Source organism: Phoxinus phoxinus (assembly GCF_949152265.1).
Source record: "Phoxinus phoxinus genome assembly, chromosome: 20".
NCBI lineage: Eukaryota > Metazoa > Chordata > Actinopteri > Cypriniformes > Leuciscidae > Phoxinus > Phoxinus phoxinus.
Window position 1 is genome coordinate 22,489,912 of NC_136895.1, and position 72,089 is coordinate 22,562,000.

Below are 72,089 nucleotides of genomic sequence, written 5' to 3' on the forward strand. Positions count from 1 at the left end.
ATTAAAAAAAAAATGTCACTTTGTGGGATTTGTTTACTATATTGATCACTTGTTTATTTATTAAAAATATTGCCTGTTTTCATGTAATAAACACTTTAAAATGTGATTTTAAGCTTGTTTTTATTATAATTACTGTTACTATTAATAATAATAATAATTTTGCATGCAAAACTGTGCAGCCCTTTCCTATATCTCTATCCATGATATTGATCCATAATAGAAGGATGATTGGATGAGGGATGTATGTATGGATATCTATCTATACAGATGTACAAACAATATCAAACTATACAGATAAAATAGTACTGAATTATGTGTGTTACAAACAAGTGTTACAACTAACCCCTCTGTCTGATACAACTAACCCCGCATATGGGGTAAGTTGTAACATTTGCACTTCTGTCACTTTCAGTGCAACTGTACGAAAATGGAAGGTCCTAGAAAAAAACGTTAAGTGTTCATTTGTAGCAGAGATGTGTATGTTTCTTGTGTAAAAAAAAATATTAATCTAACCTAATTATTTTTTAAATGATTGAGCCAAAACCAAAATGCGTTAGGTTGTGCCCCGCTCTCCCCTACTTGCAAAGCGACAATCTTGCTCAATGCTCGCTCACCAAGAAGAATGATCCAGAAGTCTTTGAAGCACTTTTATTTTCTGATCGCTGAAATGCGTTTTCTTTTCTTTTTGAAGACATCTTAGAGAAAAAGGAAGGAGAGATTCTGCAATCTGCACCATCAACTATAGGCTATTCATGTTAGCAATACTTCTTTTCTCGATTAACATGGACTGGGCGTTTTGACTTCCTCCGTTCAAATTCTTTGGGTTGAAAAAAGAAAAAGTAATAAAGAGTCTTTCTGTCTGGTAGACATGAGAACGGCGCCGTCTAGAGACAAAAGCATATCAGTTTATTACAGTATGTCCACTGTTCAGTTTAGATTTTGACAAAGACTGACAAAACACTGCTATTTACAGTTAAGTAATAGTGGTTTAAAAAAATAGTTGTTCAGGTAAGTAAATAAAAATATTTACAATTGTACATTGTAGATAAAAGTTATTTCTGTAGCAATGAATATTTCACAAAATGCATGTGATACAATTTTAACATTTTGTGTAAAACAGTTAAATGGAAACGTAGTCAGGATACAATAAGATTTAACGACTTCTCAATTTATTTGCTTTCTGTGCTCTCTTTTCCCCAATAAGGTAAAGATCCTATAGTATATGCTGCTTATAGAAAAAGACTATAATTTAAATAGAACATAAATTATTTCAAACAGGGACGGAGACCAAAGACTTGAAAATAAAAGCACAAACCTGAACAAAAATCATAAAAAAATTAAGCCAAAAGATCCCCAAACCATCACATCTTAACTTGTTCTAGAGAAAGTCACTATAGCCTCATCGTTAATGCCAGTGATAGATAAATTAACACTTAATATTCTAAAATGTATATTTCTAACAGTTTGTTTAATACTTACATTTTAATAAACAATGAACATCTCTCTTATTTACCGTTTATTCAGTTTATTGTCAAATATTTCCCATTTCATAAATCTTTGTTTAAAAAAAAATAAAAAGTAAAAATTGCCACTCGGCTTCAGAATTTTTCATTTCTTTTAGTATAACAAGCAACTTTACATTTAAAACTGAGAGACTTACAGTGGTAACTCAGTCTTGAAGACTGTTGAGCTCAGTTTGACCACCAACTGTCCTGAGGAGAAACATTTGAGGCAGAATATTTGCCTCATAACCTTCATAAACATGTGTTTAATGAAGACTGAGAGATTATAGTTAAGCAATGAACAGTTATAACTTAACCCAGGGCTCCAGCTGGGGAATTTCACCTTAACTATTGCAATAACTTAACTTACAAACAATCAAGGAGAATTGTAGAATAAACAAATATGTAAACTGGAGGGAGTTTGTCAGCTGACCAATCTTAAAGGATTTATGAGACAGTGGATAACTGTGTCTGACAGCATTATCAACACAAGGGAGACACACAGGTGCAATACAAATAATTTTATTAACAAAAAGACTGACAAAAACCATGAGTGGATAAAGAAATAAAGTACATTAGATTCATAGAATGTAAGTGATTAAGTTGTTGCTATGACAGAGTTATCTGATGAAAAGAAAAACTTGTGAAGATGAAGAACAGTATTCTACTTTAAACAAATAAACAAGATTATTTGTTATTAACTGAATCAGCTATACATCAAAAAGTAAGTTTTTTTAAATAATCACATACTAATAATATAGGCTACACTAAAGTTAATGCCAAGGTCTCTAGAAAGAGGTTTGGTTAAAGTGCAGCATTTTTTATAGATTTTAAATCTAAACAATTGTGATGTATGAATCAGAATAATTGGGCATTTACTGAATAAGTTTTGTATGTATGCTTCTCAGAGTTTTCTGTACAGGGGGTTATTTTCATTAAAAGCTGCATGTAACTGGCGAAGTTCATTTGTGTCAGCAGTGGATGATTGACAGGCAAGCGGAACTTTACTTCAGTCTGGGAAGCATTGAATGCTACTGTTAAATACACCCACTAGCTGAAAAATACAGTATATTGTATATTATGTTGTGTATATTTTTAATAAGAAAATAATGAAAAAACAGCTTTGTTTTTTAAAATAAGGAAATTAGTTTTGCTGTAATGGTCACTTGCAAAATAGTAAAATCAACATGAAAAAGAATTGATAAAATCGTGATTTTCCTGAAAAAAATCGTGATATGATATTTTTGCCATATCTCCAACACGAAATTAAAGAGCTGCAAGTAATCTTCTATGTGTCTTTTGATTCGCATTAATGGCACAATTGTCAGCAGGTTTATTAGACTGCTGCCCCTTTAAGACCAAATGCAGATATAACAACACACAACATATTTTCTCCTAACTATTTACGCTCATTTAAGACAAACTGTGTTTAAGTGAATATACAAGCCGTTCATTTTGACATATTTTTGTGTGCATTTGATGGTTTAGACGTACACAAAGCTTAATGTATAATTTACTTGTCTTTTGCTGCCTGTTTTGGAGCACACACATGAGTCACCCTGAAGTTGGCGTTTCTCGTGCGGTATTAGTTTACAGCAATCACAGACTGTGCCGATTCTGACGTGAAGTTTGGGTTTTAGGGAGGAAAGAATGCTCACCGCTGTGAAGGAAAGGAATTTGCGCTAGACGGAACGTGGCTAGTTTTTAAAAGTTTTAACCTCAAATATATTATTTTAATTTTAAAATTAGATTAATATCACAGCCCTGAAGTGTAACCAGACTAAACTTTTGTTTAGTTCTATCGGCCATTATCACTAGTGGGGACTCTCTCCCTCACTCTGATTGCGAATAGCAAAAAAACATCACAGACAATGATTTAATATTATCCCATATCGCATAGCGTGGTTAAGATGAAAGGGCAGTGATCAACAAACCCCCACCCAATTTTTTTTATTTTATTACTGATCTGCATGATTCACGTGGCTCATGATTTTAGGCCGATTATTCCGGAAGAATCTCATCCCTGAAAATGTCCACAAATGGAAAATGACAGTAAGGCATAAAGAAATCATGTAGCCCACAACAATTTAACGTTCAATATCACTTGATACATTTTGGCAATGACAGTTATGATTAGCAATATTTGAATTGCTTCAATATGGATGAGTTTAATTCCAATATCATCATGATTGTAGGCCTTATACTAACTGTCTTTATTCTTGCTTCATCTCAGCTCTGACCAAGATATTCTCAATCCATTTCACCTGTAAATAAAATAAAATGATCATTTGTAAGAGCACTAAAACAACAGTAATCATTTAATATCTCTTGTGTACATGTATATTTATAATAATGCAGTTACATTAGTAGTCATTTTAAATAGCCTAATACATAAGAGCTAGTATGATAAACTTTACATTTGTCAAAGCAGTGTGGTTTGAAGCAGTTTAAATTTGCTATTAAATACATGCATTTCTGTATAATCACTGTGAATTCAGAAGATGTAGGTTTAAATGGTCTCACCAAAATCCCTGTTCATTTTAAAGATATAAAACTGATAGTCAGTTGAGAATAGAGTTTATATATGAATATAGAATGTACATTTTAGATTAAGTTGTACAGACATCAGATCCTCACTAGGGCTGTCACTTTTTATTCGATATTCGAATATGCATTCGAACATGACGTGAAATATCCGTATTCGAACTATAAATAAACTATCCGGTTTTTAAAGTGCCATGTAGCGCGTTTATTTTATTTTATTGTTTGACATCTCATCCAGTAGAGGGCGCTCTAAACGTATTGTAGCATAGGCCCATGCCAAATCAAGCGCGAATAATAGCCAAGCCAATACATTCTATGAATTACATTAGCCACCCTGTTTTGAAAATGGAAGAGAACGCACATGAGCGGACAATTACGACCCCAACTCACCTAAAAAGTAGTGTCTGGAAACATTTTGAGTTCTACGCCGTAGATGGTAAAATAACCGTTAAAGATAAGGTAGTTTGCCGAATTTGCAAAAAACGGTTTACATACGCATCCTCGACATCCAATCTTCGCGCTCACCTGTCGAGTTACCATCCAAATGAGGCAGCGGCGTCAGAGACACAGCAGACGGCCAGAGCATCGCCAGCCGTCCAACATCGCATGACTGCATACTTTCCTGCACAACCGGTCGGCACCTTGCCAGATGCACGGGTAAAGGCCATCACCGATAAGATGGCAAGGTTTATTTGCAGGGATATGAGACCTATAAGTATAATTTCGGGAGACGGGTTTCAGGACCTCATAATGGAACTGGAGCCACGATACACAATTCCATGTCGCACCACTATGTCAACCCGCATAGTAAAGTTGTATGACACCACACGAGAAAACATTAAGACCTTACTGCAGGACAAGAAACTCGCTCTAACTACAGACGGGTGGACATCACTGGCCACACATGCTTACGTGACAATCACAGCTCACTTCATTTCAGACACATGGGACCTCGAGAATTTCGTTCTTTGTACGAAAGATCTAAGGGGAAGTCACACAGCTGCCCATGTCGCAGAGAGCATCAGCAACACCCTGGACGACTGGGATATATCCCGTGAAGCAGTAATAGCGGTCACCACAGACAATGCGCAGAATTATGTGAAAGCCATACGCGATTTAGCCCTCATACATGTACCTTGCTTGGCGCACACTCTAAACCTAGCCGTGCGCAAAGGACTAGACGTGAAGGCTATTGATACTGCCCTTTCTCGCCTTAAACAGACGGCAGCTCATTTTGGAAAGTCTCCTGGTGACTGCTGCCTGTTAGAGGCAAAGCAGGAGCTTCTCGGACTAAAAAAGGAGAGACTGATAAATGACTGCGTCACGAGATGGAACACGACATATGACATGATCTGCCGTGCCTCCGAACAGCAAGCAGCCGTGGCCGCGGTCATTTTTGAAAAGAAAATGTCTCACTTGGAACTCAGCACTTCGGAGTGGTCTGTGGTTGAACAACTAAAAGACACACTGAAACCTTTCAAAATTGCAACTCAGGCCCTCTCCACCGATGCCTACCCTACAGCATCCGCCGTCCTCCCTCTGCAACATGTTATGCTCTCTCAGCTGACCACTCCTAACGCAACACAGAGAGCAGCTATCAAAGAAATGAAAGGTAGGCTTGTCATTTTCGTTCTATTCCTTTTTAGCACAGGCTAATTCTTAACATTAACGTCCTAATTCCATTAATGTCGAAATTATAATTTCGTTAAATTCGTTTTTTTCGGGGGAATAAATAGAAAATTGACAGTTAATATAACACGAGCTAAAAATAAAACAATTAGTTTCAGATACTGTTATGTTTAAAGGTATAATTGATAAATAATAATAATAATAATTGATTCATTCATTTTATTTCCATTCTTAGCGAGGATGGTCGACAATTTCAAACCGCGCTACAGTGAAAACAGCAATGAATGGATGCTTCTCAATAAAGCGGCCCTTCTGGACCCCCGGTTCAGCCGCTTGGTTCACCTTTCGCCTGGACAGAAACACCTCGTAATTGAAAGCTTATCTCAGGAGCTGAAGGAAGCTGAGAGTGAGATCGACGGCGATTGTGCGCAAAAGAGGGAAGACGTGGCTCCGGCCTTAGGTGCCATGGGAAGCTTGTTTGGGGACATGTATAAATCGATCGACTCGCCCACACACAACACTAATGGTATCCAGGAGCTTAAAAACTACATGACTGAACCTCCTCTCCCCGCAGACAGCAACACGCTGCATTGGTGGAGAGACACAGGCTGCAACAAATACCCACTTCTCTCAACATTGACGCGCAAATACCTGTGTGTGCCAGGCACGTCTGTGCGCTCCGAACGCGTGTTCTCCACCGCGGGGAACATCGTGAATAAAAAGAGAGCCGCACTTGATCCAGATCAAGTCGATAGATTGGTGTTTCTAGCAAACAATATAAAAAAATGAATTAGGCTGCTATATGCCTTACTCCTGGCTGCTGTTTAAGTTGTAACGTTATGGTTTGTGCCGTGCTGTTCCGATTCAGTTTTTTTTCATGTAGCCTAATGTTGTGATTGGCTATGCATAGTGGCACTAAAGTTGATTACCAGCTGTTTCAAACATGAAGTAAAAAAAAAATGTTCAGACAGGCTATGACTGTTAATAAATATGTGATTGAATCTCCGTTATGTGTTTTTTTTTTTTTGTTTTTTTTTTTGGGGGGGGGGGGGGGGGGGTCGTAGATATTCGAATATATTCGAATACATTGCCTGATATTTGATATCCGTTCGAATTTGATTTCTCTCAAAAGTGACAGCCCTAATCCTCACACATTTCTTAAAGTTTGGAAAGTAAAGAAAGCTTCAAGCAATGTGACGTGATGCTTGTCACAGTAAAAACACACAAGAGAGACACATTGATCATGTGAGGCTGGACGCTGTGAGCTGAAGCTGGAATCTGCTCTGAGTTTACCAGCGTTTTACAATCTGTGTACAACTATCAGTCTAGTTTTGTTCTCTCAAATTCAAATGATGTTCTACTGATGCAATTCATAAAGCTATTGTTCAATAAAGTTGTTTGTTCCTTAGTTCTTTTTCTCTCCAGAAACCACTAAAGTACAAACCTCGCCCCCCGGCTGATTCTAAAGATGTCATAGGTCATGTCAAGCCAAGTCACCTTCATTTATATAGCGCTTTATACAATCCAGATTTTTTCAAAGCAGTTTTACAGTGATAACTGGAAATTAAAGCAACAGATTTTTTTGGGGCTGTAGAGCAGCTCTAGAAGAAAGTCATTGTCCAGTTTAAGCAAGTTCAGGGTTGATTCATTTCCATTGTAAAAAAATGTATAGGGCCATTTACACGAAAACAGAAAACTCTGAATACATTCTGGCCGTTCATTTGCATGACACCGCATTTTGGTGGCCTGAGAACGCAAACTTTGAAACATGTTTCAAAGTGCAAGTTTTTGAAAACAATATTATCATCTCAGTGTAAACTTCAAAAACGTGAAAACGGTGACGGCGTGCACATATCGTGTTTAGTCTGTGTGTGCATTTGAATGCGTATGTGCGCAGACGCGTACTCTTTCTTTACAAATTGACATCGCCAACTTCTTGTCTGGCCTGCATTATACAGCGTTTTAACCTTAGAAGCATTACGGTTTTTCACAATCAGATTCATCCATGATTTGTCTGAAGTCTGAAGTCTTCTTGTCAGGTGACTGTGATTGACCAATGACTTTGAATTAGCTGTGGGGCGGGCTTGTGCTTAACTGGTTTTCAATCAATTTAAATTTTGCCCACATTGTTTCAATAAAACTTAATTATATTTTCCTTGCACAAATATTGAAAGACTGTCAGAGATTAATGAAAGTATTTTAACATCACTGATGTTTACTCACCTCAGTGTACAGTTTGAGTCTCGTATCACGTCTCTGAGCTGCTTTGAGTCTCTGATCATATTGTCTCTCAGATCAAGCTCTTTTAAAAACTGCAGTGCATTTGAGTTTGTCAAAGACCGAGTTAAAGCAGAAACATCTGTAATGCCACAGTCCTTTAGGCTAGAAAGAGACAAACAGACAGAGATCATCTTACTTTCACCAGATCACAAATCTGTATAAAGTATAAAGTGTCTTAGTTTAAAGTGTTGAAGTGTTTGTTAAAGAGATATTCCACACAAGGTTACAGTTGGTTTATGATGGTTTATTGTTTGAAAAGTTTAAAATATTATTATTTTTCCTCACAAACACCTATCGTTTTTTCTTTTTATCAACTGGTCGTATGGATAACCGTTGTGTGTGCTTTGTGTGATTTATGAAGCGTCATCTTTGGAAGTCTAGTACATAGAGACAGATTATTTATCTAAAAATCTTGTTCATCTGAATAAACTCATATACATCTGAGATGACATTAAGGAATGTAAATGATGACACTTTCAGTTTTGGGTTGAGTATCTCTATCGCTACACTACACTTTTGTGCCTCTATTGGTGAAAAATAAAACTAAGTACTGGAGTTACTTTTCTCTGTGTAAGTGTGTATGATGCAAGTAATTCCCCATGACATCCATACAAACAGCTCTAAAATACAGTTCAATATTACAGGTTTATCAAAGTGTATTTGGGTAAAGCCACAGTTTGGAAGACTGATCTTTTTGCACTCTCAGATTAATAACATGTTATTTTTTAAATAAATTAAAAGAAAATGCATAGTGTAGCTTTAAACATTTTGATTCTTTTAGTCGTTCCTATCTCGGGTGATACGAAGCACAAACAGGCCTGGATATACGGGGGTGTTGAGCACCTATTGGTCTTTAAACCAGACAGAGCACTTCAAGCACCTCTAAACAGATGGAAAGAGTTTGAAATAGACTAAATTGCTACAGATGTATACATTTATTTATTTGGCTCTCAAAACTTCTAAATTTTACTATTGTGTTGTGTGTGTGATTATTGTCTCTGTTTTTAAGGCTGTCACACTAGTTCTGTGTGCTGGAAGATGTCGTTTATTCTCTTTCATTTTTCTCTTTTCTTTTCTCTTTATCGTAGCAGTAGATTTATTTTCCACATTTTCACAATCTGTATTCTTTTTGTATTCATTCTTCAAATTTAACACAATAGACCTAAGTGAGGTTAGATGACATTTGATTTGTGTATGAAAATAACGCGGTTCGAAACATTTTTTAATATATATGTGTACTAAGATTTATTTTTAGTTAAAAGACATTTAAAATAAAGTGCAACAGAAGGTGCAGAGCTATAAACACTATTACTTGAGTCCTGTTGTCTTAAAATAACCTGTAAACTGTAATCTCACAGTAACTGCTGTACAGTAAAATGTTACCAACTTTAGTTTTTCCAGCTTGAATTCTGGGTTCATCAGTAGATCACTGAGGTTTTCCACTCCAGAGTCTCCTAGTTTATTCCAACTCAGGTCCAGTTCTCTCAGGTGTGATGGGTTTGATTTCAGAGCTGAAGTCACAGCAGAACATCCTTCATCTGTCATTTTACAGCAGCTTAACCTACATTTGGAGAAATGAGAAAAAGAAAATCTTCATTCAGTAAAGTTATAGCATCTTCATAACAAATAATGGACAAATTCCAAACTGTCTAAGGTAACATGTAACTATACCAGTGTCCAAAGAAGATATGGCAAGTTTTTATAAATTCGAGAGCAGAGAGGGAACGCAGCAACCACCATATTGATTAGGGCTGTGCGATATTGAAGAAAAATGCAATATGCGATATCTTGCTAAATAATGCGATATTCGATATGCGATACGATATTTATTTTTCTAAAATCAATTAAAATTGTATTAAGAGAAATCATATAACCAAAATTTCAAATTATTTAGGGGAAAGAAATCACTACAACTTTTGAAAGTGAACAACAGCAGTTTTTTTTATGTTGCATTAACACAAATTACATTTTAACATTACATTTCCCGACTGTGGCGATCGGAACCATATCCTTTGCCAGATAGCGTGTAATGGCCTTGGTTATCTCACTATGACGGCGGGAACTTACAGGATATGGTGTTATGCTTTCGAAGCTTGATGATATGGATTGTTGCTTGGGTTGGTGAACGAGGGTTGATTCACCTGAGCTTGAAGATTTTTCTGCCGAGCATTGCTGATACAAATCGTTGTGCTTTGCTTTGAGGTGACTGAACAGATTTGAAGTGTTTCCCGTTTTCGTTGCTACACGAGATTTACATGTTTTACATATAACTTCAGTCTGCATGTGGTCATCTCTTTTAAATCCAAAAAACTGCCATATCTTTGAGGTGCTTCTTCGTTTTGGCACTAAATCGTCGGCAGCAGCTGCGGATGTCTCAGGCTGGCTCATTTTATCATATTAGTTTGCTATGAGCGCGTCACTCACTGCGTGCTGGCTTGTTGATGGTCAGACGTCAGAGCAGTGAGCACGCGGCGCTATGCGCACGCACGCACACAACTAACGTCCGCATGTCAGATGATCTGTGTCGTAAAACTATATAGCTTTGTATTATTTTGTTCATTTATCGCAAATCATTACGATATGCATATCGCGATATGCGAATTTGCGATATTTCGATATTTTCGATATATCGCACAGCCCTAATATTGATGTAAGAATGTTATTTGTAAGAAAAGTTAATGGGCTGCTGGACTCCATACTGTGTTGTCATGATAACATTCCAAGTGCAGATAATGAGGAAATTACATTGTCTTTGTCTTTACCAAGTGTGTTCCAAACCGCTTCATTATGACACGCAAAAGCTCTGATGCCCTTAAAGTCCCCATTTCAAGGACTATCAGAGTGAGAAGGGCATAAGGATGCTCACTTACAATTGGAATTCACCAAAACTGTGAACTCAGTGTCTTGATTTAAACTGTACATGTGATTTTAAGAATTATGATTGATGTATGTGAATGTTACTGACCCCAAAATCTCCAGTTTACAGTGTGAATCCTTCAGTACGTCACATAAGTGATTCACTCCTGTGTTTATTTCATTTATACTGAGTTTCAGCTCTCTCAGGTGTGATGGGTTTGATTTCAGAGCTGAAGTCAGGATGAGACACTGTTCCTCTGTAATACTGCAACTCCACAGACTGAAGACAGAAAGAGAACAGACAAACTGAAATGCAACATCAGGCACTAGTTTAATTTCTGATACTCTGTTTTTAAGACTGTCACACTAGTTCTGTGTGCTGGAAGATGTTGATTCTTCTCTATCATTTTTCAACAATATCTTTTGTCAGTTTTCTTTACTCTTTATCGTAGCAGATTTCTACAGAACGACATTTACACAATCAGTACATTGTATCAAATTCTTCAACTTTAACGCAACAGACCTTAGTCAGGTTAAACGACATATTGAATGTCTATTGTGAAGGGCTATAGAGGTACTTTTTAACTGCGTTTGACTACACCACCCCAATTTTACTTGGGTAGGAGATCCCAAATGACTAGAGTTTTTTAAATATTTATTCACACACACACTAATAGTTATTACTAGTTAAAAGACATTTAAAATAAAGTGCAACAGAAGGTGCAGAGCTTTAAACACTATTACTTGAGTCCTGTTGTCTTAAAATAAACTGTAAACTGTAATCTCACAGTGACTGCTGTACAGTAGGCTATAATGATACTAACTGTAGAATCTCCAGTTTGCACTGTGGGTTCATCAGTAGATCACTGAGGTTTTTCACTCCAGAGTCTCCTAGTTTATTCCTGCTCAGGTTCAGCTCTCTCAGGTGTGATGGGTTTGATCTCAGAGCTGAAGTCACAGCAGAACAACCTTCATCTGTCATTTCACAGAAGCTTAACCTACATTTGGAGAAATGAGAAAAAGAAAATCTTCATTCAGCAAAGTTATAGCATCTTCATGACAAATAATGGACAAATTCCAAACTGATTTTTTTACGCCCTTCAATGGCAGAGGAGACATGATCTGTAGGGACGTTCGAAGTGAAAGTGAACAACTGAATCTCTTCATGAAGGGCCTTTCCACAAGTCTGTTAGTGATGGACTGCAGTGTTCACATTGCATTATTTTTTAAAGTGGTCAGATCACTGTTCTTTCCACACTACACGACTATCTGGGGTAACATTCAGTTGCTGCTGTGTGCACTGCACGATGGATCGGTTTGGTTACACATTGAATGACTTTACAATAGGAAGAATCACTGACAACTCTGTCTGGTCCGTGTAATGGAAAAATTGTTTTAATTGATCTTCAACAGATATTGTAATGAGAGTCACATGTTTCTATGTTCATATTGTGGTATGTGAACGGAAAATATGTGTATTTGAACGAGAGATAATATTTGTGTTTGTATACCTGTGAACGTGCAGGAGTGAGACACTTTGGGGACAGCTGGAAAGGGACCTTTGGTCCTTGAGGTCAGAGTGCATTTACTTTTGGTGGTATTAGTGTCAGCTACTGTAAGTGTTAATAGAAACTTGTATAACAATGGGTCTCTTATCTGTGGAATGCATAGCGGAAAGAAGCCCTGATGAATACGACATTGAAAAGAGTATAAAGGCTGCCGAGCTGTTCCTGACTTTTGTCTCACTCACTCCACAGGGTAATCATTTATGGTCATGTGACCCAGGGTGACGAGTCCCCGAGATTCAATTTAAAGACAGATGGCGGGAGAGTTTGAGTAAACATATGATCAGAATAATTCAAGTTGTTTTAAACATTTCACACATTTTCATCTTGAATTTCATATGAAGTTTAAATAAGTTAATAGGTCAGAAATGTTTTTAATAGTAGACAGTAAGGTAAATGTGACTATACCAGTGTCCAAAGAAGATATGGCAAGTTTTTATAAATTCGAGAGCAGAGAGGGAACGCAGCAACCACCATATTGATGTAAGAATGTTATTTGTAAGAAAAGTTAATGGGCTGCTGGACTCCATACTGTGTTGTCATGATAACATTCCAAGTGCAAATAATGAGGAAATTACATTGTCTTTGTCTTTACCAAGTGTGTTCCAAACCGCTTCATTATGACACGCAAAAGCTCTGATGCCCTTAAAGTCCCCATTTCAAGGACTATCAGAGTGAGAAGGGCATAAGGATGCTCACTTACAATTGGAATTCACCAAAACTGTGAACTCAGTGTCTTGATTTAAACTGTACATGTGATTTAAACTGTACATGTGATTTTAAGAATTACAGTTGGTGGCCAACCAGAATGCCTATTACCCTGCGGCAAAAATAAACCAGTCGCATTTCAAAGTCATTCGCGAAATAACCGCCAGGTGACGCAAAGGGACATTTAGCAAAATACCATAATTGCTGTATTTTAAAATGTAAGTGTGGGGCTAATGCCAATGAAATACTACAACTACAGTAATTTCCCAATAAGGCTACAACAAACATGAAAAATCAAAACAAGAGCTATTGACATTTGCTGTACAACAATGAAACAAACACAGATTTGGTGGAGTTGAAACTGCATGTCATTAAGTAATTAAATAAATACAATTTGATTAATGTTTTTTAAACAAACGATCATATACAAATTAGTCTACATATAGTACACATATAGACAATTATTTGTATGAACAGTGAACTATTATATATCTCTGTTTGTAGGATATCGGTTTATTTAAAAAAAAACAGCACAAGGTCTTGTTAAAAAAAACTTTTAAAAATGAGGCTGAATGAATGTGTAAAAAGCAGAATAAAACAAAAATGTTGGGGAAAAAAACAACTTTTTTTAAATTGGCCTATTAGGCTACAACAGAATTGCCCAGCAAGCATTAGCCGTCATTTCACCGTCTCGGTTAAATATAGACCCGATTTAGTCCGGCTATGTGTAACCCACTTCACTTCTAGACAAAATAACATTGAATCTGGTTACATGTAATTTTTTTCCAAAATAACTTGCGATATGTATGATATTCCATCATGTAAGCAAAGTCAACTGTGAGTAAGGTGTTTGGTTTCATTTCTTTGACATGTTCTATGTGTAGGCTGTGCATAGACACGATCTAGCTCGTAGTCAGACCGGCTATTTGTAGCCCACTTATAGTCAAAACTGATTAATTGTAGGTTTTTTGTGCAGGCAACGCATTAGATGTTGGTTGATATCCCATGTTCGCATTGGTAATAATATATACAAGGTGCAAGTGTCATTTCATGACATGGTCGATCTGTAGTCACGATTTAGCTCTGAATTGGACGGGCTAGCGCAGTCTGCTTTTAGCCCACCCGGCGAAATCGAGGCAATCAGCGGTCTACGTTTAACGGCTATAGCCCTGATTTAGACCAGCGATTAGAAAAGCCAAAATAGTCTTAAAATTGTTTACATGTTTTTCGCCCATGCAGCTTCATGTTTGCTGTCAAACACAACATTCATACGCAATCTACGATCGATATTATTTGACCGTCTTTCATTTTAAATTAAATAAAAATGCAAATACATTTCTCAACCGCTAGATGGCAACAGCCCTACTGAGGCATGACTACTGGCAACACAAGACTTGATAGTTAGTAGCTAGAGATCACTGTTCTTGCGATCGCGGGATATAAACATTTCTACCATTTTGAACAATTTTAAACGAGCCAGAGCATTGCATTCAGCTGTCGGTCGAAGAGAACAGGTAAAAGACATTCCTACGTTTGTCTTGTAAGTATCTGTGTTTTCGTTTTGATATGCTCATAATTTGTATCTAAATTATTTGTTATCATTAGTGGTGGGCAGATCGAGGCTTCATGAAGCAATGAAACAGTTGAACCAAATGTGCCATATTGTTTCGAGGCTTCGAATCAATCCGATACCCGTCTCAACGGTGACACCTAGTGGTCACTTGCAGGTGTCGCTCTGAAACAACCTTGACGAGCCATTAAATTTTTTTTTTTTTTTTTTATAATTGTATTTTTCTAATATGTGAAGCTTGTAACCTATAGGCTCCTCACTGTGCATAATGTTATTTTGATCATGCAAAATTAATATTAATAAAAGAAATCAAGCCACAATGTGTCACTTTTTTAGAGATTTTTATTCAAAAATATTAATTTCTCTGCAGTGGAAGGACTTAGCACACTTCTTTTTTTTAAAGATAATTTCTCCAGCCTTTGAAAAAATCCTCTCACAAGGGACATTTGTTGCTGGCATGCAAATATATATTTTTTAGCTAGGACATACAAATGAGGAAAGATTAATGCTTTCTCTTTCCAGTAAGTAAGTGGATCATGAGTTCTGGGCAAATACGCATCGTTGATGTATTAATATGTCACTATATGTATACTCTGTCTGTCTTAGCCTATCAGTAAATGTGTTGTGTAAATTTAAATGTAAGCCTAAATAGCCTATAACTAATGAAATCGCACTATAAATGTCACTATATCACCAAAAATCCGCTATCTCAAAATCAAACTCCTCTTACAAAAACCCACGAGGTCAATAATATGCGTTGATTTTACTTTTATACAGATGTGCGATTGTGTGGTCTGTTCCCGACCATGTCAATCAAACGCTGATTCGGCGGATCACACCTGATGAAACACTTCGTCAGCCATCCCTAGTTATCATGTGTTGTTGGAATCGTGACATTTTAGCGGGTAGGCTACAGTGTAACATATGCACGTGCAACCTCATGTTTCCATGTTCCCTTAAACTCGAATGATCTGAATCCAAAGGGGTAGGCTAAACGTGAAACATGTGCAACCTATTGTGTGTTATGAAAGCCAAACATATTTTACTCTTTTCTTTAGATCATTATGATATGAAAATAGCATTTCCTCACTAAAGCTCTCATCTTTGCCAAAGTCCATCATTGATTTGAACTATAGCCTAATATTGAATTTTACTGAACAAATTATAGAGAGAGAGAGCATAAGCTAACAGAGTAGAATAATATTTTTCATTGTACACAATAAGATGAAGTATCATTCAAGATGCCTCCATTCATTCAAGTTTGAAACTTTCAAATTCATTTTATAATACAGCATACAAATGATTGGCAATATAAAATTAGCAATTATAAAAAGTATCCGGCAGTATATCAATAATGCCAATAGCTCAGATGTGCATAAAGCCTAAATAGAACTCAAAAAAAAAAAAAACAGTAGCCTACAGGTTAATAGTCCATAATAATGCAAATAGCTCAGATGTGCATTAAAACCATAACAGAACACACACACACAAAAACAGTACAAGTGAATGTATTAGTCTATACACACTTCAGGTTAAACTGTCAACAATGCTTTTCTTGTGCAAAAATAAAAATATATATTTTCTTATTTGGCAGATGCTGTGATGACCAACTTCCCAGCAGCAACAGAGTTTGAGCTCAGAAATGCAATTGGGGGGCATTTTAAACAAGCATCAGAGGGGTTGGCGGGGGGTTGGTGGTTAAGGAAATAAAGCCAACAGTTAATGTTTTATAAACCAACAGGTTTTTTATTTGGTCATTCTTTATATTTTTATTATCCTAAGATGTTGATGTTCCATATTTTTTTATCGTCTTTATATTGTATTTTTAATATTTTATTTGAATCATTTTTATGTTCTGATCTTTTTGTAAGTTGTCTAAGTTCTTAATGTTCTTTTTCTAAATAAAACTTTTATATTTAATTAGTTTGGATGGATTGTCATTTGAGAACCCGTTATATTTGAGTGAAAAGAATCATTTAGCCATCATTTTGTTGTCTATTACATGTATATGTAGTCGTTTAATAGCCGTCTAATTGATGACTAGTCTATTCTTGGGCTCTGGTTAGACGTCTATTAGATTTTCACTGACAGCCCAAATTCAGCCTTGTTTTAGCCTAGACCCATATGCACTATCTATTAGACGTATATATGTAGTCGTTCAATAGCCGTCTAATTGATGACTAGTCTATTATTGGGCTATGGTTAGATGTCTATTAGATTTTCACTGACAGCCCAAATTCAGCCGCCTTTTAGCCTAGACGTCTGGGCTGTGTTTTGACAACTATTAGACGTCTTTTAGACGCAAAATTGCTTGCTGGGTGGTTAAATTTAACGCAAGCAAAAAGATAAATATGTAAAAGTAAATTTGAAACCGAATAGAACAAACTTTTAGAACAGAAAAATAGAATCAAAAGTTAAAATAGAGACAACAACAATATAGCCTATATTTTCATATTGTAGATGTCGGTGGGCAACAGAAGCCTATTCCTGGGGGAGCAGCGCGATAATAAACAAAAAAATACACCACAAGAACACCATATCTTGCAGTCAGTGAAAATAAATGAGGTGCAATGATGCTGATTATTTTGACTATTCTATTGAGGAATGAGACGAATGAAAAGAGCGTCTCTGGACAACTGATCTTGGGCATTTCTCAGTAAATTTGTGGTCGAGTGGTAGAACTAAGGTTTCAATAATTTAGATGACATGGGTTCAAATCCCGAAAAAACATGGGCTATTGTAGTTTATTATTATTATCATCAATGCAGAGAGATTTCTAAAATATTTTACTCCTCACAAGAGCAGACTGAGCTGTCTTTAGTTAAAGTCTTAAATGAAGCCAAAGAGTCGTAAGGTTTTTGAATGGTGATTAATCGTGATTAATTAGAAAAATAGTGTGATTAATCTAGTTAATTTTTGCAATCGATACAAATAAATAAAGAAACATGAATAAGTCTTATGTTTATTTTTATTGAATATTAGGTCATATCTCCGCAATTAATGTGTATTGCCTGCCTCTGCAATTCGGGCACCCCCCATAATCCCATCTCAATCCCGGTCAGTCATCTCAATTTCGTGAATGATTCAAAAAACAATAATTTAGCAGATTAAAGACGAGCTTTATCGCGTGTGTTCGCCTGTGTGTGTTTTGTCATCTGTGCAGCACAACTGAGGCTCAACTGGAATGTAGCAACGTATGTATCATGTACTGTGCCATTATTAATTCAACAAAATGTCTGATTTTAACAATGTTACTATTTAAGCATCAAGAACGGTAAAACAAACGCTGTCGGCCAACATCGGTTAGTAAATGACATGTTATCGTCTAAACGCCTATTAATAAAAATGACAGACAATGAATAACAAGCTCTGAAAAGTGTTTAGAATCAAAAGAACATTAAAAAATATATATATTTTTTTATAAATATATTTAAATATATATATATTTTTTGACAAATATTAAACTAGTGCCAAAATTATGAAGATGGTTTATAGCGCTGAGATTGGAACTCAGAAAGCTTGAAGCACCGCGAGGCACATGTTGAAGTGTAGACCACACAGTTATCGTCTGAACGCTGTGTTAAGAGCATGAGCTTAACTAAGTCTTATGCTCATGCAAAGCCTCATTGAACGTTTTTATATTGCAATGTTTTATGTTGAAATTGTTTCATTATTTATTAAAGAAAACGATGCTAATAACAACTTACTGTAAGCCTATTTAATTCTTAATATAATAAAGAATGCTTAAACACAAATGCTGCCGACTGACATCGGTTAGCAAGTCCTGACAATGTTTTAATTTTACAATAATTTAGTATAATTTATTTCACAGTTATGTTTCAGTAAATAAATCTACTAACAAATTAAACACAAAGTATAAGACACATGACCTATTGACATGCGTAGCCTTTCTAAATTATAGAAAAACTGGCCACACAATGTTAACGTTTAGCCTACTTTGCTTAAATTTGATCCAATAATAGAAGCCTACATTTGGTTCAGTTAATTTGTACTGTATTTTGGGTACTGTGATTAATAATTTGTTTAACTACAATGTTTCACTTGAATTTATCGGCTACCACAGTTCTCAATGAGTCGGCAGATTATGCAACAGAGAGAATAAACTGACACTTTTCAAAGTCTGTGATTTTAGCGCCTCTTAGCGGTAAAATGCAGCAAATACACATCCCCAATTTCACCACTGTGGAAATGGCGGCGGTAAAAGTATTATTCTAGTTGTCAACCAACTGTATGATTGATGTATGTGAATGTTACTGACCTCAATATCTCCAGTTTACAGTGTGAATCCTTCAGTAAGTCACATAAGTGATTCACTCCTGTGTTTATTATTTCATTCCCGCACAGGTTCAGCTTTCTCAGGTGTGATGGGTTTGATTTCAGAGCTGAAGTCACAGCAGAACAACCTTCATCCGTCATATCACAGTAATTTAACCTACATTGGGAGAAATAAGACAAACAAAGTCTTAATTCTGTTTCAGTCAAATACCAAAACTCTTTTGCCTTTCGTTTAGATTAAATTAATCTTCCTCACCACAATGTCTCCAGTTTACAGTGTGAATCCTTCAGTACGTCACATAAGTGATTCACTCCTGTGTTTTTTATTTGATTCTTATTGAGGTTCAGATTTCTCAGGTGTGATGGGTTTGATTTCAGAGCTGAAGTCAGGATGAGACACTGTTCCTCTGTAATACTGCATTCACGCAGACTGAAGACAGAAAGAGAACAGACAAACTGAAATGCTACATCAGGCACTAGTTTAATTTCTGATCCTCTGTTTTTAAGGCTGTCACACTAGTTCTGTGTGCTGGAAGATGTTGATTCTTCTCAATCATTTTTCAACAATATCTTTTGTCAGTTTTCTTTACTCTTTATCGTAGCAGATTTCTACAGAACGACATTTACACAATCAGTACATTGTATCAAATTCTTCAACTTTAACGCAACAGACCTTAGTCAGGTTAAACGACATATTGAATTGTATGTCTATTGTGATGGGCTATAGAGGTACTGTTTAACTGCTTTTGACTACACCACCCCAATTTTACTTGGGTAGGAGATCCCAAATGACTAGAGGGTTTCCCGCTCGGCTATCCGAATAAATGAATAAACTTAAGGCAAAAATTACTAAACAATCAAATAATCACTTTTATTAAATACCAAATATTGGAGTCTGGTCTCAATTGATTTCACTCAACAGCTGGCTCAATTTACTCGTTACAGTGATAGAATGAGCAACTATGGGGGATGGGATGGGATGGGATGGGGGGGGGGGATGGGGGGGTTAGTTTCAACGGATTAGTTTCTGGGCCTACAAACAAACAAAAAATGTATGATAAATCTCAAACCCATAAACTATTTAAAAGACAAAACTAAAGGCAGGGAAAACAGTGATCAGTTGCGCAGGACCACTAGAACTCTTTTGGCTGATTTCAAAAGCCACAGGAAGTACAACAGCTGTTAGTATCTATCCATCACTCTTCCAGCTTGACATAGCCAACGTGAGGGCCTTTAAAGCAACTTCTGTGCAGTTTGCTGTAATGGTAACTCAGTGTCCACCACTCATCCAGCCAAACCTGGTCAGCATTTAGGACATTTAGACCACACGTCTACAACAAATCAACAGAGCTTGTTCTTCCAGCGACCATGCCAAACAATTCAGGCACTGCAACCATTCCATTCATAGGAAGTGGCATATTTAAAGGGAAACTGCAACCTCTATAAATACCCTCAGCAGCGCCCTCTATTGACTTGGCTACACTATGATAATGAGGTTGTGAGAAAAATTTAAATATATACTGGTACACGAAGATTTATTACTAACTAGTTAAAAAACATTTAAAATAAAGTGTAACATAAGGTGCATAGCTATACACACTATTACTTGTTGTCTTAAAATAAACTTTAATCTACACAGTAAATGCTGTACAGTATAATGTTACCAACTTTAGATATCCAAGCTTGCATTCTGGGTTCATCAGTAGATCACTGAGGTTTTTCACTCCAGAGTCTCCTAGTTTATTCTCACTGAGGTTCAGCTTTCTCAGGTGTGATGGGTTTGATTTCAGAGCTGAAGTCAGGATGACACACTGTTCCTCCGTCATACTGCATCCACACAGACTGAAGACAGAAAGAGAAAAGAAAGCGACTCAGATCTATGATGGCCCACTCCTTTTTTTGTGCAAGGGCGTAGTTTTGGTTTGAACATTGGGAGGAGTTGAAGTGTCAACCGTTTAGCGGGGTCCCGGGGCATGCTCTCTCATGAGATTTACTTATTTGTTTGTTTTTTGCAAAATAGTTTTTTTGTGGTATAATCCACACATGCATTGATAACATAACTGCAATAAAGTAATAGTTAATAATTATTTGTTTATATAGGATAATAATGCATTTTATTTTATTCAAGCTTATACTTATCCGTTTGACAGAATTTTCTAAATCAAAGTGCCATGGTAGATCAAACTAACTTTACTTAAAATGTTCTTATATTGAACATGTTAATTTCCTGTCATCTCTTGGCATATCTGAAAGCCAGGTTTTTCCTAATATTTGTCATTATTAGCAGAAAAGAAACAAATTGTTTAGTTAATAATTCAAGAAGGTACTCTTGATTCTAACTTGTACTTGGCCTAAAAGGTTGTTCTGGTAGTTTAACTATTAACATTTATTACAATAAGTACATAATCACAGGTAAGATCATTGATGTCTCCTCATTACCATAAGGCCAATGTTCACTTTTTTATATTTCTTTATATTTTTATCTATAGAATTTGCAATGAAAAACAGCAACCTACACATTCAGAAACTATACACATGCCACAGTTGTAATATAAATCTTAATTAAATTTAAGTATCTATTGTCTGTTAAGATAAATAAAATTATCTTAACAGATAATCTATTGTAAATTCTACAAGTTAGTCAAAATTTACCACAATAAATACAATAGAATTTGATAAATTCTAATAAGAGTGGTCATGAGTTGTTTAAAAAGCTTTCTAATTTATGTTGGTGCAGGATGATGTTTCTCATCTTTTCATCAGTCTTTTTGGTTTATGTGGCTGTTTTAGATCATGTTTGACTTTCTCCATTGTGTTTTAAAGCGGTAAATTCTCAATAGAACTCAAATGGGTTGCACATTTTATCACCAGCTTCGCGATAGGAACGGCTCGAGCGAATCTTATCACACTTTTGTAGCGCATTGGTGAACGCTCGTAGAGTAGCAGTGATTCGCGAGCGGCACTCATGCACACAGTCAAATAAACCGGACTTCAGTCATAATACACAGATAATTGGTCCGTTTGATTCGTACGAGAACATTGTGCTTATAAAATCTCTGAACGCGCGATGTATATAATTAATGGCCCGATTCTATGTTTACATTAACCATGGTAAGCTATAAATATTGCTTGCTTGTTTTGGTTATTGGGGGGTTTACCTCCCCCATCCCCTCCACAAACTACACCCCTGGTCATGTCTGATAGTAGTTTGTCATTTGAAAATCACTACACATATTAACTGAATAAAAAATATATCAGAATAATCTAATGTGTTTCCTTCAACAGTCAAAAACTGAAATAATTATTCAAATCAATTTACTGTGGTTTTGTGTCTGTCAATCGCCCCTGACTCAATCAAATGAGGAAATAGCACTACCAGCTGTAACATTACTATTAAAGGTAATAAAAATACAGATTTTAACCATGTGAAATACTCACTTCAGTGTGTTGAGTTGACAGTGTTTATCCTGCAGAAGAGCAGAGATCTGATTCACTCGTGTGTCTTCTAGTTCACGTTCACTTAGATTCAGCTTTCTCAGGAGTAACGGGTGTTTACCCACAATTCCTCTCACATACTGACAGGCTTCATCTGCAGAAGGACCCAAAAACCTGCAGAAGAGAAGATGAAGCAGGATTCAGTTAAATTCTCAACTAAACTTGGTGTAATGACAAAATCCATTTTTACATTATTTTAGTCTTGGAATCATGCAGTCAACTTTGATGTAACAACATAATAATGTAGCTTATTGTATTATTGAAATAATATTTCTATAAATAATTTGGCTGCATATAATGTATGTTGTGTTATTTCATCACGTCTCACCTCAGTGTCTTCAGTTGACAGTCTGGATCCTGTAGTAAATCATCGAGTTCCTTCACTCCTGATTGTCCAGGATCATTTCCTGTAAGATCCAGCTCTATCAGGTGTGAAGGGTTTGATCTCAGAGCTGAAGCCAGAGCTTTAAAACCTTCTTCTGTGATACTGCACTCTGAAAGTCTATAGAAAAGAATATAGAGATTATATAACTGAATATAAAGACAAACGAAATGCCCAGTGTTAGACACAATAGAGTTAGAGTCTAACATTATCAACTCACCTGAGTTTCTCCAGTTTACAGTTCTTCTTCAGTCCACCAGAGAGCAGCTTTGCTCCCGAATCCTTCAGATTATTATTGCTTAGGTCAAGATCCTTCAGACTGCTGGAGTCTGAACTGAGAACTGAAGCCAGAGCTGAACAGCATTCCTCTGTTAGTGCACACCGGCTGAGTCTGAAAAAATAAATAAAATTGCCGATGTATTTGATTCAAACCAGCTTCACCAGGTCTCAGTTAGTCTCATAGTTTCATGTCTCATGATTAGTTCAGATACAGTTAGCTGGATATTGCAATATTTCAAGATTCTTCTTATTAATCTCTTTTCATTTGGACCTTGCCACAATCATGTTGCTATGCTATAATTCACGTAGCTTCTACAATATTGAACAAGCAGAGCAGATAGATCTACAACTAGCAAATCAAAAATCTAATTTTGTAGGTTATTAATTCATTATGGTCATTATGGTGATGTAAATTAACCATATTTGTTTCTGAAAGAAAGTAGATAGTATAGTGGTAAACTAATTTTAAGTCGTCACAATTTATGCTAAATACCTTATGGTATTGAAATCTATTTACACAAACTTGGTAAAGTATATCTAAATCACACCTTTTGTCTGCTGTCACACAACTTACCTCAGTATCTCCAGTTTACACTTTACACTGTTCAGTCCAGAGCAGAGATGAATTATTCCTGAACTCTGTAGATTATTATTGTTCATATTCAGCTCTTCCAGATTGTTATCTGATCCGAGAGCTTTAGCCAGACTTGAACAGCTTTTGTCTGTTAAGTCACAATCATTTAACCTACAAGAAATAATTTAGAAATAAAGTAAAATTTTATACAAACAATGGATTTGCTATATACAAATATTTAAAAAATCCATTTAGTAATTTTAGACAAACAACAAATATACTCTAGGGTGGTGTGCTACACTGACAATACAGCTTTTCTCATTCTGTTACATAAAAACAAACAAACTAACATGATTGAATAAAGTAAATCTCATCTTTAATCAAAAGGAGTTTAGTTTGATTTAACTTTCTTAATGAGTCTGTAGAGGTGGAGAATCTGGGAGTTAATGATGATTTGACGTGGGCGACATAAGTATTCAAAGTTTGTCACATGACTCGCACAGAGATCTGGAGGGCAAAACATCCATAGAACTGAATCAAACGACCGTAAATTTAACACCTATTCCTACCTACAAATATTTATATACCTCAAAAGAAGAAAAACTAAGATAAAAAGAACAAACGACAAGATTTGTGAAGCCGCCGCAGCATTTTAATCACTAAAATGGCATGACAGTGTAAAGCCCTCAACGTAAAAAACAAAGCTATATTTAACTACAGTGATATTAAGAGATCAAATTCAGTATACTCCCTGATAATGATGCATACTAAATAGATGCAAGCAGAATACAAACTCGACACCCTGTATGTCAATATGATTTGCAGAATTAAATTTTAATGATGTTGTGTTTCTTTCTCAACAAAAACAATTGTTGAAAAACAGAATGTCCTGTGTGCTTAAAACTAGTTTACACATTTTTTACCATCTTAATAATCAATAATGGTTATAGTTCACCATAAAAATTGTAAATGAATATGGTTAAATAACATTAGTATTGTAGAATACAGACTCTTTATAGTTGTTGTGGAATTGCGGTTTTATTTTGCACCGGTATTCATAGGGTTCATTCATAGGGTTTGAAAGCCCGGACGAGGAATTAGAGAGTAAATTTGGCTGGTGCGTCTGTGATACATTTGCTCTGCGTTACGATTGTCTGTCGTTCTTCAGATATCACAGTATACTTATATTTGGTATATGATTAATCATTTTCTTATAGAGGTTTATGATAAATTTATTTTTTCTTTTGAATTACTTTTTTGTCTTGAAATTTGGTCTTCAACCTGGCTCCTGGACGCCCAGTGTCCACCAGAGTTTAGATCCAACCTTCATTAACACATCTGAACCAGATAATCAAGCTCTTCAGGATTACTTGAAAATCACAAGATGAAGCAGGTTGGATATAAACTTTGTAGCGCAGTGGGTCTTCAGAGCCAGGTTCAAGACCTCTGCTTTAAATTACTTACAGAGCTCTTTTGGAGATTTTCACAACTTCCAACAGTCTAAAGAGACACTCGTCTGATTTCTTGAATTTCTGAAGCTCAAACTCCTCCATCTCCTCCTCTGATGTCAACAACACAAAGGCCAAAGCAGACCACTGGGCCGGTGAAAGATCAGCAGATGAGAGACTTCCTTCTCTAAAGTGGGTCTGAATCTCTTGCACCAGAGTTTGATCATTCAGTTCATTCAGACAGTAGAACAGATTGATGGATCTCTCTGGAGACAGATTATCTTCTAATTTCTGCTTGATGTACTGCACTATATCCTTTTTGCTCTGGTCATTGTCATCTTGCTGTGTCAACAGTCCTCGTAAGAGTCGCCGATTGGTCTGGAGTGACAGACCGAGGAGGAAGCGAAGGAAAAGGTCCAGATGTCCAGTGTCACTCTCGAGCGCCTTGTCCACTGCAGTCTTGAGCAAATCAATCATGGCTTCATTTTTGTCTTCCTGTTCTGCAGACTCTTGATTAAACACACTTTTCTTGTTGATGTCTAGAAACAGATGTGCATAAAGACCTGCAATAAACTCTTGAATGCTCAAGTGAACAAAGCAGAAAGTGGTACCAAGAATGATCCCTCTTTCCTCCTTAAAGATCTGGGTACACATGCCTGAATACACTGATGCTTTATAGGCGTCAATACCACATGATTCCAGGTCTGTGTCATAGAAGATCAGGTTGTTTCTTTCCAGCTCTTGAAATGCCAGTCTCCCCAGTGAGAGGATGGCGTCTTTATCCCAGGAAACATCTGGTGTGTATTCTCCATCATACTTTCGTCTGCTCTGCTGGATCTGAAAGCGGAGAAAGTGTGTGTACATTTGTGTCAGAGTCTTGGGAGTGTCTTCAGTATTTGATTCCTGCAGTGTTTTAGAGGCTTCATCAGACTGATTGTTTTTTACATCATTACTTCTTTTCTCTTCAAATATGTTCTGGAGAACAGTGGCAGAAATCCAGCAGAAGACTGGGATGTGGCACATGATAAAGAGACTCTTTGATTGTTTAACATGATCAAATATTTCACTGGCCAGATTTTTATTCTTGAATCTTCTTTTGAAATACTCTTCCTTTTGTGCATCATTGAATCCTCGTATCTCTGTCACGCGGTCGATACATTCAGGAGGAATCTTACTGGCAGCTGCTGGTCTGGTGGTGATCCAGATGAGAGCAGAAGGAAACAGATTTCCCTTGATGAGGTTCGTCAGGAGAACATCCAGAGAGGCTGGTGATGATACATCACTCCACGTCTCATTGTCCTTAAAGTTTAGAGGAAGGCGACATTCATCCAATCCATCAAGGATGAACAGGACTTTGAATTGATTTCTTCTTGTAAGGTTCAGTCCTTTTGTCTCTGGGAAAAATTGAGTTATAAGATCCATCATACTTTGTGTTTCTTTCTCCTTTAAGTTCATCTCTCTGAATGGAAGAGGAAATATGAAGCTGATATCTTGATTTTCTTTTCCTTCAGCCCAATCCAGAACAAACTTTTGCACAGAGACGGATTTCCCAATGCCAGCAACTCCTTTTGTCAGTACAGTTCTGATCTCCTTGTCTTGTTCAGATGCTTCAAACAAATGTGTGCATTGAACTGGTATCTCTTGTGAATCAGGGCGCCTGGAAGCAACTTCAATCTGTCTGACCTCATGTTCAGTATTGACCTGTTCACTACAACCCTGAGTGATATAGAGATCTGTGTAGATGTTATTCAGAAGTGTGGAGTCACCGTGCTTTGCAATTCCTTCAAACACACATTGACACTTCTTCTTAAGGCCACATTTTAGCTGATTAATGAAGATCAGCTCATCTAAACACAGGAACAAATACAGATAGTTATAGTTTTAATTCATTAATAAGAGATAATCTGACAGATGGTAATGAGTCTCTTACCTTCTATAGTATCAGCAGCTTCATCTTGCTTCATCTCTCTCAGGAAGTGTAGTGTGAGATCAAGAGCTGCTTCTTTAATACTGCATCTGTTCTCATTAAAGTCCTTCACTAAGGATCCTATGTCATCTTTTTGTAATATTTTCTTAAACTTTCCCAGCTCATTTTTCAAATAAGTGATTATTTTGCTCTCAAGATTCTACAAACAAAGCAAAAAAATAAATAAATAAATAATAATAATCAAGTCGTATATCTACAAGAAACGAAATTTCTACTTTTGCTGGAAAATGATAAATAATCTATTTGTTTGTTATAATTATTAAATATTTATGAAAGTTTTCTTACCTGGAAGATCCACAGGAGATCGTCTGTGAAATTATTGTGTTTCTTGTGAGTCTGGAAATCTGAATCTAATGTTTCATATTGAAGCCTGTTAGCAAATAAAATAAATCAAAATACTGCATTTCCAGGAAAAATATTACCAAAATCTCCAGTAAATATTTTAGCAAAACAAAAAAATACTTGATAATGATAAGATTTATGATAATTATTCATCAATACACCTTCTAACACAGTCTGTGACCAAAAATAAGAAACATGAAATACCTTTTGGTTGGTGTTTCCTCACTGAAGTTCGGTTGGTCACCATCTTTTGACCAGTCACTCTTCACAGACACAGAGCTGGACACATGTGAGCCTGATCTTTTCCTAATGACACAAAGAACAGAGAGAGAAAAAACACTTCATTACAGGAGATACTTCAGTCTTATTTGAAAAGGACGTTTAATGTTACAATTGGTAATTATGCAGTATAGTCGTGTATTTGTCCCTCTCATGACTGGATAGATGGATTTATTCATGTTTGGTTGCATGATATATTTTGGTAAATGTATGCCCCCTAGTGGTTACTAGTTACTGGAAAGAAGCTTCAGACTGAGTTCAATAAAGACGAAATCAGACTAGCGGACATTGTACTCTGTGAATTATTGTTGTATTTAGTTAAGTTTCATCACATAGACCATCGTAGAGAAATTTTAACTCTATAATGTAAAACATAAAAATTAGGGCTGTTAAACGATTAATCGCATCCAAAATAAAAGTTTGTGTTTACATAATAAATGTGTGTGTACTGTGTATAATTATTTTGTATATATAAATACACACACGTTCACGTATTCAATACATTTTTTTTATTTATATATCAAATATTTATAATTTATATATAATATAAATTATATAGAAATCTATATGCAGTATATACATGCTAATATTTCTTGAATATATACAGTACAAGCATGTGTGTGTATTTAAATATAAAATAATTATAAACAGTACACACACATTTATTATGTAAACACAAACTTTTATTTTTGATGCGATTAATCGTTTAACAGCCCTAATAAAAATACCTTTTGATAGATGTCTTTTTCTCACTGAAGTTCGGTAGGAAACCATTCTTTGAACGGTCACTCTTCACAGACACAGAGCTGGACACATGTGAGCCTGATCTTACACTAATGACACAAAGAGAGAAGAAACACTTTAATTACAGAAGTTCATCTGTGTTTGATAACGCCACAAACTGTGTCTATTCTTTTCACAGACGGAATGCTGATGAGATATTTGCATAATCATGACTATAAACGTATCATTTTTTAGATACGTTTTAATTTAAAAAATCAATGTACGTATAACAATATTTTAGTAGGCTACTGCAATATAACACTACTGCTGAAGACTGTACATTTGATTTAGACTAAATATTGATTTTCCTTTTCAGATTTTAGATGTTTATCATCTACTGGCCACAAAATATGTTTTTTATTAGGAAGTTCTGCAAAGCATTTGCAAATATAAAACAATGCTCTGTTCTCCACAGGAAGAATCTAAAACTTCAGTAGTTTAAAATGATTGTGTTAAACAGACGCAGTCTTACCTCAGTTTCTCTGAGAGACTCATCTTAGAGAGAGAGTCCTTCCCTCGCTCCTCTGACATACTGCAGCTAAACTGCCATTGAAAAAAGATCAGCACTGGTTTGTGGAAACAATCAGTCGTTCAGTTTCACCTGGAGATGACAATATATGTTTCTGAGATAAATAACATGTTATTCAAGAAAATAATGAAGAATGTTAAGTTAGCAACAACAACAAACACTATAACAAAGTAAATCATGGCTCTAAATGTATTAGTGACAGGCTTGTGCAAAATTCAGAATTGGGCTCCATTCAATTCATGCATTGGAAGTTGAATTTGAATTGGAATGACAGGAAGTGGAATTAAATTAATGGAAATTCAAAGATATTCCACACGGTCACACAACAGAAAGAATGTGTTGAATCTCACACACATTCAATGTTAGGAAGGTTACTTTGGAAATGTAATTGTACTGTTATAAATTACCCATTATAAATGTGGTTTGGATTAATTTATCAATGCAAATTATTTTGATTAGTAACTAATTGATTACACATTTTACCTCAGTAATACAACAAAATACAATTACATAAATGTTGTCATTTAATAACAATTTCATTACACACAAGTCACTCCTCAACCCTGCATACATTTTGTTCTAAAATATAGATAATGATCAAATTCTTGAAATAAATTACCCCCTCAATGTTGTTTAATTAGTTTTACTCCAATTTTATTTTCATTTCAAAGTAATCAAATAACACAAAGTGCATAATGCAATCATATTTGACATATACTGTAAAGCTTCATTGTTAAACACCTCACTTAAATATTTGAATTTCTTTGATTTTTTATTGAATTGCAATTCTGCTACCTTCAATTCAAATTCGAATTGTAGTTCTAGATCCTGTTTTTTGACATCAATTCAATTTCAAATTCAAGAATTCAGGAGTCATTCTCAATTCAATTCTGAATTGTGCACAAGCCTGATTAGTTTATAGACATTTAGTAAAAACATTGAGTGGTAAAAAATGAACCAAGTTTTTTTTACATTCTCTATTGCAGTTTAGTATAATTTTCCAATCGTATTACATTTTGTATTAATTGTTGATTATTTTGTCATTTGATCATTATTTCAAGTTCACAATGTAATCAATTTCAAACACTCCCCTCAATACCTGAATCATTCGTTCAGTGTTTTTTTTATTTTATATTGCAAGTAGAAAAATTAGAAAATGGCTCCTTTTTCATAAAAATAAAATAAAACAAGAATTCAGCTGGCTTTTTCGTTCAACGGTAGAAAAATGCAATACCAACTAGGACCACATGAAGATGCCAACAAACCACTATACCAGCTGCCTTAACCTTACAGCATACAAATACAGATCCATTATGAATTATTAAACAGCAAAATACAAATTAAATATAAAACATTTTGAATATGGCGACCTGAAGGCAGCTCGAGATCATCAGTGAATAGTTCTTCTGTCAGAGTCAGTGTGTGTGTCTGTGGTTGGAGTGACGTTTGCTGTCCGTACATAAACACCACTGACCCTCGCAAAGTCCTAAAAAACACTCACCGGACATGCCACCAGAAATGTGCTCGTGCTCGTAGAAAAAGCTATCAGAGACCGAGAGCACACATATGTAACCGGTCCTGCTCAACCTTGTCCGAATTCGAACCGGGGTCTCCGGGATGGGAACTGATGTGCGCGCTAAAAAAGGGCACTAAAGACCACAGTGAGGTTTACACGCCTATGTTACACAAACACAACTTGTTTCACATTAATAATAACGGACTGGCACGTGCCTGTATGCCATTGTAATCATGGGGTCCAAAACAACATCACATTGGACTTTGATTTTTTGATTACTTTGATTACTTTGAGTAATCAATTTTTACTTTGATTACAATTGTCATCCATCAAAACTTTACTGGTGAGATACTTGTTTGCTTGGGTAAAGATGCAAGGTACATTTATATTCCTGAAATAAACACCTGTAAGAGTGTTACAGACCTCTAGCCTATTTCTCTGACAGTTAGCCATAGGTGAATGTATGTCTATAGAAGAAAGCCCATAGCTCTACCCCTGAGGGCACAACGTAACGCGGGGCTAGTTTTAACACACTTGTTTTAAATACTTCCACACATGCCAGGATGACGAAACCGAGTGTATTTACTAGTTGCCATATCAACACTATATAGAGAAAAAATTGCACCAAAATTCAGAAATCTTTGTAAGACATCACTGAACATTTATTTAACCATAGCAAAAGTACGTACATATTTCATCTCAATTTTTATTTTATTTTATTTTATTAGACAAATCCGATATTTTTTTAATCCAATCTGTTATTTGGCCGTTTTAAATTAGAAATATGCTATTATATTCTATATATTAATTATATTGAGAAAACACGAGAAACATGTAAATAAAGACAGAGTTGTTCAGAAATTATGCATTATTATTTTGTTTTGAACTGTTTTCCGGTGTCTTTGTTGTCAACTCAAAAATTAGTTTATTTTTAATTATTAAAACATGCCATTATTTTATATGAAAAAGTTAATAATTGTATTTTAATAAGAAAATATTTTGGTGTGTGTGTGTGTGTGTGTGTGTGTGTGTGTATGTGTGTATATATATATATATACACATACAGGTCCTTCTAAAAAAATTAGCATATTGTGATAAAGTTCATTATTGTCCATAATGTAATGATAAAAATTAAACTTTCATATATTTTAGATTAATTGCACACCAACTGAAATATTTCAGGTCTTTTATTGTTTTAATACTGATGATTTTGGCATACAGCTCATGAAAACCCAAAATTCCTATCTCAAAAAATGTGCATATCATGAAAAGGTTCTCTACACGAGCTGTTAACCTAATCATCTGAATCAACTAATTAAAGGGGTCATGACATGTTTTTTTTTTATTTTTAGGGCCCAAGCCTTGAAAAGGCGAAGGCCCTATTGTTTTCCTTCGGATTATTATTAGGGCCCAAGCCTTGAAAAGGCGAAGGCCCTATTGTTTTCCTTCGGATTATTCTTCTTTATTATTTATTATTTATTATTTATTAGGGCCCAAGCCTTGAAAAGGCGAAGGCCCTATTGTTTTCCTCCGGATTATTCTTCTTAACTATTATTAGGGCCCAAGCCTTGAAAAGGCGAAGGCCCTATTGTTTTCCAAAGGATTATTCTTTATTCTTTATAATTATTATTTTACTACCTTTTGGGCACTTTTGGGGGCCTTAACGTGCTCAAAAACTCTTGAAACTTTGCACAAATGTCAGAACCTGCGGCCATTAGAGCCGGACTGAAGCTGGTACCCGGGCGTGGCAGGGGGGCTCGACAGCGCCCCCTGGAACACGGTCCGAAAACTTGGTCCATAAATCAAACACGCTTGCATGAAATAATATGAAACTCGGTACACTTATAGATCTCATCGGTTCATATATCCTTCGTGCTCTGACTTTTTACCCCAGCCCAACAGGAAGTCGGCTATTTGGGGTAGTCTGAAAAACACATGCAATGGAATTTAAAATACTCCTCCTAGACGATTCAAACAATCACCACGAAACTCGGTGTGCATGAAGTCAAGACATGGAGGATGAAAAATTGCCAGGGGATTTTTGATATCTCGAACGGTTTGGCCGTGGCGAGGAAACGAATTTATGGCGAATATTGGAAACAGGAAGTGTGTTATAACATCCTCATACATTAATTGATCTTGATGAAACTTCAGCAGTGTGTTCGCTGTAAGAGGCCGATCACATGGATGTGACTATTGTGAGTCAACGTTATAGCGCCACCAACTGGCAGCAGGAAGTGTGTCACTTTCAAAATGCTTTGAATTCACCCTCTTATTTTTACCCGATTTGCTTCAAACTTCATCTGTATAATGTAAACACACGGCAGATGTAGACCTGTGAAAGGATTATTGATATCTTTAATACTGTCGCCATGGCAACGCTTTAAACTTTTATATTCTTTTTGGATGCATTTGAGGCTCTTAACATACTTCAAATTGCATGAAACTCAACATGCATATAACATTTATTGTGTAATAGACATGTGCGAAGTTTCAGAAACGGGCGTGGTAAGGGGCTCAGTAGCGCCACCTTTAGTCAAAAATGGGGTATTAGTTTTACCTACAGTAACCAAAATCGGTATCTATATTTATCTCCCCGAGCCGGACAACTTTCTAATTTACACTCATTAGCCCCGACCAACAGGAAGTCAGATATTTTGGTTTGAATGTGTACTTTTAGGAGCATTTTCCCTCTGCCCCTCTGCGTCTGTGTGTGTGTGAGGAGGGGGGCTAGTTTAGTTTAACCCTTTCTCTGCTGTGTGCAAAATCTCGGGCACTTTTGGGGCCCTTACCGTGCTCGAAAACTCTTGAAACTTTGCACACAGGTCAGAACCCATCAGGGCCGGGCTGAAGCTGGTACCCGGGCGTGGCAGGGGGGCTCGACAGCGCCCCCTGGAATGGGATTCGAACACTTGTCCATATATCAAACACGCTTGCATGTAATAATATGAAACTCGGTACACATTTAGATCTCATCGGGCCGAACAACTTTCGTGCTCTAAGTTTTACGCCAGTCCAACAGGAAGTCGGCTATTGTGGGTGGTATGAAAACGCATGCCCCTGGAATTTGAAACACTCTTTCTAGAAAATTCATCCAATCGCAACCAAACTCGGTCAGCATGAAGTCAAGACTTTGAGAAAACTAAATTGCGCACGGATTTTTGATATCTCGAACGGTTTGGCCGTGGCGAGGAAACGAAATTATGGCGAGAAAAGAGAAACACGATGTGTTATAACGTCTTCATACATTAATTGATCTTGATGAAACTTCAGCAGTGTGTTCGCTGTAAGAGGCCGATCACATGGATGTAACTAATGTGAGTCAAAGTTATAGCGCCACCAACTGGCAGCAGGAAGTGTGTTACTTTTGACAAAAGTGGGGGGGTTAGTTTTACCTACAGTCACAAAACTTGGTATGTATATTGTGCACATCGAGCCGGACAACTTTCTAATTTACAGTCATTAGCTCCGACCAACAAGAAGTCAGATATTTTGGTTTGAATGTGGTTTTGTCTCTCTCTGCCAGAGTTCCTCCTGCCATTGTGTGTGTGTGTGTGTGTGTGTGTGTGTGTGTGTGTGTGTGTGTGTGTGTGTGTGTGTGTGTGTGTGTGTGTGTGTGTGTGTGTGTGTGTCTCTGTGTGGGGAGGGGAGGCAGGGCACACACACAGACAGCTCCCCCTGTCTGTGTGTGTGGGGAAGGGGGCATAAAGACTCTATTAAAAATAGGTATATTGTGCCATCTAGTGTTTTATACTATGTATACATGTGTTTTTTTTTTCTTTTAAACAAGTGTTTTAAAGTACAGTAATTTCAATGAATATATATACCACACTTCTTAGGAATTTTCGGTGTTGTGTACTTACAATGGCTGCTGATTTCATGTGTCCGTTAAGTCCATGAGACTCTGTAGGGTGTCTAATTTTTCATTTTAGGTTTCAGAAGGGTGCTCACGCATACTTTGTGGTTGATATGTGCCCTCGATGCACACTTTTGCAGAACCCACACTGATGCAAGCTCTAAAGCAGACTTCTTCTCGACAGTCAAAGCGGAGTTACGTTATTGCCCGTCATGCACAGGAACCCTAAAGGCACCGGGGTGGCGGTTTATATATATATATATATATATATAAATATAGCTGCAAGCAGCGATGGAGGGCCCAAGCCGGTGGCACCGCCACTGCGGTGCCTTTAGTGCAACTAAAGGCACCGGGGTGGCGGTGCCACCGGCTTGGGCCCGTAATCGCTGCTTGCAGCTATATTTAGGGCCCAAGCCTTGAAAAGGCGAAGGCCCTATTGTTTTTCTCCGGATTATTATTATTATTATTTTTCTTACGACTATTCGGGCACTTTTGGGTCTCTTAACGTGCTCGAAAACTCTTGAAACTTTGCACACGGGTCAGAACCCGCGGCCATTAGAGCCGGACTGAAGCTGGTACCCGGGCGTGGCAGGGGGGCTCGACAGCGCCCCCTGGAACGGGGTCCGAAAACTTGGTCCATAAATCAAACACGCTTGCATGGAATAATATGAAACTCGGTACACTTATAGATCTCATCGGTTCATATATACTTCATGCTCTGACTTTTTACCCCAGCCCAACAGGAAGTCGGCTATTTGGCGTAGTTTAAAAAACACATGCAATGGAATTTAAAATACTCCTCCTAGACTATTCAACCAATCGTCACGAAACTCGGTGTGCATGAAGTCAAGATATTGAGGATGATAAATTGCCAGGGGATTTTTGATATCTCGAACCGTTTGGCCGTGGCGAGGAAACAAATTTATGGCGAATATTGGAAAAAGGAAGTGTGTTATAACATCCTCATACATTAATTGATCTTGATGAAACTTCAGCAGTGTGTTCGCTGTAGGAGGCCAATCACATGGATGTGACTATTGTGAGTCAAAGTTATAGCGCCACCAACTGGCAGCAGGAAGTGTGTCACTTTCAAAATGCTTTGAATTCACCCTCTTATTTTTACCCGATTTGCTTCAAACTTTATTTGTATAATGTAAACACACGACAGATCTAGACCTGTGAAAGGATTATTGATATCTTAAATACTGTTGCCATGGCAACGCATCAAACTTTAATATTCTTTTTTGATGCTTTTGAGACTCTTAGCATGCTTGAAATTGCATGAAACTCGACAGACACTTTACATTAATTGCCTAGTACACTTGTGCAACGTTTCAGAAACGGGCGTGGTAAGGGGCTCAGTAGCGCCACCTTTAGTCAAAAATGGGGTATTAGTTTTACCTACAGTAACAAAAATCAGTATGGATATTCTTCTCCTCGAGCCGGACAACTTTCTAATTTACACTCATTAGCTCCGACCAACAGGAAGTCAGATATTTTTGTTTGAATGTGGACTTGTGGAGGATTTTCTCCCCCCCTCCCTCTCTCTCTCTGTCTCTGTTAGTGTGTGTGGGGTGTGAGGGATTTGTTAAAATGATAGAGCCAATAAGTGGTATTATACTGCCCCCTGCTGTCTCTTCATCATACTAATCCCTAATATTGTTATATAATTCATATTTAGACTTTATAAAATCAGTATTTTAACATTTACAATGACATTTGATCAAAATTCATCTATTGTAGTATTACTATTGACAATTGTGTCACACTGAGAAATGGGAAGCCTGAAAGCGAAAATATAACGGTGGCCACGTTATACTGGCCCCCCAAGTACAAATTCACTCATAACTCGAAAACGGAAAGTCGTTGCGCGCTCAAATTTTGATGGTAAGGTCCTCTCCAGGCTCTTGATCGAAATCTATTGTCGTGGAGCTCGGGAACGCCCCCCCGGCGATCGCAAAATCACGAGACCTCCGACCTTTGACCGGCTGTAACTCCCGAACCAGACCACCCCGATCCTTGAGGAATAGCTTGTTGGAAAGGGCCCGTCCTCACCTAGCTTCGATTCGATTTTGGTGCGATTTGGCCTGGGCATTCCCGAGATATAAGCCATAAAATGTTTGCATTTGAACGGGAATAACTCCCGGCCCCAATCGCCCACCAACACTGGGATGGTCTCATTACACAGGGCACCTCGAGCACTATCTAAGCTCCGAGTTTCAGATTTTTTCGCTCTCTCGTTCCCAAAATATATGTGAGAAACCATTCATTCATTCACTTCAACTGTAAGATGGAGGCTGTAATAACACTGTCGTCCACTAGAGAGAGCAGCAGGATTATATTTGTAATCTTTTTATCAGCTTTCAGCATTGGCTAACAAACAAATGCTTAAAGCTATATATTTGTTATTATGATGGACGTGTAATGTGTGTAAGCATGCATAATGGAGTTAACATGCAAAAACTGGTTTGCTTTGGTGCAAAATACTGGTAAAAATCAAATCAAGACTTGTAAAATGAAAGTGAGCCAATAAGTGGTCTTCCACTGCCCTCTGCTGAACATTCTACTTATTAATAGTCTTTTCACATGTGCTTTTGCATTCATTTATTTAGACACTAAAAAAATCCCTTATATAACAATTACTATTATAACACAATCATATTTTGTCAGTTTATCACTTCATTTGTTCTGATGCTTCACATAATTACTAGCAACGTGGTAAAGCATGGTTATTAAAGCTAGAAACATGGAAAATCATTCTAGAATGTGGTATATCATGGTAAATCATCCTATAACATGGTAAATCAAGGTAAATCATGCTAGAATAGGACGCTAAATTGCGGACGGATTTTTGATATCTCGAACGGTTTGGCCGTGACGAGGAAACGAATTTATGAAATTATGAATTTACACTGGTACTTAAGAAAAGCTGGTACCGTTACCATTTAATTTTTTTAGTACCGAAATGGTACCGAAGTACCGGGTCTTTTGACAACACTAATATATATATATATATAATTTTTTTTCTTATATGTGCCCTCGATGCGCACTTTTGCAGAACCCACACTGATGCAAGCTCTAAAGCAGACTTCTTCTCGACAGTCAAAGCGGAGTTACGTTATTGCCCGTTGTGCACAGGAACCCTAAAGGCACCGGGGTGGCGGTTTATATATATATATATATATATATATATATATATATATATATATATATATATATATATATATATATATATAAATAAATATAGCTGCAAGCAGCGATGGAGGGCCCAAGCCGGTGCCACCGCCACCTTGGTGCCTTTAGTGCAACTAAAGGCACCAGGGTGTCGGTGCCACCGGCTTGGGCCCGTAATCGCTGCTTGCAGCTATATTTATTATTTATTATTATTATATTACTACCTTTTGGGCACTTTTGGGGGCCTTAACGTGCTCAAAAACTCTTGAAACTTTGCACAAATGTCAGAACCCGCGGCCATTAGAGCCGGACTGAAGCTGGGACCCGGGCGTGGCAGGGGGGCTCGACAGCGCCCCCTGGAACGCGGTCCGAAAACTTGGTCCATAAATCAAACACGCTTGCGTGTAATAATATGAAACTCGGTACACTTATAGATCTCATCGGTTCATATATCCTTCGTGCTCTGACTTTTTACCCCAGCCCAACAGGAAGTCGGCTATTTGGCGTAGTTTAAAAAACACATGCAATGGAATTTAAAATACTCCTCCTAGACGATTCAACCAATCACCACGAAACTCGGTGTGCATGAAGTCAAGACATGGAGGATGAAAAATTGCGAGGGGATTTTTGATATCTCGAACGGTTTGGCCGTGGCGAGGAAACGAATTTATGGCGAATATTGGAAACAGGAAGTGTGTTATAACATCCTCATACATTAATTGATCTTGATGAAACTTCAGCAGTGTGTTCGTTGTAAGAGGCCGATCACATGGATGTGACTATTGTGAGTCAAAGTTATAGCGCCACCAACTGGCAGCAGGAAGTGTGTCACTTTCAAAATGCTTTGAATTCAGCCTCTTATTTTTACCCGATTTGCTTCAAACTTTATGTGTATAATGTAAACACACGGCAGATGTAGACCTGTGAAAGAATTATTGATATCTTAAATACTGTTGCCATGGCAACGCTTTAAACTGTTATATTCTTTTTGGGTGCATTTGAGGCTCTTAACATGCTTCAAATTGCATGAAACTCAACATGCATATCAGATTTATTAGGTACTAGGTATGTGTGAAGTTTCAGAAACGGGCGCGGTGGAGGGGCTCAGTAGCGCCACCTTTAGTCAAAAATGGGGTATTAGTTTTACCTACAGTAACAAAAATCGGTATCTATATTTATCTCCCCGAGCCGGACAACTTTCTAATTTACAGTCATTAGCTCCGACCAACAGGAAGTCAGATATTTTGGTTTGAATGTGATTTGATGGGAATTTTGCCAGTCTCTCTCAGTGTCTGTGTGTGTGAGAGAGGAGGGGGGCTTTATTTTAACCCTTTCTCTGCTGTGTGGGACTTCTCGGGCACTTTTGGGGCCCTTAACGTGCTCGAAAACTCTTGAAACTTTGCACACAGGTCAGAACCTGCGGCCATCAGGGCTGGGCTGAAGCTGGTACCCGGGCGGGGCAGGGGAGCTCAACAGCGCCCCCTTGAACGTGGTCCGAAAAACTTGGTCCATATATCAAACACGTTTGCATGTAATAATATGAAACTCGGTACACATATAGATTTAATCGGGCCAAACAACTTTCGTGCTCTAAGTTTTACGCCAGTCCAACAGGAAGTCGGCTATTATGGGCTGTATGAAAATGCATGCCCCTGGAATTTGATATACTCGTCCAAGAAAAATTATCCTATCGCCACCAAACTCGGTCAGCATGAAGTCAAGACATTGAGGACGGTAAATTGCGGACGGATTTTTGATATCTCGAACGGTTTGGCCGTGGCGAGGAAACGAAGTTATGGCGAGAAAAGAAAAACACAATGTGTTATAACGTCTTCATACATTTATTGATCTTGATGAAACTTCAGCAGTGTGTTTGTTGTAAGAGGGCGATCACATGGATGTGACTATTGTGAGTCAAAGTTATAGCGCCACCAACTGGCAGCAGGAAGTGTGTTACTTTCAAGATACTTTTGACTAAAGTGGGTGGGTTATTTTTACCTACAGTCACAAAACTCGGTATGTAAATTGTGCTTATCGATCCGGACAACTTTCTCATTTACAGTCATTAGCTCCGACCAACAGAAAGTCAGATATTTTGGTTTGAATGTGGTTTTGTCTCTCTCTGACAGAGTTCCCCCTGCCATTCTCTGTGTGTGTGTGTGTGTGTGTGTGTGTATGTGGGGAGGGAGGGAGGGCACACACACAGACAGCCCCCCCCTTTTCTGTGTGTGTTTGGAGGGGAGCAGAAAGACTCACACTGATGCAAGCTCTAAAGCAGACTTCTTCTCGACAGTCAAAGCGGGGTTACGTTATTGCCCGTCGTGCACAGGAACCCGAAAGGCAACGGGGTGGCGGCTTTTTATTTATATATATATATATATATATATATATATATATATATATATATATATATATATATATATATAAATAAATATAGCTGCAAGCAGCGATGGAGGGCCCAAGCCGGTGGCAGCGCCAGCCCGGTGCCTTTAGTGTAACTAAAGGCACCAGGGTGGCGGTGCCACCGGCTTGGGCCCGTAATCGCTGCTTGCAGCTATATTTAGGGCCCAAGCCTTGAAAAGGCGAAGGCCCTATTGTTTTCCTCCGGATTATTCTTCTCTATTATTAGGGCCCAAGCCTTGAAAAGGCGAAGGCCCTATTGTTTTCCTTCGGATTATTCTTCTTTATTATTTATTATTATTTATTATTTATTATTATTATATTACTACCTTTTGGGCACTTTTGGGGGCCTTAACGTGCTCAAAAACTCTTGAAACTTTGCACAAATGTCAGAACCCGCGGCCATTAGAGCCGGACTGAAGCTGGGACCCGGGCGTGGCAGGGGGGCTCGACAGCGCCCCCTGGAACGCGGTCCGAAAACTTGGTCCATAAATCAAACACGCTTGCGTGTAATAATATGAAACTCGGTACACTTATAGATCTCATCGGTTCATATATCCTTCGTGCTCTGACTTTTTACCCCAGCCCAACAGGAAGTCGGCTATTTGGCGTAGTTTAAAAAACACATGCAATGGAATTTAAAATACTCCTCCTAGACGATTCAACCAATCACCACGAAACTCGGTGTGCATGAAGTCAAGACATGGAGGATGAAAAATTGCGAGGGGATTTTTGATATCTCGAACGGTTTGGCCGTGGCGAGGAAACGAATTTATGGCGAATATTGGAAACAGGAAGTGTGTTATAACATCCTCATACATTAATTGATCTTGATGAAACTTCAGCAGTGTGTTCGCTGTAAGAGGCCGATCACATGGATGTGACTATTGTGAGTCAAAGTTATAGCGCCACCAACTGGCAGCAGGAAGTGTGTCACTTTCAAAATGCTTTGAATTCACCCTCTTATTTTTACCCGATTTGCTTCAAACTTTATGTGTATAATGTAAACACACGGCAGATGTAGACCTGTGAAAGAATTATTGATATCTTAAATACTGTTGCCATGGCAACGCTTTAAACTGTTATATTCTTTTTGGGTGCATTTGAGGCTCTTAACATGCTTCAAATTGCATGAAACTCAACATGCATATCAGATTTATTAGGTACTAGGTATGTGTGAAGTTTCAGAAACGGGCGCGGTGGAGGGGCTCAGTAGCGCCACCTTTAGTCAAAAATGGGGTATTAGTTTTACCTACAGTAACAAAAATCGGTATCTATATTTATCTCCCCGAGCCGGACAACTTTCTAATTTACAGTCATTAGCTCCGACCAACAGGAAGTCAGATATTTTGGTTTGAATGTGATTTGATGGGAATTTTGCCAGTCTCTCTCAGTGTCTGTGTGTGTGAGAGAGGAGGGGGGCTTTATTTTAACCCTTTCTCTGCTGTGTGGGACTTCTCGGGCACTTTTGGGGCCCTTAACGTGCTCGAAAACTCTTGAAACTTTGCACACAGGTCAGAACCTGCGGCCATCAGGGCTGGGCTGAAGCTGGTACCCGGGCGTGGCAGGGGAGCTCAACAGCGCCCCCTTCAACGTGGTCCGAAAAACTTGGTCCATATATCAAACACGTTTGCATGTAATAATATGAAACTCGGTACACATATAGATTTAATCGGGCCGAACAACTTTCGTGCTCTAAGTTTTACGCCAGTCCAACAGGAAGTCGGCTATTATGGGCTGTATGAAAATGCATGCCCCTGGAATTTGATATACTCGTCCAAGAAAAATTATCCTATCGCCACCAAACTCGGTCAGCATGAAGTCAAGACATTGAGGACGGTAAATTGCGGACGGATTTTTGATATCTCGAACGGTTTGGCCGTGGCGAGGAAACGAAGTTATGGCGAGAAAAGAAAAACACATTGTGTTATAACGTCTTCATACATTTATTGATCTTGATGAAACTTCAGCAGTGTGTTTGTTGTAAGAGGGCGATCACATGGATGTGACTATTGTGAGTCAAAGTTATAGCGCCACCAACTGGCAGCAGGAAGTGTGTTACTTTCAAGATACTTTTGACTAAAGTGGGTGGGTTATTTTTACCTACAGTCACAAAACTCGGTATGTAAATTGTGCTTATCGATCCGGACAACTTTCTCATTTACAGTCATTAGCTCCGACCAACAGGAAGTCAGATATTTTGGTTTGAATGTGGTTTTGTCTCTCTCTGACAGAGTTCCCCCTGCCATTCTCTGTGTGTGTGTGTGTGTGTGTGTGTGTGTGTGTGTGTGGGGAGGGAGGGAGGGCACACACACAGACAGCCCCCCCCCCTTTTCTGTGTGTGTTTGGAGGGGAGCAGAAAGACTCACACTGATGCAAGCTCTAAAGCAGACTTCTTCTCGACAGTCAAAGCGGGGTTACGTTATTGCCCGTCGTGCACAGGAACCCGAAAGGCAACGGGGTGGCGGCTTTTTATATATATATATATATATATATATATATATATATAAATAAATATAGCTGCAAGCAGCGATGGAGGGCCCAAGCCGGTGGCAGCGCCAGCCCGGTGCCTTTAGTGTAACTAAAGGCACCAGGGTGGCGGTGCCACCGGCTTGGGCCCGTAATCGCTGCTTGCAGCTATATTTATTTATATATATATATATATATATATATATATATATATATATATATATATATATTTTATTATTATTATTATTATTATTCTTCTTCTTCTTTATTAGGGCCCAAGCCTTGAAAAGGCGAAGGCCCTATTGTTTTTCTTCGGATTATTATTTATTATTATTATTATTATTATTATTATTTTACTACCTTTTGGGCACTTTTGGGGGCCTTAACGTGCTCAAAAACTCTTGAAACTTTGCACAAATGTCAGAACCTGCGGCCATCAGGGCCCGACTGAAGCTGGGACCCGGGCGTGGCAGGGGGGCTCGCCAGCGCCCCCTGGAATGGGATTCAAAAACATGTCCATATCTCAAACACGCTTGCATGTAATAATATGAAACTCGGTACACATATAGATCTCATCGGGCCGAACAACTTTCGTGCTCTAAGTTTTACGCCAGTCCAACAGGAAGTCGGTTATTATGGGCTGGATGGAAACGCATGTTCTGGCATTTGAAACACTTGTCCTAGAGAATTCATCGGATGACCACGAAACTCGGTGTGCATGAAGTCAAGACATGGAGGATGCTAAATTGCGAGGGGATTTTTGATATCTCGAACGGTTTGGCCGTGGCGAGGAAACGAATTTATGGCGAATATTGGAAACAGGAAGTGTGTTATAACATCCTCATACATTAACTGATCTTGATGAAACTTCAGCAGTGTGTTTGTTGTAAGAGGCCGATCACATGGATGTGACTATTGTGAGTCAAAGTTATAGCGCCACCAACTGGCAGCAGGAAGTGTGTCACTTTCAAAATGCTTTGAAATCACCCTCTTATTTTTACCCGATTTGCTTCAAACTTCATCTGTATAATGTAAACACACGGCAGATGTAGACCTGTGAAAGGATTATTGATATCTTAAATACTGTTGCCATGGCAACGCATCAAACTTTAATATTCTTTTTGGGTGCATTTGAGGCTCTTAACATGCTTCAAATTGCATGAAACTCAACATGCATATCAGATTTATTAGGTACTAGGCATGTGTGAAGTTTCAGAAACGGGCGCGGTGGAGGGGCTCAGTAGCGCCACCTTTAGTCAAAAATGGGGTATTAGTTTTACCTACAGTAACAAAAATCGGTATTTATATTTATCTCCCCGAGCCGGACAACTTTCTAATTTACAGTCATTAGCTCCGACCAACAGGAAGTCAGATATTTTGGTTTGAATGTGATTTGATGGGAATTTTGCCAGTCTCTCTCAGTGTCTGTGTGTGTGAGAGAGGAGGGGGGCTTTATTTTAACCCTTTCTCTGCTGTGTGGGACTTCTCGGGCACTTTTGGGGCCCTTAACGTGCTCGAAAACTCTTGAAACTTTGCACACAGGTCAGAACCTGCGGCCATTAGAGCCGGACTGAAGCTGGTACCCGGGCGTGGCAGGGGAGCTCAACAGCGCCCCCTTGAACGTGGTCCGAAAAACTTGGTCCATATATCAAACACGTTTGCATGTAATAATATGAAACTCGGTACACATTTAGATATCATCGGGCCGAACAACTTTCGTGCTCTAAGTTTTACGCCAGTCCAACAGGAAGTCGGCTATTATGGGTTGTATGAAAACGCATGCCCCTGGAATTTGATATACTCCTCCAAGAAAAATTATCCTATCGCCACCAAACTCAGTCAGCATGAAGTAAAGACATTGAGGACGCTAAATTGCGGACGGATTTTTGATATCTCGAACGGTTTGGCCGTGGCGAGGAAACAAAGTTATGGCGAGAAAAGAAAAACACAATGTGTTATAACGTCTTCATACATTTATTGATCTTGATGAAACTTCAGCAGTGTGTTTGTTGTAAGAGGGCGATCACATGGATGTGGCTATTGTGAGTCAAAGTTATAGCGCCACCAACTGGCAGCAGGAAGTGTGTTACTTTCAAGATACTTTTGACTAAAGTGGGGGGGTTATTTTTACCTACAGTCACAAAACTCGGTCTGTATATTGTGCTTATCGATCCGGACATCTTTCTCATTTACAGTCATTAGCTCCGACCAACAGGAAGTCAGATATTTTGGTTTGAATGTGGCTTTGTCTCTCTCTGACAGAGTTCCCCCTGCCATTCTCTCTCTGTGTGTGTGTGTGTGTGTGTTAGTCCAGTGAGATACTGGAGGAGGAGGAGGGGGGGGGGGGGGAGGGAGGGCACACACACAGACAGCCCCCCCCCCCTTTTCTGTGTGTGTTTGTAGGGGAGCAGAAAGACTCACACTGATACAAGCTCTAAAGCAGACTTCTTCTCGACAGTCAAAGCGGGGTTACGTTATTGCCCGTCGTGCACAGGAACCCGAAAGGCAACGGGGTGGCGGCTTTTTATATATATATATATATATATATATATATATATATATAAATAAATATAGCTGCAAGCAGCGATGGAGGGCCCAAGCCGGTGGCAGCGCCAGCCCGGTGCCTTTAGTGTAACTAAAGGCACCAGGATGGCGGTGCCACCGGCTTGGGCCCGTAATCGCTGCTTGCAGCTATATTTATTTATATATATATATATATATATATATATATATATATATATATATTTATTATTATTTTACTACCTTTTGGGCACTTTTGGGGGCCTTAACGTGCTCAAAAACTCTTGAAACTTTGCACAAATGTCAGAACCTGCGGCCATTAGGGCCGCGCTGAAGCTGGGACCCGGGCGTGGCAGGGGGGCTCGGCAGCGCCCCCTGGAATGGGATTCAAAAACATGTCCATATATCAAACACGCTTGCATGTAATAATATGAAACTCGGTACACATGTAGATCTCATCGGGCCGAACAACTTTCGTGCTCTAAGTTTTACGCCAGTCCAACAGGAAGTCGGCTATTATGGGCTGTATGGAAACGCATGTTCTGGCATTTGAAACACTTCTCCCAGAGAATTCATCCGATGACCACGAAACTCGGTGTGCATGAAGTCAAGACATGGAGGATGCTAAATTGCGGACGGATTTTTGATATCTCGAACGGTTTGGCCGTGGCGAGGAAACGAATTTATGATTAAAAAAGGATGCATAAAGTGTGTTATAACTTAGTTATAGTTTTACCTACAGTTACAAAACTCAGCGTGTATATTGATATTATCAAGCCGAACAACTTTCTAATTTACAGTCATTAGCTCCGACCAACAGAAAGTCAGATATTGTGGTTTGAATGTGAATTGTGTCTCTCTCTGTCTCTGCTATTCTGTGTGTGTGTGTCTGTCTGTGTGGGGTGGGGAGGGGAGGGGGGATCTGTGTATGTGTGTGTGTGAGGAGGGGGGCTAGTTTAGTTTAACCCTTTCTCTGCTGTGTGCAAAATCTCGGGCACTTTTGGGGCCCTTAACGTGCTCGAAAACTCTTGAACTTTTGCACACAGGTTAGAACCCGCGGCCGGGCTGAAGCTGGTACCCGGGCGTGGCAGGGGGGCTCGACAGCGCCCCCTGGAATGGGATTCAAACACTTGTCCGTATATCAAACACGCTTGCATGTAATAATATGAAACTCGGTACACATTTAGATCTCATCGGGCCGAACAACTTTCGTGCTCTAAGTTTTACGCCAGTCCAACAGGAAGTCGGCTATTGTGGGTGGTATGAAAATGCATGCCCCTGGAATTTGAAACACTCTTTCTAGAAAATTCATCCAATCGCAACCAAACTCGGTCAGCATGACGTCAAGACATTGAGGATACTAAATTGCTGACGGATTTTTGATATCTCGAACAGTTTGGCTGTGGCGAGAAAACGAAATTATGGCGAGAAAAAAGAAACACGATGTGTTATAACATCTTCATACATTAATTGATCTTGATGAAACTTCAGTAGCGTGTTTGTTGTAAGAGAGCGATCACATGGATGTAACTAATGTGAGTCAAAGTTATAGCGCCACCAACTGGCAGCAGGAAGTGTGTTACTTTTGACAAAAGTGGGGGGGTTAGTTTTACCTACAGTCACAAAACTCGGTCTGTATATTGTGCTTATCGATCCGGACAACTTTCTAATTTACAGTCATTAGCTCCGCCCAACAGGAAGTCAGATATTTTGGTTTGAATGTGGTTTTGTCTCTCTCTGACAGAGTTCCCCCAGCCATTCTCTGTGTGTGTGTGTGTGTGTGTGCGTGTGTGTGTGTGTGTGTGTGGGGAGGGAGGGAGGGAGGGCACACACACAGACAGCCCCCCCTTTTCTGTGTGTGTTTGGAGGGGAGCAGAAAGACTCACACTGATACAAGCTCTAAAGTAGACTTCTTCTCGACAGTCAAAGCGGGGTTACGTTATTGCCCGTCGTGCACAGGAACCCGAAAGGCAACGGGGTGGCGGCTTTATATATATATATATATATATATATATATATATATATATATATATATATATATATATATTATATATATATATATATATATATATAAATAAATAAATATAGCTGCAAGCAGCGATGGAGGGCCCAAGCCGGTGGCAGCGCCAGCCCGGTGCCTTTAGTGTAACTAAAGGCACCAGGGTGGCGGTGCCACCGGCTTGGGCCCGTAATCGCTGCTTGCAGCTATATTTTATTATTATGTTCCCTTAGGTGCAATTATTGTATTACTATAGTTTTTTTTTTTACAAAAAACTTTTAAAATGTATATATATATATATTAGGGGTGGAGCCGAACCCGAATACGGTATTCGGAAAGGCACAAATAACGTGTTTTTTACAAATACTTTAAAAAAAATATTTGTATTCGGGAACAAAAAAAAACTTTATATAAAAAAGCTGCGTTTCCTCATGAGACCGCAGTGCATGCCCGGATGAGTGAGTGAGTGAGTGACGGACACAGGCTGCTCAACACAGCAACAGGGGAGGGCTCGTCTGAGCGAAAAAACACTTAAAGGCCGTGTTGCAGGTTAAATTTTTCAACGAATTTGTGCAATTTGCTTGTTGGTAATGAACATTTAAACTGTTATCCATTGTATTTTATGTTGTTGGGTATCACAAACGGAATATAATACGAAAAAGTAGGTACTATCTTACAGTGGCAAAGATTCTCCTTTCCGCCACAATGCATTGCATGACGTCACCTTGGGGAGAGAGTTTACCAAAGCCCGCCTGGAGAGCGTTGAGAGTGACTAGAGAGACGAGTAGTAGACGAGAGTATTCAGATAGCGCAGATTATAGAACATGATCATTGTCTATACAACACATCTATAGTCACCTATAACTGTTTAAGTTGGTTCATAAGACTTCGTGAAAAAAGTAAACAAACAATTAACATACTCGTGCGTGCGGGCTTGAAGGGGACCATGATCCTGCCTGAGATGTGTGTATGCTATCTTCAGCACAAACGGATTCAGGCAGCATGCATTCAGCATTCAGTCACATCTGGTCGCGGGGTGAGCTCCTCGACCAGCGACCAAAACGCACTCTCTGCCCTACAGCACAAGCTTTCCAACGCAAAGCACCTGCCAAACACCGCGACAGACACGCGGCGGCTACGTTTGCAACAACATTTTCACCGGAGGAAGAGAAACGCTTAGAAACGCCCATATAGCTAGCACGATGCCTTCTATTTCTAGATGACAAAGACAAAGTTTACCAGTACTATGACAAAGTTTACCGGTACTTATCTGAACTAACGTCATGATCACCGCCACTATAAAGAAAACGTTGATTTTTCACTTGGTGCTATTCAATGACAGTAAAAAAAAATATGTGTCGTTATCTCATTGCTGCGTTGCTAAATGATAGCAGCTCACCAGGACACTTCACTAACTCTCCACTCATTCTCCTCGGACTATGCATTTCACTGGCTTTGACGGCCATCAGGCTAGCTTTCCTCCACTTCTCCCCAACGTGACGTCATCGCCGAATTGCGTGAAGAAAAAACGTTAATACCAAAAACTTAAAAAACTGGTATTTAAGACCATTTTTGAGACATTTTAAAAATGATATACATATCTTGAGTGATTTATGTACCCATTAATCGACAGTGGTGGTTAACCTGCAATATGCCCTTTAAATCATCACTATTTTTGTTGAATACAGTTTATAACTTTCGAGAAGCGGAGTTTGATCGGGAGATTATTCCATTGCGCTGCATTATTGACGTCTGCAGTCGGGTGCTCGTACTCTCATGTTCGCTCTGTTTACGTAGTTGTTTAGCGCGGTAATTTAGACAATTATAGGCTGTTGACAGAGTAACGTTAAAGTTCGGTTAAAAAGGTTAAAAATGCTTGTGTAGTTGTGTCGAATTGTATGCACGTGTGGGAGTTATATGGTACGTTTAAAGTTACTCTGTCTTTTGCAGACAGCAAGATGTAGGCTGTAGGCTTCATAATGTTCACAATGGTATTTTATTAGTTATTGGTTTAACCATGGGATGAGGTAGGCTAATGGCTGTTATGTTATTTTCTTTTCAATTACGTTCCTTGTTTCATTGCTGGATAATTATTATAATGGATATAATTAAAGAATACTTACACTATAACGTAAATTAGAAGTGTAACGCAAAAAAAATATTTTTATGCCTATTTTGAATTTTACTCGAATACAAATACAAATACTTTTCCCCCCTCAACAAATACAGATACAAATATCGGCTGCTTTGCACACCCCTAATATATATATATATATATATATATATATATATATATATATATATATATATATATATTTTTTTTTTTTAGATAAGAATTTAAACTGTCATATGGTGATGTTACAATGTGCCCCTCACATGTTACAATGTACCCTATACCTATGGGGCATGTTGTCACATTTCACTTCCATTCTTACGGGGTAAATTTAAAAAAAATTATACACTGTATTAATAAAACAAATCCACATATTGTACTAGACATGTGGGAAATTAATGTGGGGAAAAATAAACCCAAGTAGATTTACACAAACTTTGAAAGTCAAAAAGCATTAGGCCTACGTTGTGCCCCGCTCTCCCGGTTCGTTAGTCTGGATGTTTGTTGAGAAAAAGATTAATTGTAGTTGCAATAACCCACATTAAGAATCCGTACAGCTATTCTGCTGGGCGGAACTAAGGAACAGCTGATGATGGCACAGTCTGATCCTTGCTGACCAATCAAAGAAAAGGGGCGTTTCATTCCATCCACGAACAGAGATCGAATATTAATTGCCTTGTCCAAATACCCACACTTGCGGTCTTGGCCACTTGAGAGCGCGTGCTTGCGACAGGAAGTTTGCATCTACTGAACAGTGGCCTTAAATAGCATTTTATTTACAAGTGGTCAAGTGAAAAGACAAAGGCAAAACTCTATTCACTTTTCCCTGAACAAAGAAATAAAAGCCAAATTTATGTTTTAGTTTTTTTAGAAAGAACAAAGAAAACCGCCCCGAAAAATTAGCCATTTTCTCCTTTCGAAAAAAATGACTGAAGAATGATACACGGATGCAATCCTAACCTTGAACAATGACAAATATTATTCTACTCTATTAGCTTATGCTCTCTCTCTGTATGCAACAAGCCATTGTTCAGACAAATTCAATATTATAGTTCAAATCAATGATGGACTTTGTCAAAGATGAGAGCTTTAGTGAGGAAATGCTATTTTCATATCATAATGATCTAAAGATATATTTGTGGCTTACATAACACTTAATAATAGGTTGCACGTGCATCATGTTTACACCTTTGGATTATAATTAGAGTTTAACATGATATCCCATCATGTTCGCATTGGTAATAATATCTACAGGTGCCAGTGTCATTTCATGACATTTAGCTCTGAATTGGACGGGCTAGTGCAGTCTGCTTTTAGCACACCCGGCGAAATCGAGGCGATCAGCGGTCTACGTTTAACGGCTATAGCCCTGATTTAGACCAGCGATTAGTAGCCAAAATAGTCTTAAAATTGTTTACATGTTTTTCGCCCACGCAGCTTCATGTTTGCTGTCAACATTCATAAAAAATATTTGACATTCTTTTATTTTTAATTAAATTAAAATGCAATTACATTTCTCAACCGCTAGATGGCAACAGCCCTACTGATACATGACTACTGGCAATGCGAGACTTGATAGTTGATAGTAGAGATCACCGTTCTCACGATCCCGCGATAAACATTTCCACCATTTTGAAACATATTAAATGAGCCAGAGCATTGCATTCAGCTGTCGGTCGAAGAGAACAGGTAAAAGACATTCCTAATTTTGTCTTGTAAGTATCTGTTTTCGTTTTGACGTGCTAATTTTTTTAGCTAAATTATTTGTTATCATGTGTTGTTGGAATCGTGACATTTTAGCGGGTAAGAGTGTATCATGGTACATGCACGTATAACCCCATGTTTCCATGTGGCCTTAAAGGAGTCATGACCTGTAATTTTCACTTTTCCACGAGAATCAATATATGTTATGATTGCCTAACGATTACACACTGGCCGGGAAGCCGATATTTAAAAGTGAAGCGTTTGTTTACCCCAGGGTTCGTAAACCAGCCCACGTGCACGCACACTCAAATACGAGATTTTAATTTCTGCCCCGACTTGACGTCAAGACGGGGCAGGATATACCATATATGGATACCGCAGACATATGATAATATTGCCTATCCCCCTCATATTCAGTCGAGAAAGATGCAGAAACGTAGTGCACACTTGAGTTGCTCTGTGGTTGACTGCCAGAATCAACATGTAAATGCGTTTTCTCTACCAAAAACAGACCAAACTATCAAGGACCAGTGGATGAAATTCATTTTTAATGTCGCTGTTCCAAGCAACAACCCTTTCAACTGGCTTAACGTTAGGTGTCTGCGCTAAACATTTTACACAGGAATCATTCACAAATTTGGGGCAATATCAGGCGAAGTTGGCCTCGAAGCTCCGTTTGGGAAAAGGTGCCATTCCAACAATCAGGGACTTGCCTGAAATTGAAACGGTAAGGCTACGTTCACACTTAGCGTCTTTTTTTACAAAAAAAAAGTTAACAACGGCGTTTTTTTTGCAAAAAAAAAAAAACCGCTGCGCGTTCGGTTACAAATAGCAGCCGAGCACGTATTTTGTTGCTATAACAACAGCTGCAACAGTAGTGTGCCCACACAGCCTCTTTGTGATGTATGTTATGATAGAGTTGTGTACTCATATCAAACAGCTCCTTGTGCTCCGAAACAAGGACGATTAGTTTTTCTACCGGCACCGTGTCCATTTTTCTTGTTGTTATGGAAACGACAGGTCTCGCTACTCGCTTGTCATTGGTCAGCTGTCAAAAAGGCACTTGACGTAGGGCGTTCTTTTCAGAAAAGTTAAACTTTTTTCAACTTTAAAAGACGCTCTGAGCTGCAGAAAAAGACGCCGGCGGTGGCGTTTAAAAAAGCGCTCAGGACTTTTTTGAAAAAACGGTTTACTCCATAGGGTTCTAATGTAGAACAGACGCTGGCAGTTTGAAAAAAGACGCTAAGTGTGAACATAGCCTAAGACTGTTTTTATTGCTCTACTGTGTGTAACAAACAGCAGCTAACTGCTAATGCGGCTATTGTATGTAACGTTAGCTTCGAGGTAAACACAGGGAATGGACTATGAATGCTAGCCACATCTTTCCACTTTGTTTTACACTACAGTAGTGACGGTACAGGAGTCCATGCTCAGTGCCTAAAACTGGTTCAGAGTCTGGCTAAATTCCGTAGGTCGCGGAGTCGGACAGGTCGGGTTCATTGACAACTTGCGCCATGATGTCATTTTGGAATGATATGCTGAAGTTACCTGCGGTGTCAACCCCCCTCCTTCCTGCCACCAATCAAATTCAGAAATAAGGGTCAGAGGAGCTCTGCGTTTATTTTTTTCCACTTTTCTTTTTTAGAAGGCCCTGAAAGACTATAATAGAGCGTGGGTATCCAAGGTAATACTAGGTTATGACTCCTTTAAACTCGAATTATCTGAATCCGAAGGTGTACACATGAAACGTGCAACCTATTATAAAGTGTTATGAAAGCCACAAATATATTTTACTCTTTTCTTTAGATCATTATGATATGAAAATATAATTTCCTCACTTGCAGCCCGAACTCACGAAAGTGCGTATCTATACGACGTTATTTTTTTTCGTGCCCTTTATACGCCAAAAATAGTTTTCACGTGCATATGATACACACTTTATGGCGTGTAATACGCATGCACTCCCCACCCCTAATCCTACCCAGGTGTTTTCAGTGCGTAGCATATGCACGCAAAAAAACATTTTTGCTGTATAAATGGTACGAGAAATAACATTCATGGTATAGAAACACACTTTCATGAGATCGTATTGCAGACTCTCATCATTGACAAAGTCCATCATTGATTTGAACTATAATATTGAATTTGTCTGAACAATGGCTTGTTGCATACAGAGAGAGCAAAAGCTAATAGAGTAGAATAATATTTGTCATTGTACAAGCATAATAAGATGAAGTTTCATTCAAAATTCATTCAAGTTTAAAACTTTCAAATTAATTTTATAATACAGCATAAAAATACAATTGATTGGCAATATAAAATTAGCAATTATAAAAAGTACCCGGCAGTATATTAATAATGCAAATAGCTCAGATATGCATTAAAACCTAAACACACACACACACAATAGGTGAATGTATTATTAGTCCATGCACACTTGAGGTTAAACTGTCAACAATGCTGTTCTTGTGCAAATTACTTTTTTCTTATTTGGCAGATGTCGTGATGACCTCTTTGGCAGAAAATGATGATCATTTTTTTATTTATCATTTTATTGTATTTTTAATATTTGATTTGGTCATTTTTATGTTTTGATCTTTTTGTAAGTTGTCTAAGTTGTTCATGTTCTTTTTCTAAATAAAACCTTTATATTTAACTTGTTTGGATGGATTGTCATTTGAGAACCCGTTATATTTGAGTGAAAAGAATCATTTAGCATCATTTTATTGTCTATTACATGTATATGTAGTCGTTTAACCCATTTACTCTTAAAACGCCTGCTAAAAACGCCTATAAAAACCTATGTTATTCTAGGATAAATGTCCTTATCTCCTGAGGGTTTTCTGAAAAAATACTAAGAATTGTCAACGTCTACCAAAACCTGAATATCTAAGCCTCTGTACTTAGAAACATGAAATAAAATACATTTTGAAGGTAAGAATCACAGGTTTGATTAAAACATGCTCCCTTAGCACTAACATAACACATTTTTCTAAAAATTCTCAAAATCATATGGGGAAGAAAAAATATATATTAATATATAAATAATTTATAATCACATTTTAAACATGCCAACACACTGAACAAGGCATCTTGTTATCAGAGAGAGGTGGGGAAAGTCCTGAGGAGGAACTGGGAACAGTCTCAGTCTCTGAGCTCCATGGCTCAAATCTCTCCTCTTTGGCTTTTGAACAGCATTATCCTCGCACAGACAGACACGCGCGCACGCACACACACACACACACACACAGAGAGAGACAGACAAGAGTCAGATCAAATCATTTGTGACGAACGACGTGGTACATGAAGCACTCGCGGTGCAGAGGAAGGTGCAAAACTTCTCAATAAACTCCTCACTATCTTCCAACTCAATGTCACTCACTGCCCTCGCTGTCAAAATCCTCCTCTGTCGTTGCCATTTTCGCGCTCGCGTCTTCAAAAATCCAAAACAAATGCACGTGTATGTCTGATTGATTGACGTGATTTTCAGCGAACCACAGTACATTTGGGTGGTCACGTGGTCTTTGAAAACTCAACAAGACCCACCTCGTGTGTATTTGAACCTATGACAGTGCGTTATATGCTGCACGTGTCATTAAAAGTATGACAAATACAAAATGCTGCGCTACGCAGCAGCCGGTAGGAGGTTCAGAGTTGCGCAATGCAGTAACCGGGTAGTACCCCAGAGTGCAGTCTGGACGATGGGGAGGAGCGACACTTTGGGGCGGGGTTACACGTGTCGCTCCGCTCACCCTCATTTTAATTGGCTTATTATACAGCAATCTTATTGGCCTAGATGATTCAAGCCTGAGCATGCGCATTCTTTATGTACTATTTTTGTGAATGATTTGTCCATATTAAAGAAATATTAAATGTAAACTCTAATCGTATATTATCGGTTTACCATGGTAATTTTAGTTAAGATCTATTGGCTAATGTTTTATTGTTAAGACTCAGAATAGACAAAGTTACTGTTTCAAAACGAACGCTTGGTGACAGCACCTCAGTGTAGGTGTGATATATCTTCATGTGTAAAACAATTCAGTGTTTATTTGATATGTGTTTGTGATAACACGCAGCGTTTATTATAATTGCAACTTTTATTGCATACGACAATAGTAATGCAGGTGGGAACCAAAGAAAGCGGAACCAAAAAGTGCGGATATTGTTGCACCGCGCTGTTTAGGTGACGGACGCGTTCATCGTCTCTCATACAGATATTTTGAGATGAAGATGGCGGTTCGCTCTTTCACTCATTGATTCCATGATTCTGTTTTCCAGGTTCGTACTTTGTAAAACAATTACAAGAACTGTTTCCTCCTAAAGTGTATGTGATGTATAGAAACTGTGATGAGTTGGTTATGGAGTTGTTGATGTGTGGAGCCGAGTTAAAGAGCCGCGCTTATAATCGCGGGAAAAAGGGTTTGCAAACAATGGCGCGAGCGGCCGTATAACACACGTGTATTGTGGCTGAATGTGTGAAACTGTACCAATGTCCTCACTCCCTGGTAATGCTCTATTTCGGGTTTTTAGGTTATCCTGACATGTTATAAATTACTGTAAATGTTAAGAAAAGGGGTTATGTTGTTTAAAACTTAAAGGGTAATCATTACTAAAGTTATACAGAGGCAGTTAGGTGTCTGGTCCGTGTTTAAAAGTGTATGGTAAGTTGAACAGTTTTCCCTATGTGTATAATGATTCATGTTGTGACTTTAAAGTCATGTAAATATTAATTTACAGCCAAAGAGGGTTTATAATTCTCATTGTTACATTAATAATATGGTGGATTCCTATAGTTAAAAAGAAAACGAATATATTAATATAAATATATATAGCTATATAGCATAAAACATGGTTTATCCTTGTGATATTCTTGCACTTTAAAAGAAAGAGTGATGTTGATTGTTGCAAAGACATGATTATTTCTGTGAATGTGAGTGTGAATTATGTCGTTCACTGATATGTGGAGAGTAAAGAAAAACTGTATTGAGGTGTTTAACTTGAAATTAACAAATGCACTCTGAAACTGAAACATGTTTACACGAAGGGAATGTTATTGTTTTATACCATGACTTGATAACTTTGTAATAAATATACAGAGATTTGGAGATGAAGATGGCGGTTCGCTCTTTCACTTATTGATTCTCTGATTCTGTTTTCCAGACTGACATCTAGGAGAGTTGAGAGTAGTGAACCCCAGTCAAAATCATTTGTTACTCCAGTTACACCATTTGAAACTCGTAACATAGGCCTAACGTTAGAGTTGTTTTCATATTTCCATCAGGGTCGGTGGATCAACTCAAACTCGGGATTTTACGCAAATTATGATAAATCGCTGTATTAAAGGAAAGACATCGGACAAACCCGAACGCAAGTAGCTGATTTAAAATTTTACATTTACATTTACAACGACCGTTTTTTGTTGATTTTTTTTAACGAGATGTGTTCTTCAATGCTTGTATTTTTTGGCACAAAGTGCAAATAAAATGTTTAATGGCAAACTCATATTTCCTTGTTGTTTACCTGTTAAAAATAGTTTCAAATATTAACACTGGCATAGGCTATAGCTGTAGCCTAACTATTAAAAAAAAAAAAATCACTACTGTAAATCTGTGCATAGGCCTATAGCCTACTTCAAATAGTTACTTATTTATACCTACTTACTTAAATTGAGCACATAAATAATAATATTTGCTATAGATCGACATAATAGTAATATCTGTTTTAGTAGAATTTTTTTTCACTTTTCAGCACTGCAGGTTTTTAAATTTCCATTGTAGCCTATGCAAAAAAAAAAAAAAAAAAGGCCAGGGCTTGTATTATTTGGTAGCCTATTATGGTCTTATTTGTCACTTTCGGAACAGTGTCTTACTGAAATACAGTGAATTATCATTATGTAGTGTACAACCCCGAGTTTATTTTATTCACCAATCCTAATGGAAAGATGAAGAATCATAAATTAATGATGTAAAATGATGCAGCCCTGCATGACACAAATATAAACATATGACAAAATATTGTCTACTATCAGCTTAATAAGCTATCTCTCCTTGCAATGCTAGTAATTTAATGCAGTCATGATCATTGCTCACTTAAAGTGCCAATGACTTATCTGCTGGGTAAATTAATAAATATAATTTAGCTAAATCTAAAACATAGTATTTATATCAGCAACATATTTCTTTATATCGCCCAGCTCTAAAACTGCTCAATATTAATGCTTAGGCCTATATTACTTTTTGTAAAGCTGCTATAAAACGATGTGAATTGAGCGCTATGCAAAATGTTTTGACTTGACTTCACTTGATATAGACCTATCGTGGCCACGAATGAAGAATTCGTTCCCCAGATTTAGCAGCACTATACGGCGGTCTGCCTTGAAGGAATTGTTTGTTGTACAGTAACTTCATTTAACTTATTAAGTCGTATTAACTGTAACTCGTATTAAGTTAATAAAACATGATTTAATTGATCGTTACTGAAATCGCCATGCGTAGTAGCCTACGGCCAAACTGCGTAGAAGATCATTCATAAACTCGTACATAAAGGAATGCGCATGCTCATGCCTCAAATGTCTACTCCAATAAGATTGCTGTATTATAAACCAATGAAATTGTTGGTGGGCGGAGCAACACGTGTCGCCCCGCCCCATCGTCCAGACTGCACTCTGGGGTTACTCGTAACCGGCGGTAGATATAATGTTTCGGCGCGCAGCATCCGGCTTAGCCGCCTAATTGATAACTAGTCTATTCTTGGGTTATGGTTAGATGTCTTGTTCTTGGGCTATGGTTAGACGTCTTATTATTGGGCTATGGTTAAGACGTTTATTAGATTTTCACTGACAGCCCAAATTTAGCCTAGACGTCTGGGCTGTGTTTTGACGGCTATTAGCACAAAATTGCTTGCTGGGTGATTGATTACATTTGTCATTCATCAAAACTTTACTGGTGAGATACTTTTGCTTTATTCAATCCATTCAGACTAGTCCTGACTTCAGCAGTGGCTCGATATAGAGAACATTGCCCATTTCAAGATTTGAGGACGCTGATTGGTTACATTTTATGTCATTATCTTTAAGTGTTCACAGCAATTGGCTAAACTTCTACATAAACCCGCCTTCTGTGGGCGATTTCTCTGTCGCCCCAGAGCTGAACGTAATATCAATTTATATAATATTAATTATCATTATAGCTATTCTGCTGCGTGGAACTGAGGAACAACTGATGATGGCACGGTTTGATCTTCACTGACCAATCAGAGGAAAGGGGCGTTTCGTTCCCACTCACAATATTCAAATGCCTTAAGTACTCAAGTGCTTACTACAAGTCATTTGTTGAAGTTATGAATGTCTCTAGATTTTTTTTTTGTTCTTGGAAAAACCCTTACAGTGGGTATTGGACAACACAAAACTCTTTATTCATTTTTCTACCTCTGAACAAAAAAATAAAATAAAAGCTAAATTCATGTTTTAATTTTTTTGAATGAAAGAAGAAGAAAAAAACGAAAAAAGAGTTCATTTTATCCTTTTTTTACTTACGATATATATATATTAAAAAAAACTAATGATATACGGATTCAATCCTAAAACAACTGATTGAGTAAAAGCAATCTGATTTATAATTGTCATACAGAATAGCTAATATGTACTATCATAACTGCAATGTGAACTTAAATATTTAATTTCAATAACATATTAAGTTATTTGAAAAAAAAGAAGAAAAAAAGAAGAACGTTACACTATCTACCCGTCTAACTGTATGTCTGGTTTAAAAATATTTTCGATTTTGCATTACAAAATCAGCATAATAAGAAACATATCAGCATGTTAGCAAATAAAATAAATCAAAATAGCATTTCCAGGGAAAATATTACTAATAGCTACAGTAAATATTTTTTAGCAAAGACAAAAGAAAAACGCTGGTAAATATTTGAACTATATAGTTTTATGATAATAATTCATTGATACACTTTCTAACACAGTCTGTGACCAAAAAAAACACATGAAATAGCCTACCTTTGGTAAGTTTTCTTGGCCACCATCTTTTGACGAGTCACTCTTCACCGACACTGAATGTATCCTTTTAAAAACAGAGTGTTAAAGACATGGTCTTAAATATTTAATTTTAATAACAAATTTTTATTACGTTCTTTGACACACACACACACACACACACACACACACACACACGAACGTACTTATCCGTGTAAATAGTGTAAATATCTGGTTTAAAAATACTTTTCGATTTCGCATAACAGAAAGCATAAACGAAGTTAAAATGTAGAAAACCCTACAGAAATTTTTTTTTTTCTATAGACCCCTTTACAGCCCACGTGATCAAATAGTTTCGCGCGCATTTTGGCAACGGAAGTGGTGTTGTTCCCCACTGGCTCTAACGTTAGCAACTCCGAAAGTTTATCAAAACGGTTTCCCAGCATCAAAATGTCTGGTTGTTGCGTTTACGGTTGCACTAATCGATATTCCACCAATGAGCTTTTAAGTTTTATAGGATTCCGACAGGATCACGGCCGTTTCAGTAGAAGCGGCAGCGCCTGTGGCTGCAGGCGATTAAACGTGTTGATTGGAGCGAAGACATAATAAAAAATGCTCGCGTCTGCAGCAGACACTCTGCTGATTCTCGCCATACTTCCGTTGCCAATATGTGCGCGCATACGTTGCAACGTCATCATTGTGTACAAACAGTAAAAGGGTCTATAACTTGTCAGTAAATTTCACTTTCACATGAACTTAGGCCTATAAATCTTCACATTTAAATCACACTTACATAAAGTATGAAATCCATATTTTACTCCCCCAATTAATTAATCAATCGAGAAAGTATCAAAACTTACTTGCAGTCTTGTCCACTAAAAGTGATTTTATAAGTAGCCTACCCTATATAAAACACTCACTTGTGGCCTGTCAGCGCGCGTCACAACACATTCTCCAAATCTCTCGCAGGTGTAATATCCGGTTCGTGAACGAATCGTTATTTTGAACCGGTTCTTTTTTGAACCGGTTCTTTTTAGTTACCAAATCGGACTGAATCGTTCAACATTTCGCGAATTGAGTAGGCTATAAGCACCGATCCCCAAAGTTACATACTTTCGAACATGACTGTCCGACTCGAAATAAATCAATATTCCGGAGTATATTTTACTCCAGTAAATCCAACAGACAGTTCAGTGAACTGAGACATGTTGTGGTGAGAGAACTGATGAGCATGCTGCATAAGCATGCGTGTGTAGACTAAATATCGAACGAACTTTTTCTTTCGGACACGTTCGACATGAGAACCGATGAGATTTTTTTCAGAGGGACTATTAATGGTTATATTTAACTGAAGTTATGATTACAAATTACTTTATTTGAATGCGTTTTCATCTGCCGTGTTAATTTGACGTCATTACGTGAGGACGTAAAAGAACTGGTTCACGGAAAAGAACCGGACATTGAAACGAACAGTCCGAAAGAACCGGTTCGCGGGGAAAACACGGACTTCCCATCACAATTGTGGATGAAATATAAATTAATTACCGAAAATATTAAACTTTGTCGGTGCTAAATCCAAATTCTAAGACGCACATGAATCAAATCCAATGAGCAACGCTTTCTCTTGGTATCTCCGTTATTTGTTTTCCCTAGTTACTTTCGTTTTCGTCTTCTTCTTGGGTTTTACTGGCGGGCCGCGGGAACATGCGTTTACTGCCACCTGCTGGAGCGAGACTATTCTACTACATATAGTTCAAAATCATGTTTAAGACGAACAAATAAATACTATAAGTAATAAAATATACCATACTACAAACTATTTAGTAAACAAATTATAATATTAATCTTCCCGTCCAACAGTTTTTTGGTTTCATCATTACTTTGCCTGACTGATGGTCATAAATACACTTCACATGTGATGAATTCAAACTGCAGATCAATTTTACATTGTATTAGAAGACTGATGCAGCATTACATCCTAAATCAATAAACACTATAATTATACGAGTTTGACTTCCTGTGTTTATGATGAAATGTGCACACCGGACATGTGTCCAAAGCTGTCCTGAATCAAATCCCAGTCTCATCCCTCTGCACATTTTCCTATAAAAATAAAGATAAAAAGCACATAAATAAAGTTATAAAAAGTGAAGTATTATTTGTATTCATTTTGGTTGCCCATTTTCTATAAAGAGGAAAAAGACTTTACTTTAAAAAAAAAAGTCTAACATTGATAGTGTGGTCATTCCCATTTTTTTCTTAATTTTTTCTCTCCATCATTTGACAATAGGCTCGCTTAGTTAATAACAACACACCGACTTTGATTTGACAATGATTACTTACAGTGATATGAGAATAGGTCTACATATGGCTAGTAAACTAATGAATCTTTCAAACCAAAACAAAAAAATCTTGTTTTTAAGCTGTACTGTAGGCTATATAATGTATAGAAATATAAACTGAAATTATGGTATGAAAAATATATAGAAAATAAATAGTTTATGTAAGAATCAATGATTTAACTTACAATTTAGACACATAACAGTTTGTATCATTTGATATATTTTGCAATATGTGCTAAATTTGAATTTGCTAAATCAGATTTAAGATCAGCAACATATACTTCATTATGTTTCTTTAATCTCAATATCATCAGTATCGTTTGTAGGCTTTTTATTGAAGAGAATATTTCTGCTGACAGGACCTATGATCTGACCAGCCTCTTCTTCTTCCTTTATTCCTCCTGTAAATGCTGTTAATGCTGAATGGTCACTGAACAAAATAAACCTTAAAAAACTATTTTTGCCCTGTCATTTCACAATACACCCGTATTTACCGGTAGTTCTCAGTTACTGTCTATCATGATAATATTAATGCTTTTGATTTTCCCTTGGTTATTAAACTTGTGAACCAGTTCAACATTTGTGAATTTTATTTTAGTGAGTTTAAAATTCAAGTATTTAAATAGGCTAAGATTTACATATTGAAATGTAATCATTTTTTGACTGTATTAAGAAGTTTATTTTTAAGACTTACATGCACTCATCCCTGTTTTAAACAATGAGGTGTGAGTGGTTTAGGAAGTAGCTGATGACCGTACATTTGAATATAAAATAAAATAGGGTCCAAGATCATGGCATATCAGCGGTAAGAAGAACACAGGGATATGTTTTCATGTTTAGTCACAAGGGAGCGTGCCAAGAGCATTATCTGTCTTAGAAGAGAGTACAATCTGAAGTTAAAAAACAATGTGTTTGATTTTGACATGATTTAACTACATTGATATGTAGTTAGGTATGACTAACTACATTAATTACATTAGGTATGATTACCTAATATAATAATAAGGCACAATGAAAATAAAAATGCACAAAATATTGTTCCAAACAAAGTCACAAGTCATGTTCAGTTTCCTTGAAATGTAATGTAATCATTAGAAAAAAAAGAGTGCAGAATATCATACCAAATGATGTGTGAATACACACTCTGAACTTTAGAATCCTTTTAAATACACATTTACATTAAATTGTGCACAGAACATGAAGGGTCAGTTTGTCAAACAGGATGTGGTCTACTGGAACTCAGTGACAAAAAGTTCAGTCGGTATGAAATTAGAAATTAAAATAACAACATGCACTTTTTGTGAGTCCTGCCATGTACCCACATACTAATATACCACTGATAAAGTGATTTGGTTGTATACTGTAGGTTTGTAAATAAGGGACAGGTTTTGTCAATGCTGTTGTTCTCTAGACAGGGTCTGTAACCGCAGAGAACAGAAGATGCTGAAAATAAACCACAAGAACTGAGACAATCTGCAAACATTAGCTTCAGATCAGAGAACTAAACTTACATTAAATGAGTAGCCTACAGAATCATTATCTTAAAAACATGAACTCCAAACATGATTGCTGGACTGTTTTCTTTGGACTATTGGACTTAAAAGTTATAAAAAGAAGCGAAATAAAGAACCGTAAAAATAGTGACCAATCACACAAAAAAAGTTGTTTCTGATGTCTGAGCTTGTATGTTTAGTAGGCTACTTATAAAGGCCTTCTTCTCCTAACATATGACTTCCCCTCAAAACAGCTTTACTGTGGAATAAAATCAGTTAAAGGGATAGTTCACCGATTAGCATTACGCTTTGTAACAGCCTGTAGTATTTTCAAATTACCATTAAAACGCACGAAGTAACCAGGTGTATTCGAGACTGATTTAAATCCGATCGCTCAAACCACATCAGGAGGTTGTCTGGGCCATAATCCAGACGAAACTGTACAAGTCTAAATGCAGCTGTTTGTTGAAACCACAAGTCGCAGACGCTCAAAACACAATCATCTTCATTAAAAGTAGAGAGACTAAATTGTCTTACCAGTGCTGATGCCGCTCTCTATCTCCTATTGCGATTCTTGATCTTGAAATTAGCTGATGATAAATAAAATTCAGCTATCTGTTGCTTTCGCTGACGTGAACTACGTTAAATTTGCATATAGCGCGGGAAATGAAGATCGGATTTATATAATAATACTAACAACAATAACTTTACTTTTATAGCACTTTTAAATCTGCTTAGCACAAAGTGCTTCACAAAAGGCAAAAAGACAAGAAGAGCATTACAAAATATAAAACCAAGAACATAATACATATACAAAAAAATAAAAAGAATCTAAATACTTCACAAAGTAGTAAAAGCACATTTATACAAATACGTTTTTAAAAGAGACTTAAAAACAGACAAAGACGCTGTAGATCTTAATCTCCATTGACAAACTATTCCATAACATTGGTGCCTTCACCACAAAATCTCATTTTGTTTTATATCTAGATCTTGGAACAGCCAACCAGATTTGAAGATCTGAGACACCTGACTTTCATGGGCTCTAAGAAGTTCTGAAATACTTAGAATGCCAAACCATGAAGCACTTTATATGTCAAAAATATTATCTTACAAACGATCCGTGTTGTGAAGCTAAAACTGGAGTGATGTGTTTAAAAGGTCTAGTTCGAGTCAGTAATCTAGCAGCAGCATTTTGTACCAATTGGAGCTGTGATAAAATACTTTGATTTAAAGAAGAAAACGGGGCATTACATTAATCCAGGTGAGATGAAATAAAAGCATGAACAAGCGTCTCTGTGTTTTTACAATTTAAAATCTGTCTCAACTTGGAAATATTTCTTAATTGATAAAAACAAGATTGAACAGTCTTCCAATCCAATGATATTCAAAATGGAGTCAAAATAGAGAAAATAAGTAAACACCCAGATTTTTTACTTGAATATTAGGAAAGATGTAATTAAGAGCTGACTCAAACTTACTTTTATAAGAGCCCTGACCAGATATCACTACTTCAGTTTTATTAGTATTTAACTGCAAAGAATTACAAGCCAACCAGTCTTTTATGTCTCCTAAGCATGTCTTGAGGACATCCAAGCTTGACAGATCATTACATCAGCCTTATAGGAACAACATCTGACAAATTCATAAAAATCATTTTCTAATAAAGATTAGAAAGAATCCAGCAACACCTTCCCTACAACCTGATTGTGTAACAGACACCAAGGTGTAATTGACTTCCTTATACAGACCTTATCCACAATTTTTTATTTTTTTTATTTTTTATTAATTACAGTCTATTGGACAATGAACAACACTTGGGTGCGGTTTTAGCAAATGGTTGATGGTCTTAAATAAAAACCCTGAATTTTGGCAGTTAGAAGTTATTATTTTTGAGAAATAAGCAGACAGCGGTGTAAGCCACGCTATATTGGTCCAATGAGGGTTTCCAATAATACCAGGAAGGTTTCTTGCGCGTTCCATCTTTCCAGCATATCAAAGTAATTTGGGTTAAATTCAATACATTTCTCATATATTTACTCGTTATTTCATCTGACTCCATAAATGAAAGGTTTTAATAATATCTATGCATCACTAAAAATAAGCGAATGTTTGACTATTACTTTTAAACTATTAAATGAACAAGGTCAAAATCAGTTTGAATAATCAAATATAACAATTTATTAAATCAGAAATCAGGTATCAGGTCATTTGTATAATCAATTCAAAGATAATCAATACAAAACATGAATAAAGAGAAGAGATGCGAGTCTCGGTCACTTCCAGCCATCATGGGCCAGTCTGGATACAGAAAGCGCCCCGATTCCTCTGCCGCATTCCATTAAATAGCCCAAACCTCTTTCACATGTTAACACTGGGAATTTACATTCAGAGTTGTCACCTTTTGGGGGTAGGAGATCATTTGCCTAGAGACTCTAAACTTCTCTAAACCTGATTTATTTTTGTTTAACTAAGTTGGAAATGAGACATTTAAAATGATACTAAACACAATAATCATTCACATTAAACCACATATATATTCTTGTGTGAGTCTTTAGGCGTGAGAGGGAGTGAGACTGTATGGGGGAGGTCAGATGTTAATTTCCAGCAAGGTCCTTTGTTTCATAGACCAGTTTATCTCTCCAACCAGTTTCTCCAGCCTTACAGTTTCAATAAATAATTTGCCTGCATATAATTTATTTTGTTAATTAATTTCATCATTTCTCACCTCAGTGTCTTCAGTTGACAGTCTGGATCCTGTATTAAAAATCATTGAGCAGCTTCACTCCTGATTGTCCAGGATCATTTCCTGTGAGATCCAGCTCTATCAGGTGTGAAGGGTTTGATCTCAGAGCTTTATAACCTTCTTCTGTGATACTGTAGTCTGAGAGTCTAGAAGAATGCAAACATTCAGCTGATTAGTTATTCTAGGAATCCCCTGAACATTGTAAATCCCTGAAGTGGATTGTATTTTATACCTTATTTTCAAATCAAAACTGACAACTGAATATAGACGGGAAAACAAAAGCCCAGAGAACTTTATGGTAGACAACAACTCACCTGTGAATCTCCAGTTTACAGTCAAATTCAAGGTTAATCATCGAAAACTATACAGGTGTGATAGTCTTTGATCTGAATATAAAGTGCAAATCCTCAGTAGAGATCACGTTCCAGGGAGGTTGTGGTTTCTTGGATTTGGAACGACTCATTTGGAACGAGTGATTGATAAACAGAATGTAACATTTTTAAAATAATTTAAAGTCAGAATTTTGGGTGAACTGTCTCTTTAAGTATATTTTATATCAATTTGTATTCTTATTTCTATTTCCTATTTTTTTTTTTTTTAATTCCCTTCCCTTTTATATAAAGCAATTTGAATTACAATTTTTTAAGAAATATTGTAGGCGCTATATTAAACTTGCCTTGCCTATTTTTCATTTAATTTTTGGTAATCAGAGGGGAAAAATTTGGACTTAATCCTTAACTCGTTTGAAAAGACTGTCTAACAAAACACCGCTATTTACAGTTAAGTAATGGTTGTTTAACCCTCTGACGGTCTTCGTTTCGGAGTCACCTCCTGGGCCTTCCCGGTCAGAAGTGACCGGACACCTAAAAATTCAATTTCCTCCATCCCAGTAAAACCAATGCAATTTATTTTTGTTCTATAATATTTTTTCTTTTTAATTTTGTATTTTGAGAGAATTTGATTGAATTTATTAATATTTATGCAATATTTATGGTCTATTTTTGCCTTATTTATTTGCTATTAACTTATTTGGTAATTACACTAATAATAATAATAATGATAACAGCCGCAGTAGTGAGGCAGTGCAAGCCAAGTCAAGTAAAACAGTTTCTGATCTGGCCAATAATGACCAAGCACATGACGCAAAATAAGCTATCTGCGATTGAGTTGTGTAAAGTTAACAAATAAACCAAATCTAATAGATAAACTATAAAGCTGGCTGAAAGAGCAATACTGACAACAAAACTAGCACAAAACTATGTGTAATTACCAAATAAGTTAATTGCCATTAATATGCAACGTTTTAGAAAAGTATAAATTAGTATAATATCCAGTGTTATGAAAACAGTAGGTCAACATAACTACAATGCATTCTATAATTCCCGGTCTTATTCTGCCCTCTAGTGGCATATCGAAATTAATACAAACCTTAACATATTTACTAACATACCAAACACAGGAAAATATTCATAGGCTACTAATAAAGTATAATATGTAGGCTACAACAAAATCTGATGAGCTCAGAATATAAACTCAACGCGTTTAATTCCACGTTAAGCAAATTGCCGAATAGGCCTACACTCAAATGAGATCGACTCAGACATCAATAAATGGACGCGCAAATGATATTCACTAATACAAAATAAAACAAAAATGTATTTTATACACAAAAATGTCTCTATTTGTACAAATTGCTGCACATTCGTTGAATTCTGAATTTTGCACATTTGAAAGCAATTTGTTTATGGGTAGCCTAAAATACCTGCAACATTGATCAAGTTCAAGGATAATTGTGTGCATTTCTTAATCAATATGATACTAAAATCATAATAGGCTAAAGTATACTATCAGATAAGTCCAGACTATGAACGCGAAGAAACTCTGTTTTACTTGACTTGGCTTGCACTGCCTTAGCCTACCACTACTGCGACTATTATTATTAATAATAATATTATTAATTTAACTATTATTGTTGTTGTTGCACTGAATTCATTGAATTCTGAATTTTGCACACATAATTGAAAGCATTGTTTGTGGATAGTAGCCTAAAAGATATCTGCAACATTTATCAAGTTCACGGATAATTGTGCGTGCATTTATTAATCAATATGATAGTACTAAAATCATAATAAAGTATAGGCTACTACAAAAATCAGATAAGTCCAGAATATGAACGCAAAAGCGTTCAATTTGACGTTAAGCATTTTCATCCCAGAAACTCATTATAAGAACGCTAAATGTAGCTTAATGCATATTAGAATGTCCCCTTATTATGTCGAAATAACGAGATATTTATGTCGAAATAACGAGATATTATGTCGAAATAACGAGATATGTCGAAATAACGAGATATTTATGTCGAAATAACGAGATATGTCGAAATAACGAGATATTTATGTCGAAATAACGAGATGTTATGTCGAAATAACGAGATGTTATGTCGAAATAACGACTTATGACGAAATAACGAGATAGTATGTCGAAATAACGACTTATTATGTCGAAATAACGACTTAAGTCGAAATAACGACTTTGCTCCACGTTAAGCAAATTGCCGAATAGGCCTGTATACACTCAAATGAGATCGACTCAGACGTCAATAAATGGACGCGCAAATGATATTCACTAATACAAAATAAAACAAAAATGTATTTTATACACAAAAATGTCTCTATTTGTACAAATTGCTGCACATTCGTTGAATTCTGAATTTTGCACATTTGAAAGCAATTTGTTTATGGGTAGCCTAAAATACCTGCAACATTGATCAAGTTCAAGGATAATTGTGTGCATTTCTTAATCAATATGATACTAAAATCATAATAGGCTAAAGTATACTATCAGATAAGTCCAGACTATGAACGCAAAGAAACTCTGTTTTACTTGACTTGGCTTGCACTGCCTTAGCCTACCACTACTGCGACTATTATTATTAATAATAATATTATTAATTTAACTATTATTGTTGTTGTTGCACTGAATTCGTTGAATTCTGAATTTTGCACACATAATTGAAAGCATTGTTTGTGGATAGTAGCCTAAAAGATATCTGCAACATTTATCAAGTTCACGGATAATTGTGCGTGCATTTATTAATCAATATGATAGTACTAAAATCATAATAAAGTATAGGCTACTACAAAAATCAGATAAGTCCAGAATATGAACGCAAAAGCGTTCAATTTGACGTTAAGCATTTTCATCCCATAGAAACTCATTATAAGAACGCTAAATGTAGCTTAATGCATATTAGAATGTCCCCTTATTATGTCGAAATAACGAGATATTTATGTCGAAATAACGAGATATTATGTCGAAATAACGAGATATTATGTCGAAATAACGAGATATTATGTCGAAATAACGAGATATTTATGTCGAAATAACGAGATATTATGTCGAAATAACGAGATGTTATGTCGTAATAACGACTTATGTCGAAATAACGACTTATTATGTCGAAATAACGAGATATTTATGTCTAAATAACGACTTATGACGAAATAACGAGATAGTATGTCGAAATAACGACTTATTATGTCGAAATAACGACTTTGCTCCACGTTAAGCAAATTGCCGAATGGGCCTACACTCAAATGAGATCGACTCAGACGTCAATAAATGGACGCGCAAATGATATTCACTAATACAAAATAAAACAAAAATGTATTTTATACACAAAAATGTCTCTATTTGTACAAATTGCTGCACATTCGTTGAATTCTGAATTTTGCACATTTGAAAGCAATTTGTTTATGGGTAGCCTAAAATACCTGCAACATTGATCAAGTTCAAGGATAATTGTGTGCATTTCTTAATCAATATGATACTAAAATCATAATAGGCTAAAGTATACTATCAGATAAGTCCAGACTATGAACGCGAAGAAACTCTGTTTTACTTGACTTGGCTTGCACTGCCTTAGCCTACCACTACTGCGACTATTATTATTAATAATAATATTATTAATTTAACTATTATTGTTGTTGTTGCACTGAATTCATTGAATTCTGAATTTTGCACACATAATTGAAAGCATTGTTTGTAGTAGCCTAAAAGATATCTGCAACATTTATCAAGTTCACGGATAATTGTGCGTGCATTTATTAATCAATATGATAGTACTAAAATCATAATAAAGTATAGGCTACTACAAAAATCAGATAAGTCCAGAATATGAACGCAAAAGCGTTCAATTTGACGTTAAGCATTTTCACCCCTTAGAAACTTATAAGAACGCTAAATGTAGCTTAATGCATATTAGAATGTCCCCTTATTATGTCGAAATAACGAGATATTTATGTCGAAATAACGAGATATTATGTCGAAATAACGAGATATTATGTCGAAATAACGAGATATTTATGTCGAAATAACGAGATATTATGTCGAAATAACGAGATGTTATGTCGTAATAACGACTTATTATGTCGAAATAATGACTTATTATGTCGAAATAATGACTTATTATGTCGAAATAACGACTTATGACGAAATAACGAGATAGTATGTCGAAATAACGACTTATGTCGAAATAACGACTTAAGTCGAAATAACGAGATAGTATGTCGAAATAACGATATATTATGTCGAAATAACGAGATATGTCGAAATAACGAGATATTATGTCGAAATAACGGTTTATTAAGTCGAAATAACGAGATAAGTTTTCTTTATTTTTTTTCTCACCTTGCGGTTCAGGGCTTCCATATTATATAGAGTCTAGGCCTTCAAAAAAAAATGGTTGAAGCAGATTAGCGCCATCTGGTGAGAGTATGGAGAGAAAGCGTAGAACCATGTTGTAACCACTAGATGGCATAAACAGCACTCTATGGAGAGGCATGTGACTTCCCCAGCTGTTTAATGGACACATTTACTTTTTTTTTTTTTTTTGTGGATTTGAATATATATTTAAACAATCTCAAAAACTATTTCTTATCAAGTTTTATATATATATTTTTTTGAAATAGTGATTTAAAGTGTTAGTTTTTGCATTATGATTAGTCAAACCTAAACATTGTGTTAGAAAGCCTAGAAAAATTATCCTAGAGTGGAAATCACACAATCCACCTAATATGTCATCATGGCTTAGTGATATAATGATGTTTAATATAAATATAAATATATATTTTTAATATATATAAAAAAAATAAAACAATTTATGAAAAATTATTTTTATTTTTTATTTTATTTTTTTAATTTTTTTTTCTCTAGATGTTTTAGAGTGTCACCCCTTTAATGCTGTGTACTTAAAAAAAAAAAAAAATTTAAATGAAATTGTGTTTTTGTCAATTTCCCATTAATTTCCTATGGGGGTCATTTTTGACCAAAGACCACAAGTGTGACTATTTTTTTTATGACCACTTAGCATGCTCGGATCATGACCTCAATTTTTTTGTGTGTTCACATACATAATGCCATAAAAGTCACCAAGTTTCGTAACATTCCGATGAAGCTGTGATTTTTAAAAATTCAAAACATATTTTTAGTAATCTGAATTTATTGGTGTGTATGTGTATAAAAGTGTGTTTGTATGTGTGTGTGTGTGGGTGTGTGTGTCTGTTTTGCACTCTTGATGTTGTAGAGTTTCCCCCCTTTCCTGCGGTGTACTATTTTTTAGGATTGTGTCCAATTTGTAGATTGTACACACAAAAATGCGGAGAATTTTTGAATTTTTGTAAATTTCCCATTCATTTCCTATGGGTCGGTCATTTTTGACCGAAGACCACAAGTGTGACTATTTTTGTCACGACCAATTAACATGCTCGGATCATGACCTCAAATTTTTTGTTGTATTCACATACCTAATGCCATAAAAGTCACCAAGTTTCATAACATTCAGATGAAGCTGTGATTTTTAAAAATATAAAAAAAGAGAATATTTCGGTCAGAAACGACCGAGGACCGTCTTAAAGGTAAAGGTTTCAGGTAAATAAAAAAAATATTTACAATTGTACATTGTAGATGCAAGTAAATAAATATAATTTATGTAGCAATGAAAATTTCATGTATTGTAACACCATTTTAACATTTTGTGTAAAACAGTTAAAGGAAACGCAGTCAGGAAACAATAAGATTGAACGACTTCTCAGTTTATTTGCTTTCTGTGCTCTCTTTTCCCCAAGGTAAAGATCCTACAGTATATGCTGCTTAGAAAAAGACTATAATTTAAACAGAACATAAATTATTTCAAACAGGGAAGGAGACCAAAGACTTGAAAATAAAAGCACAAATCACAGCCCCTTAACACACTGATAAAATCTGTCTTAACGGGTTCTAGAGAAAGTCACTAGAAGAAAAGGTTCTATATAGAACCTTAAAAGGTTCTATAGGCGCTTCGTATTTGGAACCCCTAAAAGGTTCTATATACAGAACCCTTTTTAAGGGTTTTTAAGAACCAAAAGGGTTCTTTCTTGTCATTATAGAACCTTTTTAGCATAAAAGGTTCTTTGGAGTTGAGTAAAGAACCCTATGGTTCTATATAGAACCCCAATGAACCCTTTTTTTCTAAGAGTGTAGAACCTTTTAGGGGTTCCAAATACGAAGCGCCTATAGAACCTTTTAAGGTTATATAATAGAACCTTCTCTTCTAAGAGTGTAGCCTCAACTGAATTGTTAATGACAGTGATATATAAATTAAAACTTTATATTCTAAAATGTATATTTCTAACAGTTTATTTTTTAATACTTACATTTTAATAAACAATGACCATCTCTCT

At 37.0% G+C, this 72,089-nt stretch overlaps 1 protein-coding gene across 2 annotated transcripts; it reads right to left on the reverse strand.

The window, feature by feature from the left end:
- Positions 1–1,912: 1,912 nt before the first annotated feature.
- LOC306988935 (NACHT, LRR and PYD domains-containing protein 3-like) lies at positions 1,913–59,780 on the reverse strand. Of its 2 annotated transcripts, XM_079594160.1 has the most exons (21): positions 59,650–59,780; positions 58,814–58,877; positions 28,992–29,120; positions 28,465–28,569; positions 27,662–27,763; positions 27,401–27,485; positions 27,059–27,254; positions 25,145–26,975; positions 23,681–23,851; positions 23,048–23,218; positions 22,774–22,947; positions 22,389–22,559; positions 20,619–20,792; positions 19,207–19,380; positions 18,934–19,107; positions 11,636–11,809; positions 10,921–11,091; positions 9,343–9,516; positions 7,899–8,057; positions 4,572–4,755; positions 1,913–3,766 (listed from the first exon to the last, which is right to left on the reverse strand). In XM_079594160.1, exons 3-20 carry the CDS (start codon positions 29,048–29,050, stop codon positions 4,605–4,607), a joined length of 4,416 nt encoding a protein of 1,471 aa, XP_079450286.1. In that variant the 5' UTR covers positions 29,051–29,120; positions 58,814–58,877; positions 59,650–59,780; the 3' UTR covers positions 1,913–3,766; positions 4,572–4,604. The 2 variants fall into 2 exon arrangements, with proteins under 2 accessions (XP_079450286.1, XP_079450287.1); XM_079594161.1 differs by lacking the exons at positions 10,921–11,091; positions 11,636–11,809.
- Between the last annotated feature and the right edge of the window lie 12,309 nt (positions 59,781–72,089).

Excerpts from the sequence above, each read along its gene's own strand:
- LOC306988935 (XM_079594160.1), bottom strand. The coding sequence starts at position 29,050 with ATGTCAGAGGAGCGAGGGAAGGACTCTCTCTCTAAGATGAGTCTCTCA. Across the intron at positions 23,219-23,680 it reads TGTAAACTGGAGATACTGAG|ACTCAGCCGGTGTGCACTAA; the intron begins GTAAGTTGTGTG and ends TTATTTTTTCAG. Across the intron at positions 11,810-18,933 it reads TGTAAACTGGAGATATTGAG|GTTAAGCTTCTGTGAAATGA; the intron begins GTCAGTAACATT and ends CTCCAAATGTAG.